Here is a 60948-nt window from a genome sequence, read left to right on the forward strand (position 1 = left end):
TTTAGGAAGTTGACATAATTATATGCTTAATTTACGATTATAATTGTAAATCTTCCTTGTAACTTGAGATATTTCCTATTTTGAATAAACTTAGTTGCTTCTATTTAAAAAAATCATTTATTTTTTTATGTCGGTAATTTATTTATAATTTTTTAAATCATTTATTTTTATATTTAGATGAAGAGAATGAAGATTAGAGAATTCAAAACAAAAATTAGTGGTACTCCGGTAAAATTGGAGCCAGGTAATCTCCGATAAAATTGGCCCAATAGACCAGGTGGGGTGAAAAAATTAGCTCATTATACCATTTAAAAAAATAATTTGGGATTCATGGTAAATATTACAGTGCAAGACAAACTCATCACGTCCACATGATGATCTATCTTATCCCACCAATAGGGGCATTAGCCAGATATGAGAGCCCACTTGTACAAGCCAATCCAAAATGCTGCAGAAAAATACATGACCAATTGACACAGACCGTATATGGGGAAAAAATGGCATGCCCTCAAAGTCTCATTACTGCCAAGGTTAGTCCTACCGTACAAGATTGGGAAACAAAAATCAAGGAAATCATCACTTTTTACATTACATTCCTATGTCTTGACTGAACCTAACTCCGACGAGTCTTCCTCCTCCCTCCGTGATCTCCGACAACTAAATGGCGGTGGAGGAGGATCAACAGGCAGTGAGCCTTCCAACACCTTCACTACCTCCCCCATTGAAGGTTTCAAACGTTCATCCACTTGAAGGCACCAAAACGAAATCCTCAACACACGTTCGAGTTCATCGGGATTGACTTCGTCCTCGAGTCTCTTATCTACTACGTTCCCCGGACGACCCTCGAACCATTCCTTATAAGCCCAATCAAACACATCATTGGCTTCTTTAAGGCCACTAACCAGTGTCAAAACCATCTTACCAAAATCCTCCACATCTTTCTGAGCTGAAGCCATGTTGGAGGCTGCCTCACCATAAAGCATCCCCAATCCAAATTCATTCACTTTCGCCTCCAGGTTTTCATCGAGAACTACGTTTTCGCATTTCAGGTTTCCATGGCATACAAATTCTCGACACCCCGTGTGCAAATAAAATATGGCTCGACCCACGCTTAGGCAAATTTCCTTTCTCTTTCTCCAGTCAGTCTCTCGGCCAGTGTCGAATCTTCTATGTATTTCTCCACAGAGCCATTCTCGCATATTCGTAGACTAAATACCTCCGATCCGACTCACAGCAATAGCCTTCCAGCTTGACAAGTCCTTTGTGATAAATGCTTCCAACCTTTGACAATGCAACTCGAAATTTTCTAGCTTCAATGGTTGCTTCGAGCTCTTTGATTGCAACTGGCTGGTTGTCGGGTAAGGCACCTTTGAACATCTTTGGCCCTATTCGGTGGTTGAAATTCTCCGTAAGGTCCTTGATCTCGGTGAAGGATACATGATCAACATTTGAACCAGGCTGGAATAAGCTAAAGAAGCAAGCCTCTTATAAGTTTTCTTCTTTTGTAAAGGTAAAATCCTAATGCCAACTGAATCACAACAACACAAAAATTGTGCCCGAGGCTGCTCCACTAGACAAGGAATGCAAATATTAAACTCATTACGTGCTCGTGGCGGAGACTTCAAGGGGAAGACGGGTCAGCAGCCATGGGGTCCGAACACGTCTTGACAAAAGAGGTCGAACTAAGAGATGGATCTAAATAACCGCTAATGTACTGAGTTTTCATCATCCTGCATTTTGCACTGCCATCATTTGTGAAGGTTTACAGCAGTACAACTCGAGTCACTGAGGCACATCCTTTTGCATTTGTCTAAACTAGTTACGGAGATGGAATCATTGACGGGTAAATTCCGTAAAGAAACATATCGGCATGTTCAACCAGAATCGACCCTGATTTGCAGCCATGCTGAGATGAAACAGCATTTTGTATTCGAGTGGACCATATGGGAAAACAGGCATGTGCAAACAGGGGAACCGGATTCATTAAATGCGCAGATGCCTCCCTGGTCACAAGTTGCAAAGACATTACACTGATTCTCAACAGCTTGCCAAACCGACCTCCTGTTTGTGAAACGTCCATCCATGAATATAACCGCAAATTACCATCCACATCCAGCCGGAGAAACCTAAATTTCACGGTGTCATTATGATCTTCTCCATACACAGACCATAGAGGTCCAGAGGTTGGAGCCACAAGTTGCAGGCTCCCATAAGAAGTCAGAATAGCATTGACATTCGATTGAGAAGGCCTTCCAATGCTCCAATAGATGATGCTGCTTTCCCACCTTAACTGTAGCTGACCAGAAACATTCATGTAGAGGCTATATAAACTCGAAACACCGTTTTGGCTCGCAGCTCTCAACGTTCTAAAGGGAGAAAGTCTCTGACCAGGAAGAAGAGTATTGGTTGGATAATCGAAGCTTTGCCAAATCACAACTTTCTTCTCATTCAGTAAGATAAGATTCCCATCGTCACGAAGGAAAGCTACCACAACGGAAAACTGGCTTGTTTTGGCGGACCACACTTCTTGACCCTGCAAGGCGTCGAAAAGAACCAATTCTCCATTCATCTGAAGCTCCAAATAGGAGCTGTTACTAACAGCAACATCACCCCCGGCAACCCATACCATTGAGTGTTCATCAACAGGGATCGACTTCGAATCGAAACGAATGCCAACACTAAACCGGTTCGGCATATCAGGGCGGCTAAAGAATCCGATTGCAAAATCACCATTAGAAGAAACCCATGAATCATTTCCCCCCACAGAAAGTTTGGATCCCAATGGTATTTCTGAAATTACAACCCCAAACAGAAAAGATCCAAGAGAGATGCACAGCAGGAGACTAGAACCATAGAGAAATCTCTGCTGCTCAAGCATATTTACATATGCCTTAGAACTTCAAAATTAGATGGGGGAAAATCAGTACAGCAGTCACTGCAAAATAAACCAACAAAAACAAGGCAGTAATTAACTGATTGAGCCTCATATGACATATTTAACCTAAATGTGCAGCTCACAGAAACACTATAACCACAAGCTTCAAAAATTATGAACTCATCACAGTTATGGAACCGGATTTCAACGTTTATTTTGGTAAAAAAAAAGTCTATTTCAAAGGATTGACAACAAAAAAAACAAAGACCAAAAGCTCAAGATGAACAAAAGAACAGAAATGGCAATCATTCAAGAAAGGAAATACCTCAAAAGACAAATGAGGAGCCACAAAATCAAGCAGCCGGCACAGAATACCGTCTTGGGCGTGAACCAGAAAAGAATCCGAGGCTATCCTTTAGGGCATTATAAACAACTGAGCACAACATATGGACCAAAGCAATAAGATTTGAGAAAGTGGCTGAATGTTTTTAGAAAAATAGATAAAAAAAGAAATTTATTTGAAAAAGGGAAAGTGTTCCTTTATTTATCTTTTATGCATGAATAACAAAAACTACAAAAAAAATCTTCTTTTTTAAGTGGTTTTGGTGAGCATGTGGAGTTCAGAAAAAAATGAAGCTTTTAGGGGGGGGGGAATGGGACCCAAATTTAGGAGAGCAAAAACAACTATGGGGAGCATGCAACCATTTTCAAAGCTGGAAAAGATGGATTCTCGAGATTTTAAAGGGAAAAAACAAAAGAAAAAGTTACAACTACTAGAATATCTTATTAAAACAAGAATCTGAGCCACTTAAGTCAAACTCGATCTGGGTTGGTTGTGATTTGATTTTTTTTTCTGAGAAAGACAAGCCAGAAAAAAGTAACATTTTTTTTCTTTGGAAAGTAAAAGATACCTGCTTACTAAAACAAAAAGAACCGAGAAAAAAAAATCAAGGGAAGCTTATCAAAGGAAGCTATGAAAAGGGTGAGAACATTAAAGGGTTATATAAAAATTGAAACGTGAAATGGAGAGGAGAATGTAGGCAGGAAGAAGGCCGCAAAAAATTAATGAAGGGGAAATGAAAAGATAATAATGTGAGCGTATGACTGGTGTTGGAAGATCTGGGTTTTGCCTTTTTATTTTTTATTCATTTCATTTGAATTCTCCTCTTTTTTTAATTTTTTTTAATTTAGATCAAATTTTGCAGATGTTTATTATAGGAACAATTATTTTAATCTAGTTTATTTCATACGTAAAAATCAAGGTTTGAACCATTGATTTTACTTAAAGGAATCTAATATCTTATTACACTAGATCAATTGATTATTAGTTTATTTTTAAATTTATTTATTCATTTTTTATAATGAGAGGATTGTTTTAGAGAATATTCGGAGTTCATTTATTACGACGACGACAACCACAACAACAACAAAACCCTGATTCCCATATGTAATGGGGTAAGGGGGAGGTAGGGTAGTAGGTTGACCCCAACGCCAGATTGAGAGCAGCTTCCGTGGAAGACCTCCGGCAGTCAGAAAATTAAAAATAAAGATAAGATGCAAATGCGTGTATAAATAAATAAATAAATAAATACATAGATGAACAGTCTTGATATGTGCGTCTGTAATGGGGAGTAATCCCTGTAAATAATTCCCTGCAAATAATTCCCTACATAGAAATCTCTGCATATAGACTGAAAATGTAAGACCCCGCTAAAATTAAAAAGAGGAAACATGAATAGAAATGATACACAGAAGTTAATAATAGCAAGCTACGAGAAAGAATAATTCAATGATTAATTCTTAAACTAAGGCAACACTACTCCGATACCTTAGTTCTAAGCCTTCATACATTTCAATGACAGAAACATGTATAAAGTAGAAGTCATGGAAAGTACTACAAAGACATTAAAAAGAAGACAGAGATGTTACACCCTATGGCTGTGAACCGCACTACTCAACTACCCTGGTCTTAAGTCTCCATACTTTCCTATCGGAGGTCATGTCCTCGGTAAGGGCTAATTCCTTCAAATCAGATCTCAAGCAGTTTTCCCCTTCCGTCTTGGTCGTCCTCTCCTTCTGATACCGTCGACTGTAATCGACTCTACCCTCCTGACCGCATCCGACGGTTGTCGCCTAAGGACATGCCCAAACCACCGTAGTCTTCCCTCCCTCAATTTTTCGGATACAAGCACCACCCCCAAGTACATCCTAATAGCAGAGTTAGGTGTCATGTCCCACAGAGTCCTACCACATGTCCATCGAAGCATTCTCATTTCTGCGACCTCCATCCTTCTTACGTGATCCTTCTTGATTGCCCAACATTCTGATCCATACAGCAGCGTTGGTCTTATTGCCATTCTATAAAATTTTCCCTTTAGTTTTAGAGGCACCTTCTTGTCACACAAAACTCCAGTAGCAGCCCTCCACTTTAGTCATCCCGCCTTTATACGGTGTGTAACGTCTTCATCTACACCCCCATCTTTATGTATCATAAACCCAAGTTCATTTATTACGAGATTTAATATTATTCATTGTGGAAAAAAGTAGAATTGTTATTTAGGGTCAACTATTTCAAATATCATCAATCTTTAAGTGATTACTCCTTTATACCACAAATGTTTTAATTTTACCAATTTTAGTAGTTTAAGTGCAATTATGTCACTCAGCCGTTATTGATTTAGCGGCACGATGACATTGCAATGGAATGACATCGTTGACGTGGATGCCTCATCTAAACGACATCGTTTTGACATTTTTGTTTTAGTGCTCAAAAGATTCAAAATGATGTTGTTTTGCTTAAATCCTAATTTTCTTATAGACTTAAACTCAAATTTTCCCATTATTTTTTCTCTTTCTTCCTCCTCATCTTCATCTACATCTCATTTTCCATGGTTTTCTTGGCAACCAAACATATTTCATAGAGGAAACTGTGAAATTGGTACGATGCCATTCTTCGCCAAACGAAGCTTCCTTCTTATGTCACTCTCCACAAATTTCGAACACGCCCATCTCTTTCAAATAACCAAAAGTGAAAAAAATATACAAACGCCATGCCATTTGATTTGAAGTTGACAAGAGGTGCAAGAACTGTGGCTAAAAGACCAAGGAGAAGCGCTTCATCGGGCTTATGAACCATGAGCTCTGAGAAACAAGTAAGATACATATGCGCCAATGAAAGCTCTCATGGAAGACAATCAGGGAGGTTCCAGTGTGTTGTCTTGTATAAAACCGTGCATGGATTATCCATCCCATTTGCTATAGAACACTCCATGGCGATGTCCAGTGCGGATTTATGGAACCCAACAACGATGACTCATTTGCCTTTGATGAATTCCACTGCTTTTTCATCTTCCATGGCCGTGTAGTGCATGGAGTGTATCACTTTGCCGTGAAATGCTTCGGGACCCTTGTTCAAAGGGAATTTCGGGATATTTGGCACACCGCTAAACCCTTGTTTGAAGTGATTTGCATAAGCCTTGACATAATCGAAGACCTTAAGTTTGTCGGGAAAATCTATTTGGTTGCCAAGAAAACCATGAAAAAAGAGACGCAAACGAAGATGAGGAGGAAGAAGAGAAAAAAGATAATGGGAAAATTTGAGTTTAGTCCTAGGAAAATTAGGGTTCAAGCAAAACGACGTCACTTTGGGTCTTTTGAACACTAAAACAAAAACGTCAAAATGATGTCGTTTGGATGAGGCATTCACGACAATGACGTAACATCATGTCGTTGCTATGCCATCGTGTCATTAAATCATTAACGACGGAGTGATATAATTGCACTTAAAAGTAAACGTTAGTGTTAAAATTGACAAAATTAAAACGTTGGTGGTATAAATGAGTCAACGCTTAAAGGTTAGTGGTATTTGAAGTAGTTAAACCTATTATTTATGGTGTAGAATATTATTAAATTATTTATACTAATGTAAGATATTTTTTTTAAATATTCTATTGAATATGTCGGGAAAAAAAAAGCGATCGCTCAACATTTAGTTTCATAAAATATTTATTTATGTCGGTGTAAGTTAAACGAATTTTTTTTTAATGATTCATGATGTTATCGTTGTTATCATCAAATGAGAGATTTTATCGTCAAAATATTCAATATAAAATATCTATTTACATCGATGTATGTTAAGGTGTTTAGTTATGAAAATATAAAAATATAAAATATCTATTTACATCGATGTATGTTAAGGTTCTTAACCAGGTCGTGGGATTGAGTCTTATGGAGGACATTTTATAATTCGGAGGTCTTCTACGGAAGCTGCTCTCAATCTGATTTTGGGGGTAGCCTACTATTTTACCTCCCCTTACCCCATTACATATGGGAACAAATACATCCACTTTTTACGTTAAAACATTAATATAGCTTTAATGGGGAAAAAGGAGTTCTACAATTTTATCCTTTCGTTAATTTTAGATACTTTAAAGAATTAGGTGTCTAATAATTTTAATGTTATTTTTTAAGTGCATACATAGTAACAATCGTTAAAAAATACTGTTATCTACCACATGTCGCGTTTATATATATTTTTTAAAATTTTTATTTCAACTTTTTGAAAGTATTATTATTTATTTTTAAAAAATATATATTTTTTTAAATCATAATAAAACCCAAAATCTCATATTTTAAATCTCATTTCTAACCGTCGTCGGTTATCTATGGTCACCATTCACCATATTTATTATCGAACCAGCCACTAACTGATCATCATCGTTGTTGTCACCCAAGCTCCTAAATACCTAAATCGCTAACCCTATATTCAATCGCAATATAACAAGATTTAATCCCACGAGGTAGGGGTAATATAGGTGTTTCGGGATTTAATTGGGAGGGAGATCTAATTAGGGTGTAGACGATGTTCTATAGGGAAAATGTATTGTTCTTTCAGCCGACGAGGGTGGGGGGATCTGTTTTAAAAATCGGATCGGATCGGTCGGTTTAACCGGTTTAATCAGAAATTGTTGTTTAGTTCGATTCAATCTAAACCGGTTGAACCGCTATTAGTGAATCGGCCAGAATCGTTGAACCGTTCGAATCGGATCGGCTAAAAATCGGAAAAAACCGGGATTTTTATTTTTATTTTTTAAAAATTAAACCAAACAACGTCGTTTGTTAAACGAGTCAAGTCAAACTCGAGTATTGCTGAGCTCGACTCGAACTTGAAAACTTTAAAAGTAAGCTCAACTCAAACTCACAAGCTAAAAATTATCAAGTTCAACTCAAACTCGAAATATAATATTGAAACTTGAACTCAAAAAGGCTTGAACTCATAAAAAAAATTAGAAGCTCGATTGAATCCTAAAATTCGAGCTTGATTGAAGTGAAAGAATAGTTATATAATTTTGTTATGATTTTTTTAATCCCAAATTTATTTTTTAATTATAGTTATATAATTATATTTATTATTTAATATGTTTTACCTTAAATATTATGTTGTAGTTAATTTGAATCATTTTGTTTCACTTGATTTTATGGTTTTTAACTTATATATGTTATGAGTTGCTTTGAATATGACTTGTGATATAAAAAAAATATTTTTTATTAAAATATTTTTGGTATTTTTATTTAATTTTTTAAATAATTATGACGTCGTCCGATTCTTCCGACCGATTCAACTGGTTGAACCAGTGAACCGATAGCATGACCGATTCGCTAACTGGTCCGGTTCTGAAAACCATGGCGGGGTGAGAGGGGAGGGGCGAGTATTAGGGGAGCTGATAGGTAAACAGGGATTGGAGATTGTTTTTTTTAACAAAAGAAATTGATTTTTAAATATATTTTTTAAAATTTTTTAAAATAAAAATTTTAAAAAAATATAAACAAAACACGTGTCTATGTAGGTCGAATAACCATTTATGTTATAACCATTTATTGTGACCCTATTAGCTTCAAAATAACTTTTATATTTCTAAATCAGAAACTATAAAATCTCTGTGTGATCGACCCTTACTTCTCATTTACTATATATATTTTTATACTTCTTTTGAAAATAAGGAATTTATAACAGTGAAAAAGCATTAAGGAAAGGCAGGTATTTGCAACATGGAAAGGTGAAATCTTCAAAATTCAAATTAATAAGCTAACCACTACACTATAGAGCCGCGAAACAAAAGAAACTCATCATGCATGCACCCTGTCAATATTTGGATTCCCCCACTAAAACTTTGAGAAACATTATGTAATTGCTAACGTGGAAATAAAATAAAGCAAAATAAACTTAATTACCATGAAAATGATGTTGTTTTCATTAATAGCTGCTCAAACAACATGCAACATCTCGAATTCATGTTCTTCATTGCATCCGAGTAGGGGGTATTCAAATTTTTGAACTAATTTAGTTAACCGATCGAACCGAATTAGTTCGGTCGGTTAACGGTTAAGAAACTTTTTAAAATTCGATTAACGATTAATTCGGTTCGAAATCGGTTAATTAATCGAATTAACTCTTAAATATTTATTAATATTTTTTTCATCCTATAATATGTTGTCTCCCACTTCTTTTAATTGCTCCTCGGTTATCAATTTTTTTTACATTGATTTGTGTAAGATATGGGCACATTCCTGATTTGCTTGTTCTGCTAAGGCTATGTCCATTTTCCTATGAGAAAAAGGGTGTGTGGCTGAATGCAACACTCACATGCATACTATGTTTTACAGTAAAAAGCAAAGCTTTGTTAGGAGATAGCGAGAGAGGGTGTGGGATTCAAAGTTTCTGGCTTTCTACCCCAGGTGGAGGCGTGGAGCATGACTCTGCATGAGCAAAAGTGTAGTGTAGTGGAGATCAGTTATAAAAAAAATTCTATATTCCATTGTTTTTAATTAAAAAATATTAAATTCAAAAATTCTAAAAAAAATCAGTTAATTCGAAAATTAACCAAATTAACCGAAATTTATTCGGTTCGGTTAATACTTTCATAAAAAAGTTCGGTTCAGTTAACGGTTAAAAAATTCGTTTAATTCGGTTAAGGGTATTTCTGTTCGGTTCGATTTTAACCGAATGAACACCCCTACATCCGAGGAAGTTTCCTAGCAAACGAAATTGAGCATATTCTAACCGTCAAGAATGACCCAGCGTTCTCGTCATGGCCAATTAAGGGTCATTGACCCTCTTTTAAGTCATCACAACCCATATATAAAGCGCTATCAAATTCCATTTTCCCAAACAATCCTTTTTGGCCATTGCATACACTTGAAACAATTGAAGCATCTAAAGGAGGTAAGAACAAGGTGAACAACAATGGGGATGTTCGATACAAGGGGATTCGTCGGAGGCCATGGGGGAAGTTTGCGGCTGAGATATATGATCCGACGAGGAATTAAGCTCGATTATGGCTTGGAACTTGAAACAAAACACTGAGCTTGGCAAGTGACCCATTAGCTTCAAAATAACTTTTAATTAATTTTACAAATTTTTTTCGACCGCTATAACCTCTGCATTCTCCCCCACGCGTCGCTGCCGTGCGTGGGGTGGTTTATGCTCTGGAAACCTTCTAGAAGAGGGTCAACCGACCTGTTGACCCGCCCGATACATACCCGTGTTTAACCCGTCTGTCTAACCTGATTCCTAAACCGGCCCAAACCCATTTTCTTGAATCAGCTGAAGTCGATCCGAGCTGTGTCGCCACTGTTTGACTCGTAGTCGTTGACCGCTGCCGTTGACTTTTTTCTGAAAACATCCCTCTTAACGTTTTTCGACGTTTTAAGTCCGATTTTATGACCCGTTTCATCAAATTCTGATCGGAAAGCCTTGAATTGAACTGTTAATCCAAAAATACTTAGTATTTTTAGCATTTTGCTATTTACTTAGAATTGGATTATGAGTTTGATATGGAATTATATTTTCGTGATGGTACTTTTGTTTCCCATGACAAAGGGTCGACTAGATCAGGTGCTTCCCATCCGACTGATCAACCCGTCGAGGGCTACCTGTAGGTTTCTGTAAATTACCTATTTAGAGTTTGTTATTTATTTTTAGGATTTTGACTTAATTTTTTGATTCATATGATTTAACATTGTCACCAACCGTGATAGGCAAACCTGAAAGTAAGCTATCATACCAGACTACTCAAACTGGTTCAGGTGTGTTCATATTGGTGCTATAATTTCGTTTTGAACTATCCATCTTATGGGTGTGCAAAACTACCCGACCCGATTGACCCGACCCGCCAAACCGGACCTAAAAAACCGGGTAATTTTCTAAAAAATTTACTCGGCCGGATCAAGTACATGACCTGACATTTTCCGGGTAAGGCCCGGGTCACAAAACTGAAGTTTTTCGGGTACCCAGTTATATAATATATAATATAATATAATATAATAATATAATATAAATATAATATAATATAAACAATACAATACAATACAATACAATACAATATATAATATATATAATATATATAATATATATATATAATATAATATAATATAATATAATATAATATATATAATATAATATAATATAATATAATATAATATAAATAAATATATATAATATAATATAATATATATAATATAATATAATATAATATAATATAATATAATATAAATATAATATAATATATAATATAATAATATAATATAATATAATATAATATAATATAATATAATATAATATAATATAATATATATAATATAATATATATAATATAATATAATATAATATATAATATAATATAATATAATATAATAAATAATATAATATAATATAATATAATATAATATAATATAATATAATATAATGGATTATTAGATTTTGTTTTCCAAACTTTTAAATTTTATGTTCGGATGTTGGAGTATGTAATTCGAAGTTTCGAACATTTAAATTTGTGTATATATTTTTTAAAATTAATAATTTGAAAATAAAAAATGAGGTACCCGGATATGCACACCCCTAATCCATCTGAATTGATTTAAAACTTCTAATGATACTAAATATTCTGGTTACATGACATATGTTTTATCGCATGCTCTGATTTCTAATATTTGATTTATGTATATATTTCTGACATGATAAGTGGTTATCGCATTTCTATATTTAATTATGAAAAATTTAATGATTTATAAATTTATTTTTGTTTTCACTATCATTGTGGGTATGATGGAAGGAAGTATCTCAGGCATAGTTTAGTCTATAATTACTATAACCTTCTGTAGGCACCTCTGTTTTGTGCACAGGCTGACCTTCTGTAAGCCCATACTTTCAGTATGAGGTTCTTCTGAGTGTACAGGTGGGTGTATGGTTCCGGGGAACCTACATATTTCAGTGTTCGGATGAGGGTTATGTCCATACTTTTAAAAGCTTATCTCTTAAATAAAAACTCATTGAAATAATTGTATGAACTTCTTCATTCACCTAAGGAACACACTGAGCTTGTTAGCTCACCCTTTAATTTTCAACTTTACACATACTCTCCGACAATAGACTAGTGGACTTGGCATCAGGAGGATCGATTGTTTTCCATTTTGTTTACATGTACACTTTCGTATGCCACTTTTGATATATAATTTGGTGACACGTGTTTATTTTATTGTATGGATATATTGTATCACCTGTATTTTGGTTTAAAATCTGAACTTTATTTGTTTACTATATAAACTTTCTAATGGTTATTTTGCACCACTCTATTATCTGGATTTTAATTTATGTAATGTATTTTTATATATGTATAAAAAAATACGAAAAGAAATATGTATTTGATATGTGACCGCCTAGATTTGGTCGTGATGCCAAAGCCGGATTTAGGGGGTTATAAGGTATTTGGAGGTTTTCCAACGGATCGTTCTTCATTGGATACATTCCTCGTAAAAATAAATATAATTTGATTTTATTAAAATAGTTCTATTATAAAAAGTTTTTATAAAAAATGAAATGAATATATATATATAGAGAGAGAGTGATTAAGAATAGAATGATGAAAAAGTATAGGGACTAAACGTAAAACACTTCAAACATAGAACTCTAAATTATAACATTAATAGTTTAGGGACTAAAATGAATACACAACAAAACATCAACGCTCAAAGGCATAAATCATGTACATTTTCACATTACATAAATGAAGGACGAACATGTAATAATTTATAAATTAATGGTCACAATTAGTAATTTACCCAAATTAGAACAATTAAACGCCTAATGACTAAATCATAAACATAAAAAGCTTCTATTTAGTATTGAAATGAAAATTTACAAAAACATGATGACCCTTCGCACAATTAACCCATGTACTACACACATAAACCTTAACCTCTTTAAACGACACCATTTTTGGAATCATATAAAGAGAAAATCGCCTCAGTGACCAAAAAAAAGTTATAATATACGATTTTAACCAACTTTTTTTGGATTTGCCAAAATGACCAACAAAATCGCAACGCGAAATAAAAATCGCAACGCGATCCCCAGAATCGCAAATCAGTTTCCAAAATCGCAACGCGATTATTGAAAATCGCAATGCGATAGTACAAATTCGCATTGCGATTTTCCAAAATCGCAACGCGAATATGAAAATCGCAACGCGAACACATAAATCGCAACGCGTATCCGTAAATCGCAACGTGTATCCGTAAATCGCAACGCGTATGGGTAAATCGCAATGCGTATCCGTATATCGCAACGCGTATCCGTAAATCGCAACGAGAATCTGTAAATCGCAACGATAATCCGTAAATCGCAACGCGATATTTAAAGCGCCATTATAATCGCTACGCGTATTTTATTTTCAAATTACAAAAAGAATATTAAGACAAAATCCCGTAATCGCAACTCATAACCTAAAACCTAAAATCACAACTCAGTCCCATCTCCATCTCTCACTCTCTACGGCGAAGAAATCCGTCCCCATCTCCGAAGATTTCCGTCCCCATCTCCGGCGAAATCCCTCACAACCATTCACGGTCAGAAATCCCTCACAATATTCAGAAATGGAAAATCAACCTCCGAGGGTTAGTTTTTTTAATTATTTTATTTTGAAATGTTTGCATTATTGTAGGTTTTTTCATATTGAAACTGATGATAAGTTTACTGGTCATTTCAATAATAGATTAACCATTTCACTTAGATTTCATTTCGCGTTACGATTCTGTCGTTGCGATTTTCATTTCGCGTTGCTATTCTCTCGTTCCGATTTTCAGTTAGTATTTGTCTTTGTCTTGTTCTGTCTTTTGGTTGAAGTAATGCAATCCATTCAAGTTTCAATTTGCAGAAGAGTCGCAACGAGATAAATGAAAATCGCAACGAGAAATGACTGTCGCAACGAGAGAAATGACAATCGCAACGAGAGAATCGCAACGCGAAATGAAAATCGCAACGAGAGAATCGCAACGCGAAACCAAAATCGCATTGCGATTTTCATTTCGCGTTGCGATTCTCTCGTTGCGATTGTCATTTCGCGTTGCGATTCTCTCGTTGCGATTGTCATCTCGCGTTGCGATTCTCTCGTTGCGATTTTCATTTCAACCAAAAGACAAAACAGTGTTGCAAATTTTAGTTTCAAGAATAAACTACTACTTTTTATGTTTATTGTTTTTGGTATATCTTCACAGTGTAGTTTTTGGTATATCTAACTTGGTATGTTTATTGTTTTTGTAGAAATTTTTTTCGGCTCAATTGACCTTGAGAAATAAAGTCAGCCTGGCCACTACAATTGCAAAGAAGCTTTCACCTGCTCAAAGACAATTGTTTGAGGAAACCTGCTTCGGGCCATGGCTGAGAGTACAGCATCCGGGTGGAGATGCTAATTTGACCCATTTGTGGCTTCAGACCATGACATCAAATCTACCCGACAGTATACAACGTGGTGAGGAAGAGATATGGTTTCATTTTCCACCAGCGTATACTTGTTTTGGGCGGAAGGAGTTCTGCTTAATCACTGGTCTACGATTCGGACACGATGATGTAGGCCGGTACACTCGTCATATCGCCCGCCCATCATGGTTATCCCGGGTTTTTCCGGATGAGTCAATGGAGAAGCCGAACCTACATGTCGACGACCTGAAGAAATTGTTTAATAAGAAAGCTGGTTTCACTCGGATGGATGACGTCGATGTTGTCCGAGTATGCCTTCTACTACTTGTGTATGCCGGCTTTTTAGGCAGAGAGGCCAGACAACCTATTCATCGGGAGCTAATAATATTGGTAGAGGACCTGAATGCATGGAATCTGTTTCCGTGGGGTTCGTATATATGGAAAGCTACCTGGACTAAGTTGTCGTCTGCCTTTGATGACCGCAAAAGTTTGCGGGGCGATGGGTCCAAATACACTTTGTCAGGCTTTGTTTGGGCCTTTAAGGTAAGAATTTCTATATAATGTTTATAAAATTATAATTAATTATTTAACAATTACTAATTTTGTTATTATATTATTTGTAGATTTGGATATTCGAGGCTTTCCCCAGCATGCGTACATATGCAATAAAAACGTCAAATGATATTCCCAGGGCTATTTCCTGGAAGAGGAAAACTCTGTTGGATTGGGAAGACTTAATACCATATGCCACAATAAATAATGTAAGTTAACACAAATACTTTCATATAATATATAACAAGTTATTAATAGTAGACGTTTAACTTTGTTTGAGTTTTTATATTTTAGGAGGCTAACATTCCATTACAAAGACTGACACCCACGGAGGAAGAGCTTGCCACTGATTGGTGGCAAGCTAGTCTGAATTTTTTTGATGGCACGGATGATGAGCAGTATCCACTTCCTCCAATTCGAGAGCCATCACCTCACCTAGAGCCATCACCCGATCGACCCGACTATACACCTCTAGAACGAGAGCCATCACCTATCCCGTCACATCATCGAGCCTCTTCTCCACCATCACCTCATGATAGGCGACCGACAAAGATGCCACGACTCCTATCTCCCTGTTCTCCACCTCCACCTCAACGGGATGAGTCAAGGGAGTTACGTGATGAGGTCAATGCCTTGCGTGAGGAGATCGGTACTCTACGCGATAACGATGGTGCATGGCGTGTGGAGGTGTCAACTTTACGTGGTGAGGTTGCCGCTCTACGTGAGATGATAGTATCGTTGCAGAATGAGGTTCATACTCTACGCAACGAGGTAAGTTTAAGATTTTCCATATTTAACTTAATGATAAATTTACTCGTAATTTCACTTAGATTAGCCATTTCACTTAGATTGCTTAGTAAATTTATTCGGTTGCTGCCAATTCTGCTAAACTGTGTATTCTTTAACACTGTGAAATAGTATTTGTCTTTGTTTTGTCTTTTGGTTGAAAGTAAATTTGTTCGGTTGCTGCCAATTCTGCTAAACTGTGTATTCTTTAACACTGTGAAATAGTATTTGTCTTTGTTTTGTCTTTTGGTTGAAAGTAAATTTGTTCGGTTGCTGCCAATTCTGCTAAACTGTGTGTTCTTTAACACTGTGAAATAGTATTTGTCTTTGTTTTGTCTTTTGGTTGAAAGTAAATTTGTTCGGTTGCTGCCAATTCTGCTAAACTGTGTATTCTATAACACTGTGAAATAGTATTTGTCTTTGTTTTGTCTTTTGGTTGAAAGTAAATTTGTTCGGTTGCTGCCAATTCTGCTAAACTGTGTATTCTTTAACACTGTGAATGGATAAATTTACTTTCAACCAAAAGACAAAACAAAGACAAATACTAACTTCAGGGTATTAGTTTGAAACATATTTTTCTTTGTTATCTGATGCATTTTGTGAACTATGATAGAATAATGACTTGGGTGAATACAATGCAAGTTTGAAACATATTTGTCTTTGTTTTCACTGTTTAAATATCATGTCTGTTTATTTACTGATTTTTGTATTTAATTATTTAGCGGCCCGATAGAGTGGATGCTTTACGTCGGGTTATGCTTGCACGACGGAGTTCACGCATCAGACAGCGTGCACGTGCTATTAAGTCTCCGTACACCCCAATAGTGCGAAGACACTGCAAGAAGAAGCCCGACTCGCCTGTCATCCCTCAAGAGTCCACTCCTATCGTTGAAGAGGCCCCCCCTATCATTCCTTGAGAGTCCCCTCCCACCGTTCAAGAGGCCACTGTCATCATTGAAGAGGTCCCTCCCACCATTCAAGAGCCGATTCACATGGCGTCATATGTAGGCTTCTTGAGAAACCCTCTGACGTGCCGGACATGATGGATTCAAGTTGGCTCTTGTATGAGTTACCGGCCAGTACCATACTGGTATCTGAAGAGGAGGGAACACTACCGGACACAATTCTGGATAACACCCTTTGGGCTAAGACCGCTGTTGATTTTTATCTACATGAGCGGAGCCAGGGGTGTTTCACTGACATATGCAAGCTCACCGATGATATCTATTTGTTGCTTGATCGGTCTTGGTGGGGCGTATTATTAGGGGTCGAAGACAATGGCTATTTCGATGGGGGGTAAGTCTTATATTTTTCTTATATTTCAATTTGATTAATTTTTTTTTAAATTTATGTAAGTCACTAATATATGTCTTTTTTTGTAAAACAGCATATCGATGCGTGGGTGACACGTCTTCTAATAATAAGAAAACTTAAGAAAAATAAAAATATACGATATACAATTATGCCGACGTCTTTTCACGCCGTTCACTTGAAGAATGCACGAAATGAATCATTTGATTTGGGCAATGGACAAGCTAAACTTTATCCTGCATGGTGGGAGGTCGATAAGGTTAGTATTTATTTTAGATTGAGTTTAAAGGTTTTATGAAATAAGTGCGCAAATGAATGAATTATTACTTATGATTGCAGGTGTTTATCCCTGTTTTGGAACGTAAACATTGGATTCTCGTCGAGCTTCAGCTCCCATCCCTTAAGACAATAGTGTATGACAGCATGATAAATTACATATCATTGGCTGATTTAAGAGATGTTATTAAGGGATGGAGCTCTCATTTGGCTAAATTCTTGGATGCGATCAATTATTGGACTCGTTCTGGAAACAAGAAGCCAAAGAAGCTCAATATTACAGTTATTAGAGACGAGACCGCGCCACAACAAACGAGCGGAGCCAGAGGAGATTGTGGTCCTCTCGTATGCTTGGCGTTGGAGCGTTTGACGACGGGAAGCATCAAGTATCTACCTCCCACCGATAGAGATAAGCTGCAGTAGGCTTGTGGTTTCGGCATTATATGGCTAAATCGATATATACGAGACGCTGCCTACCTGCATCCGCGTTATAAAAATGTCCATAAACAATTGGTAAGTTTATATACTTTTGGTTTGAAAATGTTTGGTTAAGTACCTAGAATTCAATAATTTGCTGTTTGTAGGTTTTAGATGTGTAGAAAGTGTTGTTTGAACAAATGTTTGGTTTCTGCAGGTTAATCTCAGAAGTGAACTGCGTGAAAATGATGTCGAGCTGCAAAAGTTGATTCAATAGTTTAATTGATTGTTTTTTGATTGTTTAATTGATTTGTAAAAGTTGATTCAATAGTAGATGATCGGAAATAAGAATTATTGCTTATTTTTTGATTGTTTAATTGATTTGTAAGATGATTTGTAAAAGTTGATTTGTGTAATTGATGCGAATATAATTCTTATTTGTGCTTGTTTAATTGATTGAAATGTAATGGTTGATTTTGTTGATTTCAATCTGCATTATGTTGAAGGCAAAATTGACTATCGCAATGCGAAATGAAAATCGCAATGCGAAATGAAAATCGCAACGAGAGAATCGCAATGCGAAATGAAAATCGCAATGCGAAATGAAAATCGCAACGAGATAATCGCAATGCGAAATTATTCTCTCGTTGCGATTTTCATTTCCGCATTGCGAAATGTAATGGTTGATTTTGTTGATTTCAATCTGCATTATGTTGAAGGCAAAATTGACTATCGCAATGCGAAATGAAAATCGCAATGCGAAATGAAAATCGCAACGAGAGAATCGCAATGCGAAATGAAAATCGCAATGCGGAAATGAAAATCGCAACGAGAGAATCGCAATGCGATTTTCATTTCGCATTGCGATTCTCTCGTTGCGATTGTAATTTCCGTGTTGCGATAGTCAAATGCATGCCTAATAGTGATAACAACTGAATAACAAGAGTTGGTTAAGTCAAAATGGTTGGCCTGAGTCATTAATTCAACTGAAAATGTTAAAAGTTCACACATAAAATCCACATAATACAACGTTTGCATTTAAAAATCACCTAAGTTAACAGTCCCAAAGGTGAAGCCAATTGTGATTGGGATTTTAAAGATGGTTGCCTTTTGCTTGACACCATATGAGCTTTGGATTTTGATGAGGATCCATATTTTGGTAGAGGAAAAGATGATTTGATGGCACTGGTGATCCACATGTCAACCTTGTATGACCACTTTCCTTGCACCGACTACATGTCGATCTCTTCTTCTCTTCACCCTTAGACGATATACGATCGTGACTTTTTGGTCGGCCAGGTAGCCTTCTGTCCATGGCTGGTGGCAAAACTGTTTGTAAGTCATCTGGTATGTCCCACTCAGAAGGATGTGGAATAGGGTAGACAATCTCGGCATAAGTCTGTCGATAAACTTCTGTAGTGTAGCAATCCATAGCGTATGCGCTTGAATCATCTTGGTTTAAATGAAGAGCAACTTTTATAACATGGCCACACGGATAACCAGATGTTTGCCATTTCATACAACTACACGTCTTTGCATTTAGATCGACTAGCCCATTTAAGTTATTATCCAGTACTTGAAACAAAGTGTTTGAACATGGTTCAACTCTCCATGACGTTGACTTCACAACACGTTTCGTTATCTTTTTTTCAGTCCATGGTGTAACACGATGTTCCAATGTTCCTGTAAATTTAAATAAACAATACTTAGTAAAATATATAAATATGATAAGTTACGAATTCAAAGAAATAATACCTGCATGGTTTCTTTTCTTGTAGTACCACTGTTGAATAGAGGCTCGAAAAAACTCCATTAACATAGTAATGGGTAATTTCCGGAATGACGACTTAGAGCGTTGATTGATTCTGCACTATTAGACGTCATGAAACCATATCTTGCTCCAAGTTGATGTACTCTTGACCATCTTTCAAACCCGACATCTTCTAGTGTTTGAGCACACTGAGGCAAAACACGTCTTAAACAATTTATATGCTTATTGAAATCCACTTCCCGATAAGCTTTTACAGTCTTCCAGTATGTCCATTTGTGCTTTTTTATACCAGCAGACCTTGATTTTAGATTTCTATACAAATGAACACCACAAAGTCCATGAAAAGCATCTGGGAAACACCTTCTAACAGCGTTGTCAATTGAGTTTGCCCTATCGGATATGATTGTCAGATTGCTAATAGGACCTATGCAATCCCTAAGATGCCCCATAAACCATGTCCATGAATCAGAGGTTTCAGATTTGCCAACCCCGTAAGCTATTGGCAATATCCCATTGTTAGCATCCATGGCTACTGCTAATAAGTTTACTCCAAGGTATCGACCTTTCAAATGTGCTCCGTCAACTATAATAACTGGGCGCATGCAAGTAATAAACGAACGAATCTACAAAATAATATACACAAGAAATATAATCATTTAAATGTGAAATGCATGTAACTAACAAAATGAGTCAACAAAATTATATTGATTTACTAACCGTAGCACCAATGGCGATAAACAGCAACTCAAAGCGTCCATCTCTATCTGTTTTGATATGAGTTACCGACCCAGGATTTTTCAGCTTTAAATTGTGACAATAAGCCGGCAGTTGGGCAAACGATGCTTCTGGCGACCCCCTCAACAATTCCAAGGCATAACATTTGGCTCTCCAAGCTTGAGAATATGATATACTAATCTTGAACCGAGCATTCATGTCAGTCATAATTTCATGTCCCCGATATACCCTGCCATTCAAAAACATTAACTCAGCCAGAAAACCACCCAACACCTTTTTGTTTGCCTGTCTATGGTGAGGAAAAACTTGGGTTCTTGAACATGTATGTTTATCAATAAAAGTCCTAACTTGAAACATTTTGCAATCTTTTATTCTCTTTGCAATCATACGCCACGTACAGTTTTTTTCAATCATACACCTTGTTTCGAAACGATCTTTGCTTGATTTGTTAACTTTTAGTTGATAGCCATCTTCCACACATTTCGTATACAAAGCTATCTTCAAGTCTTCCTTTGTATCAAAACAATCATCTTTCTTGACACGAATAACTTTTGTGTAACAATCAACTGCTTTCTTTGCCAACTCTTCTTCCGGTAACTGAAGTAATTCTGGCATATTCCAGTTATACTCCCGTGGCATTTTCTTTTCTTCGGGGACTTTTTCTTCTTCTTTTTCTTCTTCAGGATTATATGAATTACAGAATGGATGTTCAACATGTTCATTCACAGTCGTAACTTCCTCCTCATTATCATCAACAACATCTTCCTCGGCAACGGGTGTTTCATCATCAAAATTCGGGTATTGACCAATATGAAAATCATTACACACATGGTCTGTTTCTTCTTCTGAAACATCATCAAAATCCGTGTATTGACCAATATCAAAGTCCGGATATTGACCAAGACCAAATTTCGAATACTGACTAGTACTCACAATTTTTTCTGTTGGCTCATCATCGTCTAACTGGTCAATACGAAAACCGAAATTTGGTGCTGAAAGTTGATTGGGATTTGGATTAGAGAAAGGTTGTGGGTTTTGAGAAAAACTTAGTTGATTACTACCCGCTACTGACCCAACAATACTACTTCTAGGTTCAACAACATACAATGTAACATTATCTTGTGAAACACTAATGTAAGCAATGAATCGTTCAACATCTTCATTGTCGGTTAACAAATAAACTTTACCATTTCTCTGATAAGATAGCCTAAATCCACTTAGGGGCTCTAAATTCAATTTATTTGAAACACGTAGCATTAGAGTTTCATAAGTTAACTTTTGTAAAGACAATTTTAGTTGAAGATTCATGGGTAAAGGCATATATTGTAAAACACCATGAACATTATCCCATGACCCTCCAAAACACAAATCTATCCAAACATGATCAACATTAGATGATTTCATGGTTGTAAATTAATTTACTAAACAGACGAGCTGCGAAACTAAAACCTGTTGCCGGATTGGGAAGGATGTCGTTGGATATAGGAACGGATGTCGCCGGAGAGAGTGATAGATGGAGATGGAATGAGTTGCGATTTAGGGATTTAGTTTATGATTTCAGTGTTATATACCCAAAATTTCAGTGTTGTGATTTACAGATTCTCGTTGCGATTTACGGATTATCGTTGCGATTTACAGATTCTCGTTGCGATTTACGGATTATCGTTACGATTTACAGATTCTCGTTGCGATTTACGGATACGCGTTGCGATATACGGATACGCATTGCGATTTACCCATATGCGTTGCGATTTACGGATACGCGTTGCGATTTACGGATACGCGTTGCGATTTATGTGTTCGTGTTGCGATTTTCATATTCGCGTTGCGATTTTGGAAAATCGCAATGCGAATTTGTACTATCGCATTGCGATTTTCAAGAATCGCGTTGCGATTTTGGAAACTGATTTGCGATTCTGGGGATCGCGTTGCGATTTTTATTTCGCGTTGCGATTTTGTTGGTCATTTTGGCAAATCCAAAAAAAGTTGGTTAAAATCGTATATTATAACTTTTTTTGGTCACTGAGGCGATTTTCTCTCATATAAATATCTCCTTTATAATTTTAAGCTAACCCTAGCCTCATTTTTCTCTCTTCTTTATATTGTTCCTATTCTTTCCCCGTATATTCTTTTTTTTAACCGAGAGAGGGGAAAAATCTCCTCTGACCACCTCCTAAACGATAACGATGAGGGTTCGATGACCCCTAAACCTTCTCTCTTCCAAACCTTAAACAAATTAACCTAAAACCTCACCTAAACCTTGATACTCTCTTAAAAACAAAACTTAAACCAAAAAAGGGTTACCTTTAATGCCTCACGAAATCTTCTTAGCTTCAGTGACACCAGGATCTTCCGATTTAAAAGGTAAAATCATTATTTTTAGTCTGTTTTTCTCTCATTTTTTCGTTTCTATCTCCGATTCTCTCTTCCTGTTTTTGTCTTGTTTCTGTTTCCCCTCGAATATGCTCCTTTTTTCTATTCTTTTTTTGGGTAAATTACACGGGAGACCACCAAATTATAGTTAATAATCAATTTGACCATTGAACTTTTTTTGTCTCAATCATACCACCAAACTTTTTTTTGTCTCAATCATACCACCAAACTTTTTAATTGATTCAATCAGACCACCGGGCCATTAATTTTTAACAGATGTGATGACGTGTCCATTAATAAATTGGCATAATTATATATTTGGTTCTTAATATTTACATATTCTATCAATTTAGTCACTATTTTAATTCAATTAAATAAATTTAACTATCCAATTAAAACGTGACACATGTCAATATATGATTAGAAGGTTTTATTTATTAATTTTAAATTATTTAATTAAATAATTTTTCTATCCAATGAAATGAAAATAAATGGACAAACTTGTGCCCAAGATGAATCGAACCATGAACGAGGGGATAAAGCTTCCAGGCGGCAAACCATTAGGCTAGAGGTCACCAATGATTCAAAGTTACAACAAGTTTTATTTGACTTGTAAAATTTTGTTAAGTTAAAAAAATTAAGCAAATTATTTGTTTAAACAAATTATTATTTAAATTAATTGTAAATTGTTTATTTGAATTAAAAATATTCAATTTTTATATAAATTAGAAAATTTTTAAAAAATCTTGTTAATTCGAAAGTCGACCGAATTAAACAAAATTTGTTCGGTTCGATTAATAAATTTCAAATAAATTTTGGTTCGATTAACCGAACCGAATTAACTGAATTTTTGCTTCGATTAATTCAATTAATAATTAAAAAAATTGGTTAATTCGGTTCAGTTAATAATTTTCAAATTAATTCGGTTTGGTTAATAATTTTCAAATAAATTTTGGTTCAATTAACCAAGTTGAATTAACCTAATTTTTACTTCGATTAATTTGATTAATAATTTAAAAAAAATTGGTTAATTCGGTTCGGTTAATAATTTTTTAAATTATTTTAGTTTGGTTAATAATTTTCAAATAAATTTTGGTTCGATGAACCGAACTGAATTAACTGAATTTTTGCTTCGATTAATTCGGTTAAAATTTTCAAAAAAAAATCTGTTAATTCGGTTCGGTTAATAATTTTCAAATAAATTTTGGTTCGATTAACCGAACCAAATTTTTTTCTTTAACCGTTAATCGAACCAAAATTTATTTGAAAATTATTAGTCTTGAATAATTTATTTAATTAAATAATAATTTGTTTAAACATATAATATGTTTAATTTTTTATCCTTAACAAACTTTTACAAGTCAAATAAAACTTGTTGTAACCTTGAACCATTGGTGACCTTTGGCCCAATGGTTTGGCGCCTAGAAGCTTTATCCCCTTATCCCTGGTTTGAATCACCTTGGGTACAAGTTTGTCCATTTATTTTCATTTCAATTGGGTGGTGACACGTCTCACCACCTGATTGGATAGAAAAATTATTTAATTAAATAATTTAAAATTCATAAATAAAACCTTCCAATAATATATTGACACGTGTCACATTTTAATTGGATAATTAAATTTATTTAATTGAATTAAAATAGTGATTAAATTGATATAATATGTAAATATTAAGAACCAAATCTATAATTATGCCAATTTATTAACGGACACATCACCACATCTGTTAAAAATTAATGGCTCGGTGGTCTAATTTAATCAATTAAAAAGTTTAGTGGTTTGATTGAGAAAAAAAAAGTCCGATGATCAGATTGATTATTGACCAAGTTTGGTGGTCTCCCGTGTAATTTACCCTTCTTTTTTTTATTGGTTCTCTTAATCATGATTGTTTGTTTGGTGAGGGTTGTTGGTATAAGGTAGACGAGCACGAGGCTGTCAAAATTTTTAGGATTTGATGGTTGGATTCAATGATTTGCTTTTTGATTTGCTTTTTATATTAAAACGATGCTGACTCGAAATTGACTCTTCAGTGATTGCTAGATTCTAGCAATGGCTTCATAGGTGATGGCGTGTGGCTAACCCTAATTTTAGGGTTAGCCAAAGATTGTTAGCATAATGGGCCTTAGGATTTTGATTGTGTTTGGGTTGGATTTTGTAATTGGGCTTCAGTTTGGGCCTACAAAAAATGTAAATATTAATAATATTATAATAAAACAATAACTAATAATAATTAAAACCCGAACAAAAACGGGTGTCTACACTACTACAAAACAAAGATTAACATTAGTTAAAAAATAATTAAAAACAAACTGATATGAAGTTTAATTGTATTGTGGCATAAACCATTGTCTAAGAAGTAAATTTGTTTTAATTAGTGTAATCGTTGAAATGGACATCGCCCTTCATAATCTCATCTTAGAGCCTTGGTTTCAATAAGTCAATGTAAGGGTCGAACGCTTACCGAAGCTTTCATTCACTAGAAACGGTCCCGAACTGCTTACTCTAATACCAATTGTTTCAAACTTTGACGAGTCAAACACACCCACTATAGAAGACCTAGGATATACGAGTCACACCCACTAATTTTCTCTTCTCTACCTCTAAGCCCTCTTTCTCTAGCTCACATTTTTGACACTCTTTTCTCACATTTTTCACTCCAACAACAATGGTAAAACTCACCTTTATTTATAGATTCTAGTAGACATTGGATTGTTGACATATGCCAACATCTTAGCCATTTAACATTACAAATATCTAGATTTTTTTTTCTAATAGATAATTCTAGCTATAATTTTAAATATTACAAATATCTAAATTTTTTATGGATACTTCTACACATTTACAATTTCTATATTATTCAAGAGTTTTTTTAATATATATATATACACACACGAAACTACTCTCAAATTTGCATTATTCTTTAACACTAATGTTTAAGAATTTTTATAAAATTTGAAAAAAAAACCTGAATGAAATTCGGGATAGTCCTCATGAAGGCGATGAGCTTATTTTGGAAATGAAAAGATAATGATTTTCGCTCTCTTTAGTCTCAAAGTAGTCCTCACCAAACAACAAAAAGATTCTCTCCCTGATAAACACCAGCAAACATCAAGTGTCCGATCATCACCATTTTTGCAAAATTGCATGAGTTTTTAAGGTCAGCAGGAACCAATCCTCAATATTCATACAAAGAAATGGTTAAGAAAACTTTAAAAATTGAATTCGACTCCAAATTTAAAGAAAACTATAGTAACGCTTATAAACTAAAACCCAACATTACATGTAAGGCGATGGTTCAATTTTAAGCATAACGTACAGTTGAATTTACGAGGAATTGGACACTAGGCGTCAATTTATTACACGACAACTTTATGTTGTGCCCCAAAAGTAGTCACGGCTAAGCCTAAAACACCAACAACGATCAATCCAAGCCTCGTAAAAATCACAAAATTTGGATTATTTTCGATTTGACGAAGACACGCCTGGCTTTGTATTTTAATCACGGGCCTTGCCTGTAGGGGTGCACAAAAAATTCGAATATCCGATTTTGCGAAAAAAATATCTGAAATCGGATTTGGGAAAAACTGATTTTTTTAACCGGATCAGATTTTTTTAAACCGATTATTTTAACCGGTTTGGAGAAAAAAACCCAGACCGGTTTTTTTACCGGATAAAAAACCGGTTTGAAAAAAACCGGTTAAAAAACCGGTTTTTATCCGAAAAAAAAACCGGTCTGGTTTAAAAAACTAGCCGTTAATATAGCCGTTTGTGACCGTTTTGACCGTTTTTTTCTTTAAAAAAATTACCATTTTACCACCCTAAACATGTATAAATAGGTTGGGGATGTATTTGGTTGATTACAACTTTCCCAAATCTTATTACACAACATTTAAACATCTCTCAAATCTTAGTTTTGTAATTTTTTGTTCATCATGAGTAACACTGCTGAATCTTCCGTCGGGGGAAACCTTGAAGTCGTGAGAGTGATCGAACACACTCGAAACAAAGATATTTGGGATCACTACGATTTATGTGAGATGTCAAATGGCTCGAGGAGGGCGCGTTGTAAACTTTGTCTAAAGTTTCTTGCATCGGAAGGAAACACAACGTTGAAGAACCATTTGACAAAATCATGCAAGGCACTTTGCTCAAGATCGGATCCTAGTCAATCGAATCTTACACCGCAAGGTGGTGTTTTTGTTTACGACAACGAAAAATTACGAGAAGCGTTTACAAAGTTCGTGATTACAAAAGCATTGCCATTCGACCACTTTGATGATGAAGATTTCACGACAACAATTCAACAACTAATGCAACCACGTTATACTCAAGTAAGTCGTACTACCCTTAGAAGAGATGCTATAAAAATGTGGCGTACGGCGAGGGAAAAATGATTTTAGGATTCCAAGAACACCGTTATGGTGTGTCGCTTACATGTGACGTTTGGAGTTCCCCTCATAATACCGGAAATTCTTTTTTAGCCGTTACGTCACATTGGTTAGATCAAGATAATTGGCAAATGATGAAAAGAACAATCGCGTTTGAATTATTCGGTGAGCCGCATACCGGTACTAATTTATTTACACTTTTAAAACGGGTAATTTGTCTTTATAAATTAGAAAATAAAGTTTTTTCTATATCCTTTGATAATGCATCGAATAATACAAACGCGGTTCCAAGATTGAAAATATTACTTTCACCGATTTTAGACGGTGCATTTTTTCATACCCGTTGCGTTGCACACATAATTAATTTATCCGTGCAAGCCGGTTTGGAGGTTATTGAGCCAATTAGATTAGAATTTAAAACAATGATAAAATCGATTCTTTGTAACAACAATAAAAGACTAAATGATTATAAACGATTTTGTAAGTCTGTTAATAAAAAAGCTTTGGGTCCTAATTTGGATTGTCCAACTCGTTGGAACTCAACTTGGATGATGATGCATACTGCCTTAAGGCAAAGGGAAACATTGCAAACATTTCACGGTCGGCTTTTCGAGAGGGGTCATGTCCCAAACATTTATCCGGATTCGAGTTGGGAAACTATAGCCAAAATAACCGATTTGCTTGAGGTTTTTAAAAATGCAACAACTTTTTTATCCGGTGTTTATTACCCTACTAGCCCGTTGGTTCTTAATCAAATATTTTGTTGGATACCCGACTAAATGACTTTGAATTTAAAACCGAAGTTTTTCAAGAAATGGCTTTGCAATGAAGGAAAAACTTTTAAAATATTTTAAGGAGATTCCCCCATTTTTACTTGTGCCGCCGTTTTAAACCCAACGTTAAATGTTGGTGGGGTTGAAACACTAATTGAACAAATTGCGTTTGCTTTTAATCTAACCGATGATGAACCCAACTTTGTCCAAAACCAAATAAATTATTTTAACAAATGTTTTCGAGACATGTTTGCAATTTATTTAACTAAATACGGATCAAGTAGTGTAATACACGATCAAATGAGAATGAATGCGGAATCATCTAGTAGACGTCCAAGTAACATAAATTTGAATCTTTTTAACACTCTTGTAAATTCCCAATCCAAACGATCACGTACTACCACCCCAAGTAGCGAGTTGGGAAATTACATGTCATGCGATTTTCTATCAAAAATGACATTTGAAGAGTTTGAAAGTTTAGATATTTTGGCTTGGTGGAAAGAAAAGGAAGCACAATTTCCAATTCTAGCCGCCATGGCCCGTGATTTACTAACCGTCCAAGCTTCTACGGTAGCTTCGGAATCCGCTTTTTCTGTTAGTGGCAGGGTTATATCACAACGGAGATCAAGACTAAGTCCCGAGTCGGTGGAAGTATGCATTTGTTTAAAGGATTATTTGGATGGAGCGGCTCGTAAGCAACATATCACCACCCTAGAAGATGCAATTGATGCCGATTTGGAAGCAAACTTACACATTGAAGAAGTCGAACTTGGAATATCCCCTCCAAACGAAGAAGGCGAAGATGATGAATAAGAGATGGCAATGTAGTTTATTTTATAACTTTATTTCAATTATCGTAAACTTTGTTTCAATTATCGAACTTGAAGTTTTTAAGTATTTGAATTTATCGAACTTGGAAGTTTTTAAGTATTTGAATTTATCAAACTTGGAAGTATTTAAGTATTTCAATTATGTTGAGTTAATTAAGTATTTCAATTAAGTATTTGAATTTATCGAACTTGAGGTTTGATGCTTTCTCTTTGATTCTCTCTTGATTCTAGTTGTTTGATGTTTCTTGTCTTTGATCAATGGCTTCTAAGCTTGCTTAAATACACCTTGAATCACTTCTGAACGTTAGTGATAATTAATGAAGATAATATAGCCGTTTAAGTGTGAAAACATTTAATAAAAATGCTTGGAGCATGGGGGAATCGGTACCCTCTCATAGGGAATCGGTTCCCTAAGTGTAAAATTCAAATATTTCGACCGTTGAATAGGGGGAATCGGTACCCCTATGGGGGAATCGGTTCCCTCCGAGCATTCTGGAAATCTCGGAGCCAAACCATTCAGTGAGGAATCGGTACCCCCTTGGGGGGGAATCGGTTCCCTATGAGCAATCTGGAATATTAAAATCGGTTTTTTTATAACTGGTTTTTTAAAAAAACCGGTTTTTTTAAAACCGAAACCGGTTACACCGGTTAGGATATCCGGCCCTCCAAACCGGTTAGAAACCGAACCGGTTATTTTATAAACCGGTTTTTTTTCTATGGGAAAAAACCGGATCGGATAAAAACCGATCCGGATCGGATTGAAATCCGAATTATGTGCAACCCTACTTGCCTGCTGAGGCGTTACTATTTGATGTAAGGGGTCTACAAAACTCGATTTTACTCGAAAACTCGATTTTTTCGACTCGATTCGACTCGAAAAAATTTCAAATTTCAAATTCAAATAGAGTTGTAAAATGTAACTCGAATAATTCGAAATTTTTATTGATTACTGAATTTATTTTTAAGTTTGAGTCGAGTCTTTAGACTTTGCATGATATACATATATATATATATATATATATATATATGTATATCCCATATGAAAAAAATATGATGAAACATATTTGTATTGTATATATTAATTATAAAAAGTCACTTAAATTAGAATAGAAAAATATTAGAATATTATAAATATTCACAATTAAATTTAAACAAAAATTCGACAAAGTGACTAGATTCAAATTTTATAAATTCAAATGAAATCAAAAAATTTCAAATCAACTCCGAATGGTAAAATATGACTCGTACCTATAATAACTTATAATTTTTTCACTCCACGCGACTGGATTGAACCCTCGTACCTAATTTCATAGATATTCAACGCTACACTCATTAACGTCATCTCACACTGAATTCACCTTTTTTCCTCGTTTTTATCTAAAATATAAATTATTTTGTTTGTTTATTTATTTATTTATTATTAATGAAAGAAAGTGCTTGAGAAAAAGGAGGAGGAGGAGGAGGAGGAGGAGGAGGACTTTTACCTTCCCCAATCAACTACTCATATTCGTGCTTGAGAAATATAGAGGAAGAGGAGGAGGAGGAGGAGGAGTCCTTTTACCTTCCCCAATCAGCTACTCATATTCATCGGTTTCGCCTTATAAATTTAAATATCTAAATGTATAATGTTAAAACATACATATTTTTTTGAATTTTTATTTTAAGTTTTTAAAGTATTATTATTTATTTTAAAATTATTAAAAACCCAAAAATTTCATATTTTAAATCTTATTTCTAACCGTCATCGGTTATCTCCGACTACAACCTTTATCATCGAACGACTCACTAACCGATCATCATCTTTGCCGTCAATCAAACTCTTAAATACCTAAATCTCCAACCCTATTTCTAATCACAATATAACAGGATTGAATCCCAAAGCGGTAGGAGCGATAGAGGTGTTCGGAATTTAACTGGGGTGTAGACGGCGTTCTACAGGGAAAAGTTATTGTTCTCCCAACCGACGAGGTTGAGGATGGGGGGACGAGGATTAGGGGTGCTGATAGGTAAATAGGGATGGGAGGTTAGTTATTTTAACAAAAGAAATTGATTTTTTAAAATAATATTTTTAATTTTTAAAATAAAAAATATATATAAACGAGACACGTGTCAAATAACAATTTTTAACGGGTACTATACCGTAGGCACTTAAAATAATAATTGAAAAATGTTAAGAACATTCTTTCAGTGAATAATTATTTAAACGCTTAAAATCAACAAAGAGTATAGTTTTAGTACAATGCTTATTTTTATTTAAAGTAAAACATATAACACGAACTAAGTGATCTTGATGATAACTTTGAGGTCTTTTATTCGAGTACTAAGAATATCAGGAGTGCGAATGTTCAATATCAAATGATGGAGAGTTATCTGTGAATAGATACAACCTTGTATTTACCCTAATTTAATGAGAAAAAAAAACTAAAACATACAATATAAGAATTTATTACTCCATCGGTCCCATGAAATATGTCTATTATTAACTTTTTTGATCAATTTTTAAAACTTTAACTAATTATTATTTAAAATTTATTATTGATAAAAATATATATTTTTTATAAAACTTTTAATTAAATAGTTCTTATATATATATATAATAAGTTTTCATTATTTAAAATATTTGAAATAATCATTTTTAAAATTTAAAAAAAATGATCTTTAAAAGGTAAATAAAGAATATTTTTATGAGACGAAAAAATATATTATTTTGGTGTTAATTGAAATACGATCTATATGATATTTTAATTTTTTTTTTTGAAAAATAACAATAACATTGGTTGTCAATGTTAGTAAGATTATGAAACTGTTGTTTTGTAGCGCCTTATCGATTTGATTGGAAATCAATGGAACAAAGGATACAAATCTTCTTACAATATATACTATTTTATAATCATTTTAATTTAATAAAAAAATACGAATCTTACAACGGAGAATAATAATATATTATATCAATATTTTAACTTTTAGTTAACGAATTTACTATAGAAGTATAATATTAAGGTAAATTATGTATTTAATATTTAAACTATTAGTTTTGATATATTTTAATACTTAAACTTTTAATTTATTTTAAAATCATACCTAATATTTAATTTTTATTTCATTTTAATATCTCATCGTTAAAAACTTAATGCTTTTAATACCTAAACTATCATTTTTGGTATGTTTTAGAGCCTAAACTTTCAGTCTTTTAAAAATTTAATGTTAAATTTTGAACGATTGTACTAAAATGAAACAAAAACTAAAGTTTTTAACGATTAGTATTAAAATGAAATAAAAACTAAACTTTAGATATGATTTTGAAAAAAATAAAAATTTAGTATTAACACGGATTAAAACTGATAATTTAATTACTAAACACGTAATTTACCCTAATATTAATGATCATTCTATTAATTTTGAAATTTCAATTGTTTTAACAATGAGAATACTTCTCTTTTGCTTGAAAGAATTTCGAGCATCTCTTAAAGGTTCTTAACCTGATTTTTCAATGCATGTAAAGAATGAAGAAATCTCTAATTTGATATAAGTTTTTCGTATTCCCCCCTTTTTTCCGATTATTCATCATGTAATTTCATTTTTTTGGACCCTCCACTTTCTGGGTTTTTTTTGTTCTTAACATGCTTAGTTCAAGGGACTAGGGTTTTTAAGAACAAAAAAAAAATTGTGGGTTTGGGGAAGTTTTTTTCAGGATTTTCAGTTAATATACTTATTCTTGTTTAAGTTTTCATCTAGTTTTTGAATGCTCTATTTTTAGGGTTCCCCTTTTTTCTTTTAAAGTTTCTTAACGACTAGGGTTTTTTTTCAAATGGGTTTAACTTCGATATTTCGGTCTTTTTAGTTCATTAAAGTAGTATTCATACCTGAGATTAATTTCCCCCTGTAATTAGTTTTAGATTTGTTTCATTGGTTACTAAATTTATGTTAAGTTTGTGTTTCAATGCTCGTTTCTGCTTATGAGATTGCAAGATTAGCCTAATGTTAGCTAAAAACAACGATTTTCTTGCGCTTGAATGATGTTATATTTAAGTTCTTATTTTTTTATTGTTTGTTATATATAGATTTTTAATTCTTGAAAGGCTTCAAACTTATGAAACTCCTGTGTTGGTAACATGTAGATCAAGTGATTACTCTTAAACTAGATCATTCTCATGGACCGACTAGGTCCGATCTTTGGCCGTAATTCTTCTGGTCCTCCGGTTTTATGGCAGTGCATCATTGAGTATTTATCAAGCTTCCCCGAGATAGATATTTCCATTATAACCGGTATGGAAAAATGTGTATCACTTGGTGTTTGTTATCATTACTATTTTGGGTGTTTTAACTTTTCTCTGTTCTCTCAGGTCTGATTGAAACATCTCCGGCAGCACCGGAGGATTTCGATGAAAATACGAAAGAGAGGGTTGCTTTAAAATGTTTGGAGAAGTTATTTAGTCCTGAAAACAGTCTTGGAAACGTCGTTCCTCCTGTTTCAAGAGCCACTTTTACTCCTTCGCTGAGCTGTGATGCTGTTCTCAACCAAATAATGCAAGTGGTAAAATATAAACATACATTCTAGTTTCGGCATTGCTCTATAAACTTGTTTAGATAGACAAACCTTTTTTTTGACTCTCTCATAAAACCTTGCTAGCTGAAGTGCCTGCATTGTCAATTATAAGCATATCTTTCTTTGTCAGGTTCCATTTCAAAATCTAAAAAGACCTGCACCCAAGCTTTCGAAATGGGATGGCCAGTCCTTTATTAAGCATAAGAGAGACACCCTACCACAATGTTCATTAGAAAAGGTAAATTTGGATTTTACTCCTGCTGCAAAATGTGATAATGGGCATAGCTTCACTCCTTTTTCATTTTTTGCAAACACGTGCTTATTTGTTTATTGTTTCTTATTGGTCCTTTTTTGAACAGTTGAAAGATTATATTTTCTGGGACGATCCTGTTTCTCGTTTTGATGAAAATGGCCCTCCATCACTGTCTGATGGCGATGATAAAAAGGGTAACCAAGAGGGTAACTTGACTCCTCGAATTAATGAAAATTATAATGAATTGTTGCTTGGAAAAGATTTATTGCCCTCTAAGAGGTGTAGAGATGACTTGGTTGCTGAAAATCCAATGGGAGTAGTCGGTTATCCTCAATTGAATGCTAAAAGGTCCAAGCAGGATGCTACTCCCTCTTGTACTATTCAGTCGGTTGAGGAGCTTCCGATTCACTTGTGTGCTGGTTCTGAACGGTTGGAAGATGAATCTCAAAGGATTATGAAAGTTACTGAAATAGAAGGTAATAACTTGAGGAAAGATTCTCAGATAGGTGAGGGTGATAAAGATTTATGTGTTGCCTCAAGGACCCATGGGTCAGTTGATGCTGTTGGTCGTGTAGAACTGCTGGACAATCAGATGGAAAACGTTCAAAATGACGATGCTGATGTGATGGTCGAGCACAAGCATGAAGATATAACTTGCCAAAATGCTCCGACTGATGAATCCAATCTCGTTGAAAATGTTTCACTGCAAAAGGGTCCTAGTGGTGATGTGGTTGTAGATATTGATCAAGATTTTACATTAAGTTCCCCAAATTCCATCTCTGCTGATGGATTGCAACAAAATATTGATCATAATGTGGAAAAAGCTGACATTGTTCATCCTTCTATGGAAGAAATATTTGAATTTGAAGATGAGATCCTTAATAATGCCTTGAAGAAGAACCTTTTCTTGAGTTCACATCGCATACCAAGTCAAGATTCGAATCAAAAAGCTGGCTGGACAGAAACGAGGTCTTGTGTCAAGTGTAACCAAAATGGTCAGGTTTTGGTGTGCAGTGCTAGTGGTTGTCCACTTGTGGTCCATGAGAGTTGCTTGAATTGTGCTGCAAGATTTGATGATAAGGGCAACTTTCTTTGCCCTTTTTGTGCATATTCTGTTTCCATCTCTGAGTACATAAAAGCTAAGGACAAGATCATCTTGGCAAGGAAGAAACTAGTTGCATTTATGAGGCTTATAGGAAAATTTGCTCAGGAACGGAGGAGGTTTCCGAGTCATTCAACATTAAATGGCAATGAAGGCCTTGTCGGAAATCAGGAGAGTGAACATCTAGGGAGAGAGCGTGAACACCAACAGCAGTCCAAGCTTAACTCCTGTGATGATCATCCAACCGCTGAAAACACTGAAACTGACCCTGTAAATCAGGTAGAAGTTGAAAGAGATGACATTTTAAAGGAAGCTGTAAAGCCTCAGACAACAGACGCCTGTCAGGAGCTTGTCAATAGTGATGAAGAGGCGTCATGTATCGGTGCAAATGACAAGTTAATAATATCTAACGATACTAAAGAACATCAGACAAAGTTGTAAGTTTGCTTTGCAGAAATTGATATTCTTGTTTCCTGTACATCGTTTTTAAAATTTTAACATGCTCTTGTCGTTGCTTTATTATATCGTGTGAGAGAGGAAATGAGTTAGCCTTTGATTTTATTGAGAATCAAATATTAACAAGATTCTTATTTGTAGCTCATTCACTCCATCTCGACGATCGAAGAGAAAGATAATTCCATGGACAGATGCTGAAGAAGGGATGCTCAGGGTAATTACTTCCTATCGTAGATTGCTTATAGTAGGTATAAAGAGTTGATAGCTTTGAAAAGTCCACAACCTTGCCTACCTGTGTTAAGAAATTCTGGTATGGGGGTGAACTTCCTGAAATGTTAATTGAGCAAGCATGTGGCATATAATACACGACTTAAGACTTATTGTAAGATTTGAATTTGACTATATATACTTGCAGAAGGGAGTAGAGGAGTTTACACAGGGTGATGGAACAATTCCATGGAAGAGAATTTTGGAGTTTGGTTCCAAAGTCTTTCCCAAGAATAAAACTGCAAGAGACCTGAAGAACAAGTGGAACAGAATGCGCCAGGATAGTATGAAACTGCAACAGAAGGATGATGTCACAGCCCTGTGATCTTGCATGCAAGATGATGTCATTTTGATTTCTCAGTTTAGTCAAGGGAATTAGGTACCTAGTTGTTATCAGATAGTGTATTAAGGGTAATTAGGAAGTTGGGAGTGGCAGTTTTGATGACCCCCCCGGTTTTTGTGTCCCTGAAATGAAATGTTTTGTTTGTTTGGGGCTTTGATGGCATTGGGAAGCGAATGATGTTCTTTATAGACCCATCTATATTAAATCTGGGGTATCTCAAACAGTAATCTACTTTACCTTTTATGGTTTCATCCTTTCTATTCCTTTTCTTTTTATAGATTAAAATGTTTGATACTACTATTCCCTTGCATTTGGTTATCTGAAAATGTTCAGAATGGGATTTGGAGGCTGCATGCTTTAATTCCAATTACATGTTTTTCCCTTGTGTTTAATCAATTTTGTATACAAATTCAATTTCGGTCATTCTAAACTTGTTTCTAGTAAGAACTTAAATATATATTTCTTGTACTCTTTTAGTCTGTTGGTGGTTTAGGTTTAAGATTTGATTGTCTGGGTTTAGGTTTAAAATATATTGTGCAAACCGAGCAAACTCATTGATAAATAAATTGTTATTCTTTGAGGTTTCGAGTTTGAGCACCAGGAATATCAGGGGCGTGAGCGTTCAATGTCAAATGATTAAGAGTTATCTTTGAATAGATAGTCTTGTACTTACATCAGATTAATTAAGAAAAACATAGCATTCCACGCATATTGAACATGTTCACTCGACACAAATCAAGTATCATTTGTGTTCAACAAGAACATGCACAAATGACATTTCAAACACAACATGTTGGGCCTTCTCAGCATCAAACTGTTACGTAAGTAGCAGACATGAGCACATACTACTAATTGCTAATGCATCAAACACTCACTTTTGGGCCTTCTCAGCATCGTGCAATATTTTATCATGTTCATTCATAGGGCAACCTCTTTCACATGCAAAACTATTAAAATTGCATGCATTAACGGAAAGCTCAAAGCAGAAAGAGTAATTGACACATGTTTTCTTTGCAGCTGTAGTGCATATCATGTGATTCTTTGATTGTTACGTTTTCTAATTCACAATGTCAGTTTCAGATCATTCCCCCCCCCCCAACAAAAAAATCCAACCTTTGGGGTTGAAATGACAGAACAATTTAGTTATAGTTGAACATCATTTTATTCGAAATCGAATATGAGATGATGGTAATTTTCAGAATTTTATTCGAAATCGAGTTTATTATTATTAATTACAATACTAATTTGTGTTTGAAATTTGGTATGTCGGAATAATTGACATTCGTGTAGATCGTGATCGTTTACAAGTTCAAAACGAGATAAAAAGGAAAGGATAAAGTTCGAGAGTAAATCGATAGTATCAAGTAAGCTAGTGAGGCCACAGGTGAGTTCGACTAAACTTTTTTATATTAGATAATACTAGGAAGACTTGCGCTAAGTCAACCTTGATTGTTTTTATAGATAATGTTTTAAAGTAGTGTTTGACGTAGATTTTCTTAAGTTGTTTTATTTTACAGTGTATGGTTGTTTTGGGTATGATCTGCCCAAAGTTTGGACTTTTATGAAAATGATTTTATAATCAATTATCTGAATTGTTTTTATATGCAAATTAGTAATTTATTTATAACCATTCCTATTGTATGAAAATGAGGATTAGTGGTACAATGACATGTTATGAGGTGGAGTGAATCGAAATATGTTTCTGAAATAGCATCAGTGTGGATCACTCGTGGTCTGACTCGGCTAATCTTAATGGTGCATGAGGTGGACTGATTTGGTGCATTTGATTAGCTTTATATGTATTATATGACACCAAGATGGGTCACTCGTGGACTGACTTGGATGCCTTAGTTATACACGAGGTGGAGTGACTCGGTGCAATTTTTTCTGATAATAAATTTGTATACAACGCGCTCACTCGTTATCTGACTCAAGTATCACGTATTTTCATGATAATATAGTGGACAAAGTAATGGTCTGATCTTAATAAAATATGGAAATTATCTGCTTTGAAATGGAAAAGTATAAGTCCAAAAATAAATTTAGTATGAATAATTCGTGAAAATTCTTACAAAGTGGTTTTAAATCAAATATATTCTTGATGTAAATTGTATATATTTTATTTTAGTAAAATTTTATTGATATGGTTAATTATACTCGTTAAACATTTTCTTTACTTTTTATGTCGCTTCACTAAGTGGAATACTTAGTGTGTGATTGGTTCACACGTAGGGAAAGTGAAGTCAGTATCAGCAGAGTAGGGAGCCAGACAGAAAATCTAATATTTTGGGAGACCATTTCAGACATCTAGAATCAATATGATATCTTTTCGATGTTTTTGATATTCATAGTTGGCATGTATATTTTTATTTTGATGCTCTAATTCGAATATGTCTGAACTCTTTTTGATAATATGATAAATGAGAAGTATTTTAATTATTCTATATTATGGTTTTTTAAATGCAATTATTTATTTTATTGTCGATTTTAAATAAAACAAAAATTTACTGATTTTTGAACATTATATGTTTTATACGTTTGATGTGACACTTCTATCTCGTATATGGGATCGTATACGGGATAAGTGTGTTACATTAGGACCGTTGGATGAGTGAAAATAGATGATACAAATTAACAGTAGGATATGTGAAGATATTCATTTTGAAAAAAAAACAAGAAGTCAATATGGGCCATCTATTTTCACTCATTTAATGATCCTAAATCTGTATAAAATTAAAATGTTTCTCTTATACTTTTTATCAAATGAGTTAAAGATCGGCCAAGTTTTATCTTACGTGATTAAATAGTACCAAATAAGTTCATCTAATGTGTCACATCAACCTTCTATACTTACCGCGATCAACGTTTGAGTAGGGTTGTAAATGAGACGAGATAGATCGTTAACTATTCGAGATTGACTCGGTCAACGCTCGATAAATACTCGACTTGAGTTCTTAATGAGCCGAAACGAGCTACTTAATACTTGACTCAAAAAACCCGTGAACAGTTCGAAAATATAATACATTAAGATTTTTTTTAAAAAAATAAATTATTAATAATATTAAGTTATTAACATTTATGTGTTGATTTAAAAAAATGCAATATAAAGTTTTTTATGTATTTAAGGTTCAGGTTCGAGTTCGAGGCTTCAATCGAGTTAATTTTAAGATTTTTTTTTCATTTCGAGCCTTTTCGAGCTTTAATTCATGATTTCGAGTTTGAGTCGAGCTTAAAAATTTTAGGCTCACAAATTTTCGATTCAATCCAAGCGTCATTTCATATTTTTTTGACTAGAGACAAGCTCAGCAATAGTCGAGTTCGACTCGGCTCGTTTACAACCCTACTCCAGAGCGACCAATTTGTTATAAAATGATAATGTGAGAGTCTGTTTCGTTATTTTTGAAACTTTAGTACTGAAAAGAAGAAATGTACTCATACTTTAGTGACCATTTTGTAGTTTATCCTATTTTTATATTTTAGTACGTCATTTTCTATATTCATCTCTTCACGCACTTTCACAAAACATTATTAATTAATCCATTTTCTGATGCACTATTTGTAAGTAAGTGTTGGTGGACTCAATTCTCACAAATATAGAAAGGGAAATATTTTTTCTTTAAATTATAATCTAAAATCTCACTTGAAAACCTCCCTTTTTTGAGAATCTCGGGTGCTCCGCTGCTTGTGGTGTCCATGGCGGTTGCAGCGGCAGCTGTTATAGTCCCATTGGGCCTTCTTTTCTTCATCTCCGGCCTCGCTGTCAATCTCATCCAGGTTCTTTTTGGGGTTTTTTTTATATATAGATTGGCTTCTGTTCTAACTTCTCAGGTGATCTGCTTCATGTTTTGGTTCGATTAACTGGATCGATTTTTTCTCTCTTTGGTAATTTTGCGTTCTGGGTTTCTATGTTTTCTTTTCGAATCTGATGTGGTTGCAGTGAATGAAATTGCCGGCGAATGGCTTTATCTGTTGTCTTTTTTATTTGATTCTTCAGCTGGGATTATTAATAAGCTTGCATGTAATCCGGGTTTTGAATCTACTAACTTTATTCTTAGCTAATAAAATTTAGTAAAAATAAAATTAAATCCGAATCTTTAGGTTTCAGCTTTTGTGACCGCGCTTGTCGCCATATCTCATGATACCATTCGATCTATAAATGAGACTGAGAGTCTAAGAGTCCATTTTTGCTTCTTTTTTTCCTGTAGAAATTAGAATCTACTTTGTTAGTTGAAGTTTCAACTGGATTAGTTGGCTGATGTGTAAATGTTGTCCTTTTGTTTTTCCCTTTTTATCTTGCTATTGGTCACCATGTTTTTTTTCTCGTCATGCAATGCGATTCTTTTCCAGGCAGTATGCTTTGTTCTCATTCGACCACTGTCCAAGAACACTTATAGAAAGATCAATAGGGTGTTGGCAGAGTTGTTGTGGCTGCAACTAGTTTGGATTGTTGATTGGTGGGCAGGACTTAAGGTGTTACTGAGCTCCTTTATTTCGTTGTTTGAAATCATTTGTTTTTCAGTCACTCAATATATTATTTTTTTGGGCATTTTTGAAAATGTATGGTCTAATGCTGAAATCCCTTATGAGATAATTGTAGATACAGAAACCATTTATGATATGTAAGTTTATGCTGGTAAAATGCTTTCCTTCCTTTTCCTACTTTACTTGCAAACAGTTAGTCTCAAAAGTAATCTCATTTCTAAACAATAAGATATAGAACCCATGCCAAGAATTTCACAGCTTTATTTGAGACTCTGATGGATGTTACTTAGATAAAGGGGTTAGACAATGAGATTTTTGTGCAGCGTTGGAATTTTTGTGCCTCCAGTGACTGGTAATTCCACTTTCTAGTCATATTTAGTTGGTTGAAAGCCTGTTGTCCAACTAGTATATTTGATGTCCATAGGCTTAAAGATTCAGCAGTTTTTAGCTTGTCTCAATAATTATGCACATATGACTTGAACTATTGTTATGAAGTTTTGTGTTCTCCAAGAGCTGATAGATGTTCCTAGAAATTGATTGAGCTATTGAGGTGTTATTTATTGGCTGTTAGTGAGCCAAATTCTATTAATGCTGGAAAAAATTCGTATTTTTGTGCACCTTAAGTAGTCTTGTAAAAATCAGTTTTTGACCTTTGAGACGTCTTTTCTGCAGATTAAAGTGTTTTCGGATAGTGAAAGCTTCAATTTAATGGGTAACGTCGATCTCTTTTTTCTAGGAAACTTATTCTCAGTATTCAAGCTACATGGATAATTGGTATTGTTCCATCCTAAAACTTTTTTTCTTCTTCAAAGGTGCCCTTATCATATTATTTTTTTAATTTCTAGGTAAGGAACATGCCCTTGTCATATGCAATCACAGAAGTGATATAGATTGGCTAGTTGGATGGATTTTATCACAGGTCTGTAATTAATTTATTCCAGTTCCAATTGTTTTGCAGACTGTTTGGTTGAGATGTGCATTAACTTTTTTTTACATTGCACTGTTTGGGATTTTAACTTGATGCTCTTTTGTCCCTTGTCCTGTCTGGTTAAGAAACAATTGAATTTGCTTTTTGGCAGCGATCAGGTTGTCTTGGCAGTACAGTAGCTGTAATGAAGAAATCATCAAAATTCCTGCCCGTATGTATTGGTATCATAAGTTTGAAGTTTCAAATTTGAACAGTGAGATTGTTTTCTTGATGAAATCTCTATTTTTAGCTGATATTTACACATTTTCCTCAATTTTTATTTTTAATTGTTGATGGCCATGCTATGTACATGTTTTTCCTTACACCTGTGCATACAGACCTTCACTGCACATGTTCATGAATGTAAATGTTTGAGATGTGATAAGCTGAGTCGGTAATTATGCTAATATGCAGTAATTAAACATTCTATTTTTTAATATATATAAAAAGGAAAAAAATTAAGATGACTTGTGAGGCACTCTGATCCAGATTCCTCAGTTTTTTTTTAACTTGTCACATGAGCTTCTGCCATCAAACTGCAGTTGGGTTGATCTTTTGAAAATCTTTCATTCTTAGTCAGAGTTCAAAGTTTTTATTGTATATTGTCTATGAAGTGTGTGTGTCTAAGTAAGGGTTGATGGTTTTAATATTTTTCATGAAGTTAATCTGCATGATTCATAAGCAGTTCTCCTGTTGAAGTAGTAGTCTTTCTTTTATCTGAACTACTGGCAACTGCATCATGAAACAAATGCTATTTTGTGCCTGGTAAAGTTAATTTTGCATTCCATAGTGAAAGTCAAGTGTCAGTCTTTATCATGGTAGGTGGTGTGGTAATTTTTTAAGTTTTTGAATTTGTTTACTAGAGAGGCAAACAAGGTTATATTTTTGTGTACTCGTGAAGAATGATAATAAGTTCATGTCTGATATGTTCAGGTCATAGGTTGGTCAATGTGGTTTTCTGAGTATCTGTTTTTGGAACGAAACTGGGCTAAGGATGAGAATACGTTAAAGGTAAAAGTTCAAATTTGAATGCTCAAGTGTCAAAACTACATGTTTTAATATTGCTTTATTTACTAGTGTGTTTGTTCATACTCGTTTTTAAACTACCCTTATTGATCTCATTCGAATCTTGTGGAAATTATATTTGCAGGCAGGTCTTCAACGTTTAAAGGACTTCCCACGGCCGTTTTGGCTGGCACTTTTTGTAGAAGGAACACGCTTTACACAAGCAAAGCTTCTGGCAGCTCAAGAATATGCAACCTCACAAGGATTGCCTGTACCTAGAAATGTTTTAATTCCTCGTACAAAGGTCAGATTCTTTCTGTTCTTGTTTTCTTGAATTCCTTGTTACCTTTTATCTAGGTGCTTTTTTATTTTAAATTTTTATGGATATGTAGCTTTAGGTTCCTAAATTTAGATTTTGGTATTCAAGTTGATAACTTTCTTCTGTAAAATTACCATATCATATTCTTGTTTAATCTAGGTAGATTTTTTTGCAACCTCCTGCTGACACTTTTTTCTGGACAATGCTAGTTTCTTGCTAATTTGGTGCACTTATTTAATTCTTAGCCAGCCTCAAACCACTATATATGTGCACCCTCAGACATGTACCCCAATCCTATAATTGAGAGTCAATCATGTAGGACTAAGTGTTGATTTTCTCATTTGTAATGCTGGAGTTTGTTATTTTGCTCACGACCAATTATCTCTCTGGCCTTACTGATTGTAATTCTATATGAAAATGTATGCCTGATAACATTATATCTGTTGCTCCAGGGTTTTGTTTCAGCTGTAAGTCATATGCGTTCATTTGTTCCAGCTGTTTATGATATGACGGTGGCAATTCCTAAAAGCTCACCCTCACCTACAATGCTTAGACTTTTCAAGGGGCAATCTTCAGTGGTAATTTTAATTTCAAGCTGTGTAAAGCAAGTTTAACATCTTTGCATAATTATGTATGTTAACACTGCCCCTCATTTTGTTTCATATTGATATGTCCTTGGAGGGTTTGCTACGCATCTTGAGGCTAGAACATTTTTCTTCTAAATTCAACTTGATGGTGAAATTTGTTTTCAGTTTAAATGCATAGGTACATAGCATGCTGTCAAATGTTTCTAATGAATCAAAGACAACATGAAGTAAATGAGCAGACTTCAGAACTTGTTGATCTTTTCTTCACTCTTTAGAACTTCGTGGAGTGAAAACCAAAAGTTTATTGGTCATTGGCACAATAAGAATCATTAACTACTTGTGCATACTTTGTGGCTACTTTAATTTGATTGCGTTGCTAGGTTTATCATTTATGTGAAGCAACTGAGTCGGGAATTTTCTGTGTTTCCCTTCTTTCTTTTTCACATGGTTGAAACATGTTAATCCGAAGTGGTGATGAAAATATACCTTGTTGATAATTGAATGTCTCACTTTTCTATTGGTTCATTCAGTTGATGAAAATATACTGTTTCTTGCAGGTGCATGTACATGTCAAGCGGCATCTTATGAAGGAACTGCCTGAAACAGACGAGGCAGTTGCACAGTGGTGTAAAGATCTGTTCGTAGAAAAAGTGAGTACTATTCATCTAGTGTTATATCATGGTGCTATTCTAGGATTACGTCACTTTGAAAAAGCTGTATGCCTTGGTCCTTTTGCACAACGTTTCTTGTGTATGCAGTAGTTCATGCATTAGTTTCAGACTTGATGGTTTTTTCTGTTTGATTTCTCATATAGGACAAGCTGTTGGACAGACATGTAGCTGAGGACACTTTCAGTGACCAACCGGTACAGGATATTGGTCGGCCGATCAAACCTCTTCTGGTGAGATTTCTTTATGTAGAATTAACCAATCTTCGTTTTGATTTCATTTGAATATTGTTATCTCTCTTGTTTTTCAGTGTTCTTAGTAATTGCTACTGAAACTAAATATGATAATCATATTCTTGTTCTCGGATCAGGTTGTTTCTTCTTGGGCGTGTCTCCTGGCTTACGGAGCCCTCAAATTTCTGCAATGGTCTTCACTTTTATCCTCGTGGAAAGGGATTGCGGTCTCAGCAGTTGGCTTAGCCATCATTACCGTTCTCATGCAAATCATGATTCTCTTCTCTCAGTCTGAGCGTTCAACTCCCGCCAAGGTTTCACCCGGGAAGCCCAAGAACAACGGCGAGAGTTCAGAGGCAAGACTGGACAATCAGCAACAGTAGGCTGAACTGGGAAGTACATTTGCTGCCATATTTTCATAAACCTAAAATGTGTACTCTTTCTTTTCAGTTAACAATCGATATGCTTTCGTTTTAGATGGACTTTCAAGCATGTCTTTTAGTCATAGCACGGATTCAAGTGAGACAAGCTTGTATGCGTATCATCAGTTCTTTGTTTTTCAAGCATGTCTTTTAGTCATAGCAAGGATTCAAAGAAAGACGACCTACAACTTCAACAAAAGTAAAAAAGACAACACCTTGACAAACACGACACCCCCAAAAAAAATTTATTGTTTACTATATATTGATGGTTTTTGGAACTGTTAGCATTGTTACCTCATTTGATACTAAAGATATGACAGAAATTGTAGATTGGGGCAGAGCTGAAGAAACTCAAAGAGCCCCATCCATTCCATCCATGCATCATAGCTAGGTTGATACTTGAAATCACAATCAAAGTTTCAAAATCACTTGCGAAAAGTGATCAAATAAGAAATGTTAAAAAGCTATAACCTGACATTTGTTTGAACACCTGGGCAAACTCATCAGTTGTTCAGTGATCCTAAGTTTCGCTTCAATCCTCATGATTCTAAAGGTTGATACAATGAGCTTTTCAAGAACTGTTTTTTCGAAAATTTGCAAGGGCAAAACTGGAAAGTGAATTTTTATTTGTACATATTTGACTTTGAAGATGATATAGATAAGATGGTGTCATGGATGATGTTATAGTAATGGCAAAGTGGAATTTTTCATATTTTAGTAAGGTTAAAATGGTAATTTCCAATTAAATGAATTTTAAATTCAATTTCATTAGATTAAGACAAGTGTATATGTTAATTATGAAGAGAAATCAAGAATTTTCAGCCCTTCTTGCCCAAGTCTGTCACTCCCATAGCTAGGTAAGGAGATTTTTTTTAAGACTATTCAATTGATTTTTGGGTTTAGCTATTAGAGAGAGAACTAATCTTCTTGAAATTATCTATCATTTGGTATAAAAGTTACATGGAAATCACACTTACATGATGATATTGAAGATTAGGGTGTGAAGGACATGTTTGATTTTGAAGAATTGATGAAAGACTATTATGTTATTGATGTTGTAAATTAATTCTAAAACATGTGTGATGATTAAAATTATGTGTAGACGTTTATATGATGTTCGGCCATGACCTAGGGTTTTGGGAAGTTTGTGATTTGGTTAAATTATGTTAGGGGTTAAATTGTAAAAGCCTTGAAATATTGATTATATATGAAATTCATGACTGAATCAAGTGAAAATAAAAAACCCTAAACCCTAGAATATTCAACCTCAAGGAAATAATTGGGGGAAAATTATGAAAAATTTCCCTAGGCTTGGAAATGATGTTTCAAAGGATCTACAATCTTTAGAAAGTTATTTGGGCCAATTTGTAATTTTATGAAAGTTGGGGGGACCTATTTGGAAATTTTAAAAGTTATGGGAATAATGTGTAATTGTTCACTAGATTCTGTGATAAGCTGGGAATTAATGTTAGAGTGTTGAATTGATGTTAGAATGTGAAATTGAACAATTTTGGAAAGTTGGCAAAGTTTGAGTACTAAATAGAAAAGATTGAGAAAGTTAGTGACTTAAGTGGTAATAGTGAAATTTTTTAGGTATTGGGATGGAAATTAGATGCTTGAAATTTAATTAAATTGTTTGGGACTTGAATTGAAGTTAAAGGGAAAAGGACTATTTAGAATAAAATGAAAAAGTTGAGATGAATTCTAAAAGAATTCATAAATGGTAGTTAATATGTAAAATTGAAAATGTTATATGAAGTTTGGGTGAATTTGGATAAAAAAGGAATTGAATGATCAACTTGAAGTGTTAAGGTCAATATTTATGTTGCGACATGGATTAGTATCGAATGAGCATCGAAAGAATTTTATGAATTTATTTTTTAATTTGCGCCTATGTTAGTGAGATTCTAACATGTGGTTTGAAATGTATATGTCTTATAATGATGTTCATTTAGATTATGATTGAAATCAAAATCAAGCAATATTAAAGCTAAGGAGAAGCTTAAGGATGAATGTGAATTTCTAAGGAATGTTTGCAAGCTAAGGACATCAGGTGAGTGCATGTTTAATTTGTATTTATGTCATCGTGCAAACATTGACTTGCGATGAGTCAGTGACAGAATTACTATGGTAAGAAGTGACTCTTAATATTGTGTGACTTATTGATTCATGTATATATGTTCATCTGACAAGTTAATAGAATTAGTAAATAAGTTAATGATGCAAACTAGTGAAATATGCCTATACTTTTGACTTGAATAGTAAGTTTAGAAAATCACAATAAATTATATATAAATTATTAGAAAATGATTCTTATACCATTGGTTCGTATATCAGTATAATTTTATTTAAAATAAACGACTACTGATTCCAACAAGTATACAAAAATATATGAACTTTTAATCGATGATAGGTCATATAACACGGCAGCAAATTCTGCTCAAAATAAATTGTACAAGTTGAATTAGAAAAATCTGACTTACAGAAGTTGTTTTGAGCAGAATTTGAGTAATATGGTTAGATTTGTATTTGAGTCTAGTTTATATTGGTACAAATGGAATAATTTTTAATTGTTTATATTAATACAAAATAATATTTCTTTGAAGGTAGTGCAAACTGCCAACATATGAAATTTTGTCATAAATTGTGTTTTCCTGTTACTCTTATGTTATATGCTATTATAAATGTTCGAAACGAGTCAACTTTATTACAATTGAAATGATAATTATGATATTTATTACATGATGAATATGATGTGTACATGTTAAAGAAATGTATTTGACGACGATCATGATATATAAATGTTATGTGAAAATGAAATATTTAGGGTATGAACTGCTCATTATGTTATGATATGAAAAGTTGGATATGTTTGTATATTGATATCTTTGATAATTCAATAACATATAATAATTAATAGAAATACTCATTGTATACTACATTGAGAGTCTTGGTATGCCAGGAAGTTGAATAAAGTTTAAGCTGAATAAGTTATGGTACGTTCTTGTACATTACGAATGGCACCTTTAGTGCATATGATATAATTTGCACTTGGAGCACGTCCTATAATGATGATTGACATCGTGTAGTGTCTAATGTGCACATTATGTTTGACTTAATAGTACTAGGAAGAACAAACTTAAATGACTACATGTTTGAGGAAACAAATAATCAAGAGTATGGGATGCAGGGGATCCAAGACAGATGATGCTGAGATGTCAGATTGCACCTTGATGGCGCTGAGATACCATGAGTTGGCAGATCAGCGTAAAGGCGGGAATTGACTGTGATATGTTCCTCATTGGGGCCGTTTTGAGTGTGCTTCAGTCTTTTGGTCATAATTTTGGCTACGGGTGTCAGAATCGCGCATAAGACCCCAATCCGGAAAACTCTTTTCGACGCGCACGCTGTCCACATAAACTATGCTCCATGTGACCTTTTTTCGACCTCAAATTCTGCTGTTTTCCCTTCTGAATCACTAGATTTAAATATTTCTTACTATTTATGGTAATATTTCGATTGTCAATTAGGAAGTCATTTTAAATCCGATTTCGGCCGGATTTTTTGCAGATTGCTTATTTTATTTTGAGTTTCAATTTCGAGTGATTTTCGAGATTTTGCTATTTTTGGTAAAATTCCGATAAACAAGATTTTTTGCTATAACAGTCCGGCTTGTGGACTGATTTTGGATAGTTTTGATTTTATAATATTTTATTAAACCCTAGAGACTTTTTTCTCTGATTTTTTAGACGAATTTTCTCTTGTGAATCATCTGTTGAAACTAGGCTACAAGATAATCGTTATTCTGTCTGGCGTCAGTATGCTAAGAAAAAACCCCGAACACAGACCGACTGTGAGTGCAAGTCACCCTGTATTTAGGCTTTCTAGTTTTGAACATGAATATCGATACTGATCCGAGGGCGTTCTGATATTTTAGGCCGCTGAACTATTAAGGCACCCCCATTTGCAGCCGCATCTCCTTCGCTGCAGAATCCCATCTCCTGTTTACCTTCCCGTAAAGCCCTCAAACAGCCCAGAGGAGAAGATGCCTAAGAAATCGTTCTCCAGCAGAAATGGTGTCAGAAAAGATAGGGTTGTTAAAGGCGTTGGGGTATCGAAAGGACAAGAAAATATGCATGCATTTTAGAGAATGGCTGGTGAATTCCTGACATGTAGGTTCTTGGTAGATCAGAGGATTCGAGTAAACTAACAGTTTCCGGTATAAGCTGTGATGATAAAAACGGGTTCCCTGATAATGGAAGTTCATCTACTGTTTATGAAACTGATGTAGAACGAAGATGCTTTTCAAATAAAACCAGTAGTCCGGAAGCCGAAACACAAGGTGCCAACATGAGTAACTTGTCATCCGAAAGTAAGGCTGTACTTCCACATAAAGATGTAGTAGGAGCGACATCGGAGACTAGTACTCGCTCCTTTCCGGCAGAGAAAGACGGTGGCCGACCGGTTCAATTGACTCCGAGTGACGTGTCATTATTGAGTAGATTTACAGTCTTGAGTAGTGATGAAATTAAGACCGCATGGGACAATCCAAGCCAGGAAAGAGCCGAAGCATTGGAATCTCTGCTTGAGCTATGCGCTAGGCTTCTTAAGCAAGACAAAATTCACTATACATGCACAAAGTCGGATAAAAAAAATGATCCGGATCGGATAAAAATCGATTTGATTTTTTCACCTAACTAAAAAATCGGTTCGGATCCTAATCGGTTTGGAGGGCCGGATGGTGTAACTGGTTTCGATTTAAAAAAACTGATTTTTTAAAAAAACCGAATATAAAAAAATTGGTTTGTAGTCATGATGAACAAAAAATTACAAAAATAAGATTTGAGAGATGTTTAAGTGTTGTGTAATAAGATTTGAGAAAGTTGTAATCAACCAAATACATCACAACTTATTTATACATGTTTAGGGTGATAAAAGGGTGATTTTTTTTTATAGAAAAAACGGTCACAAAACCTCCCAACAGCTAGTTTTTAAAACCCTAGACCGAATTTTCCCTCGATAAAAACTGATTTTTTATCTATTTTTTTCAAATCGGTTTTTAATCCGGTAAAAAAATCGATCGTCCATTTTTTTCCAAACCGATTATACTATCTGGTTTTTAAATATCCGATCCGGTTTTAAAAAATCGGTTTTTCCCAATTCAAGTTTCGGATTTTTATTTGCATAAAATCGAATATTCGAATTTTTTATGCACCTCTACTCACTGGCGTGCTTCGACCGTGCGGGGATGAAGTCGCCTCGTCTAGAGAAACGGCGATTTGGTTAAGGAGGAGCCTAATGTCTGCCCAGAAAATCAATGAAGGATCCTAATTCAGATGATGCAGTTGCCATTAATTTATTCATTATCGTGAGAAAATGTGTGTTTTCTTTTTCCTTTCATTTTTCTTTACAAAATGTGTTGATATGAAGTGTTTTTGAGTGGTTTGCTTGCTTCAACAGAAAAAAACTCGGGAATCGAACATGTGTTGCGTTTGCAAGATGTGCACGTATCGTTAATAGATTAAGAAAAATTTTATACAAAAATATTATCTTATAATAATTTTGTACTATTAAAAAATACTAAATATACATTAGAGACTTTTTTTATAGAAAGTCGTTAGTTTTATTAAAAATAAAAAATATTCAGAATTACAATGAAGATTTACGAGCATAACCGTAAACGTAAACAAAATTATAATTAGGACATTTTCCTAACCATTAACACAAAAACTAGTCACATAGATCACACAAGGAACATAAAAGGAAAAAGTTTAAAAACCTAACTAATGCTCGAATAAAATAAAGATACAAACAAATTTGACTGTATCGGCAAACGAATCACAAAAGGGGATGAAGACTAAAAGACCACCGAAAAATCACAAATCAGAGTCAAGCGACGTGAGAAAACTATCCACGAGCGGAAAACGCGTATCCAATCAATTCGTGTCATCTTGATCAATCGTGGCGATGTCAAATCCAACTTTGTGAAAAAAGATAAACGAAAAAAATGGTAAAAAATGATAAGCTACCAAAAGGCAGAGAAAAACGTGCCACAAAGACAGAGATAAACGTGTCATAAGGACAGAGAACATGTCACAAAGACATAATTATTTTTATTAAAAAACTAAAAAAAATAAAGAAAAAAAAATAACCAGAGGACGACCAACATCAAAATCGATGCCGTCGTCAGTTAAATAAAATTAAAGAAGAAGAAGTTGGATTAATCAATAAAATTGACACAAGTTATAAAGAATGAAAAAGAGAGAGAGAAATATGTTAAATTAGAGACTTAAAATGACATTGTAGTGTCAAGAAATATGTTAGATTATAATATTTAAATTATTTTAACTTATTTTTTAAAATTTGAGGATGTAATGTTAGAGTATGAGTGAACTTATTAGATATTATAATAATAATTATATCTCATTATAGTAAACTATTTTTGTTATTTATATTAAAATGTACATAGATACTACTTAAATAAGTCATTTTTATAAACCAAGAAACAAACCTTGAATATTTTATTTTATAAAATTAAAATTATATTTTAACTAAGACTTTATTATGATAACTTTTAAATTTTAAATTGTAAATAATGTATTCAATTATTAAAACTATTATAGTTTATTGCTTGGAGTAGGGATGAACAAAGAATATTTTAAAAAATTATTTAGGGTTTAGAATTAAAAAGTTAATTTTTTAGATTTTAATTTTTGTATTTATTTTAATAATAATAACTCAAAATTTATTTTTGAGTTATTTTAAGTTTTTAATAAAAAATTAAGAAAAGAATATAAACACTACATGTGTCATATAACTATTTTTTAATGGTCGTGATGGACCAGTCACTTAAAATAGTAACGCTGAAAATGTTAGACACCCATTTTAAGCGAAAAAATACTTTAATCACTTGAATTTAGAAAATGATACAGTTTGAATACCTTTTTTTTCATTAAGTCAAAAATTAACGATGATGCTAATGTGCGACCATAATGTAATACCATGTCAGCACTGAAAAATAATTAAAAAAATATCACATCAACATCATTGTTAGTTTTTTAACAGAAGATAATCGAAGCATAACTAAAATATAACATCATGTGTAATTTTGAAAAAAAAAATAATTAGATGACTAAAACAAAAATTAAGTAATAGGTGGGTGACCAAATAGATAATTTACTCATTATTACATAGGAGTATTTACTTTAAAGTATTTAATTTTTCTTTTGCATAAAGCCGCACGTGGTCTCACTAATTTACTCATTATTACATGTGTAATTTACTCAATTTTTATTACTGTGTAATTTGAATTTGATTTAATTAAAATTAATAAAGATATTAAATTAAAATAAAAATAGTAAAATAAGAAATATATTTACTTTCATATTGATTAAATGCATAATATATAGTTTGAATATATTTTTATTAAGTTTTATTTATAATCTAAGTAATTACCTTATAAATAGATAGTAGGGATTATGATTAAAGACCAACAACTAGTTGATTTAGTGGGATGAGGTATTAAGTCTCTTAAGCAAGGTCAGGGGTTCGAATCATGACGTTTGTGAAAATAGCAAACTGGTTGGGAGGGTCACCCTCACCTTTGTAGTACCTGATATGGATTAGTCAGTAAATAGATCAGATAACAGTGATTAATTCAAATAAAAAAATCAAGTCAGTTACGTAAATTCTCGTGTATTCTTCTATTCTCGATATTAATAAAAAAAATTCATCTTTAACGTGTGGATTTTTTGAAAGGGTTTTTCATGTAAGATTTTGATGTCTATTTTATTATACGATCGCTATCTTTATTGTTATATTTTAAGAAAATGACATCAAAACATCTGGGTTATTTTATTTCGATCACAATGATGACATTAACAATTAAGTATGACATTCTGCTACAAAATCAAAGCAAGTTCTTCCCACCATACATTCAAGCCATTAAACCATGTTTGAAAATTCCTAAAACTTTGAACCATCTAAAAATGTTCACCTTATATTTCCTCACCTTTACATTCACTTTTCCATGGCTACAAAACTTGAGAGATGTACAAACACGAACGAACGTAAACGCTCAACCGGACTATATCACACGAAGGAGTTCGTATCTTGCATTTGCACAGCCATGGCTTGCATGCTCATCGTTTCCATTCATTACCCGTATCATTATTAATAGGCTTAAAGGTTTTCTTCCTCAGGTTATCTCTAGGAGCCAAAGTGCTTTCATCCCGGGGAGGTCGATTATTAACAACACTCTCATGGCTTAAGAGTTGGTTCACAGCTATAGTAGATGTTCTCTTTCTCCCCGTTGTGCTCTTAAGCTTGATTTACAGAAGGCATTTGACTCTGTGAATTGGCAATTTTTGTTGACCATCTTGGAAGCCTTGGAGATGCCTAGGATGATGATTGGTTGGATTAAGGAGTGTGTTACCACTCCCAAGTTCTCCATTTCTCTTAATGGGAGTATGGTGGGGGGTTTTTAATGGGGCTAAAGGGGTTCGTCAGGGACACCCCTTATCCCCTTATCTGTTTGTTATCGTCATGAATTTTCTCTCTCGGCTTCTGGACAAGGTTGCGGGGTAAGGGGTGTTTCGTTTCCATCCTAAGTGTCATAGGACTGGTCTCACTAATCTTTGTTTTGCTAACGATCTCTTGGTTTTTTCCAAGGGAACTGTGGATTCGGTTGTGGGAGTTTGGGAAGTTTTGAAACTATTTTATGGCTTCTCAGGCCTGCAAATTAACTTCTGGAGTCAGTGAGGCGGTGTTGTTTGAGATCACTGTCGTTATTGGCATTGGTCGCGGGAAGCTACCTGTGAGGTACCTCGGGGTCCCTTTGATCGCTAAGAGGTTATCAGTAAAAGATTGTGCTCCCCTTATTGATTCTGTTGCAGCTAGGTTGCAGGGGTGGAAGACAAGGACCCTTTCTTATGCGGGCAGACTACAGCTTATTCAGTCTGTGGTGTATGGGATCCAGAATTTTTGGACTTGCCAATTAGCTCTCCCAAGCACTGTTATTGATCGGATCAATCAGCTTTGTTTTCTGGAAGGGGGAGGACAAGCCTGTGAAAGGGGCTAGAGTGAAATGGAATACTATCTGTTCTCTTAAGTCTAAGGGTGGACTTAGGCTCAAGGATATCAAGGGGTGGAACCAGGCCTATTTTCTGCTCCTAATTAGGAAGATTTTGTTAAAGGATGACTCTCTCTGGGTTACTTGGTTGCATTCCTATATTATCAAAGATAACTCCTTTTGGGATATTGTTTGTACTCATAACAGCAGTTGGACTTGGAGGGTTGTTTTGCAATTTCGGGGTAAAGCTGCTTTGATCCAGGGGTTTTTGTCTTTAGGGTCAGTGGCATTGTTATGGCAAGAGGTTCGGTGTAAGAGAGCGAAGGTTCATTGGGAGAGGTTAGTTTGGCATCCGGGGCTCATCCCCAAGAATGCTCTTATCTCGTGGATGGCTATTTTAGACAGGTTACCTACTAGGAGTAGGTTTATTTCTTTTGGTTTGACCATTGAGGGTGAGTGTGGTTTTTGTTCGAGGGAGAGTGAGACCAGGGATCATTTGCTAAAAAAAAAAATTAGCAACATATTGTAGATAAACGTGTTAACTATAAATACCTGATCTTAACATCTGTACAAAAAGATCCAACGCTTGAGAGGCAAACCCTCTTTGAGAATAAGCACAAATCATGGCAGTCCAAAAAACCACATTCCTCTCAGGCATTTCATCGAGCACATTCCTTGCCTCCCTCAAACGATCACATTTACTATAAAAAAAAAGAAGCGATCAGCCGGGTTCTGAAGTAAACAGGCGGTAAATATCGTGTTTTGATCATATGGGCATGGACCCTTTGGCCCTCTCTAAATGCCTTTCTCTTTATACAAGCGTTTAATACCATATCGTAGCCTTCAAACTTCATTTCAAGGCCTTGAACCGCCATTTCCATCAAAGCTTCTTTCAGCTGACCATTGGAGCATAAGGTAGTCAAAAGAATCTGTGGGTCTAGAGGGAAGGTAGTGAGAGGTAGCTGGTGAGTGGTAAAAGAGTTGAAGAAAGATGAAAATGATGCCTTTTTGGGGTAATAATGGAAAAGGCACTTCATTTTCTCAAGCAACTTCATTTTTATTTCAGGTTAAAATTTCTCATCTTCAATATATATTAAAACTTCATAGAATACTTTTTAAATGAATTTTGAGATTCCCCTTCTGAACGGTGGAATAAATTTAGGGAGGTAAATGAATGAAGTACGAACGAATGAAGTTTGTTCGCGTCCCTTTGTTTATTTTTGAAGATATATTTATTCGGTTTATGTTCGTTTAAATTTTCAGTGTTGAGTTAGTATTTGCTTATTTTTTTAAAAAAATGTTTATGTTCGTTCGTCAGCGTTCGTAAACATATTCGTTTAACACTCGTGAATATGTTAATTTAACATTCAATAACAAATTTGTTTAACGTTTATTTAACGTTCGTTTAATCACTACTCCTTAAGTTTCATAGGATTCATAATTTAAACACTAAAGTTCACTCTATGTTCAATTTAGTTTTTATCTCCACCAATATTTAAAATATAAAAAAATTAAAGTAAAAAAGAACCAAGTAAAAAAGCTTATAAACAAGTCGAAGAATGAACTTGTTCGTGAACAAAAACGAACTGAACATATCATCATTCATGATCATTCGCTTGTTAAATGAAGATGAAAAATTTGCACATACTCATTTGTTAAGTTTAATAAACCAATGTATATGTAATAAAGGTTCACAAACAACTCGTCAAACACTCTGTTGCATCATATCCCTATGAATAATAGTGATAATTTCTTTCAAATTGCTTATAGCTGATAAAAGGTAGTGTCTACGCATTCATTTCGTGTAAAAAAATGATGAATTCAACATCTTATTTTGAGTCGAAATATCCCTTCTCTGGATAAAAACCAGATCGAAAGTTGAGCAACGAAATGTTATTCACGGTTGAGGGCCTGAACTCCAAAGGATTATCCCATTCCTCGGTTCGTCCATCGATCCATCTCATGTTTACATTCTCAACATCCAGACCATCAATATGTTCCATGATGATTCCGGCTATGTTGTGGTTCACAAGTCCCTGACAACCTGGCCTGTAGTCAATCGATCCTCCTTCGTAACGTGTCCATCGTCTGTAAGTCAGGTTCATGTTTATGAATCTCAAATTCCTTAGCAATCCACCTTTGGAACCTGATAAGAAGATACCGTTTTCGGAATTTACTGTGATGTTCACGAAGTTCAAGTTCGAGATTGAACCCTCTTTTGAATTCAAGTGTCGTGGACAGGTGGTGACATAGATAGGCTCGGCCCTTCCCCACCATGACGGATCGTAATATCTTGTGCTGATGTTTATGTTTGAGAAAGTAACATCGCTTACATTTCCTGCACGAGATAACCAAAAACCAGATAACATCATCGACCAAAGAAGAACAAAAAAGAGCACAAGGAAAACAGGATAACGCTACCTCCATCGCGTATCTGAAACCCGAGCCCTCTATGAGAATCTACGATCGTTATGTTGTCAAAGACCAAGTTCTTGAAGTCAAACCAGCTAGCGCTTCCGAGTTTAATCGCGGAAGATTTTGTTCGAATCCAGGAGTCCGTTGCAGTCAAGTTATACATAGGGGAACTGTATGTCTTGGGGCATATAGCATCATCTCCTGTATCAATGTGGCATCTGGTAATCACAGTATCATTTGAATCCTCAATGTCAATCCCATCATTGTTAGGTGTATTGAAATCTCCATAGATCGAAACATCATGAATCGATGTGTTTCGACATCGAAAAATGTTCAAGCTGCATTTATCCAAAGTGTTCATCAGAATACACGGAACAACGCTTTCGGGTTTCGATGATTGTTTTTTCTTTTGGAATGGAAGATCATTCTAAACATGAAAACAGCATCATTAGCTGTTCTTCTTCCCTGATTGGGGTCTGTTTTCTAGATTTGGCAATGTGTGCGTTTAGAAGATACAATAAAAAATCAGATACTCAAATTAAATATTATACGAATTATCAATATTTTCAAGAAAAAACAATTCAAGGGTGCAGATTATAACAGAAAATTAAAGAGTCATCCGACAAACTTGAAACTTCGAGCGTTTGGAGAGTCCAAAGTGAAGTTTATTATTATTGTTGTAGGTAAGTAACTATAGATGATAATGACAAGTAATCAAATTGCAAATAAAAAAAGATTGAAACAAACTAATACATAAATTCACATGGTACAAACGGGTTGGTTCAAGTAGTAAGCAATTTGATATTGTTTAAGTAGGTTTCGAGTTTTAAACCTTGTGCATGCAGAAAATTCCCGGTGAGAGACTCACCTGTCAAAACTAAGTGTGTGATATGGATTAGCCAAGGCGAAGCCTTGAAAACGAGGAGGGCAACAAAAAAAAATTCACATGGAAAATCTTTGTGAGAAAAGAACATGGACAAAGAAGTGATTCATTATGACCAGCCACAATATTACAAAGGAGAAAAGGACATGGAAAATCTTTGGCAGAAAATAACTCTCACATCTCAAACATTTCTTATGCTTAAACTCGGAACCTCAATGAATAACAACAAATCTTATACCATCCAGATTGTTTGGTGGGTACAAACTTATCTGCATTTATTAAAGGGATACTCTTTGCCTTTGTTCTTAATATATATAATATGACAGATCTAAATCTTAATTGTAAGGGAATGATTGAGTTATTATAATATTTAAAAGATGTAAATTTAAATTTGTTTAATTGTCTATTATCCATCAAGTTAGGAGTAGATTAATTTGGATAAATAATATAGATATAATGCAAAATATACTACTATTAGAAAAACAGAAAGTTCAGTAAAAGGAAAGCAAATCCAGAAAGAGGCAGAAACTGACCACCAATAAGCAGGTTGCGTGAAGGTAACATTCCAAACTCTGACATTGGTAGAGTCGAGAAAACCCACCAGCCTCGGCCGACACTCGTCGCCGGAGCAAGCTCCGGTGTGATTCCAGCTCACCATCACGTTTTTCCTTTCATCGAACTTCACCACGAACTCCGACCCCTGCCCATCCACGACCCCTCCCCCCGTTATCCCCACATCGCTTGCCTTCTCAGCTAAAATCACAAACCATCTGCGGGATTCCTTGGGGTAGTCCTCCAATTTAGTTCCGCCCAAGATGGTGGAGCCTTTGGGGATGTCTAGTATCACGTTGGACTTGAGGTGGATGGTGGCTGTTAGATAGGTGCCGTTTGGGAAGGTTACGTAGCATTGTTTAGTGTGGCAGCTGTCGATGGCGGACTGGATGGCGGATGTGTCGTAGTGTTTGCCGTCTCCGGTGGCTCCGAAGTCTCTGACGGAGACGGTGGGAGTATGAGATCGGATGATGTCGGGGAGGAGGAGTAGGAAAGGGATCAGTGTTAGGAGGGGTAATGGAGAAGCATCCATTTCTTTTGGGATTGGATCTACTGAGTACTGACTAGGCAGTGGTGGCCAAGATATTTAATGAACAAATCTAAAAAAAAAAATTAAAATTTCAATTTTGAGTTATTTAACTTTTTTTAATCCGAGTAAATGCAATAAAATATATATTAAGATACAACTCACAATTATTTAATATTTAACGCTTAAATTCCTAATAATTTCGATGCTCAAATCTAATACCTTAAGGAATAATAGTATTTTTTATCACCGAAGTCACTTGATTCGTGCGAATTATTTAAATTAATTAGACACTTTTTCAATTAAAAAACTAATGAATATTTTTTAAGTTAACTCGAATTAACACTTTAAAATTTTGAATCAATTAAAAATAAAAAATAACTAAATATTTTTGACAATTTTATTATTTGATATCTAGTTTTTGTATTCATTCAATTCATTTTTCAGTTTAAATTTATTTTCTATAAATTTTAAGTCACATATTCTAAAATCATTATAAAATAATGGAATGCATTGAAGTCAGTTATAGGTAGGGATACCTCTTCTCTTGTTCTCATACCCATTTAATATTTTCGTATCACCTACCCACCTCCTCGACGGGTAAAATTTTTAAATCTACATATGTCCATGCAAATATGTTCTTAAATTCATCTCCACATCCACTACCTAATTGGATATCTATCATTCATCATGTATTCGTCTGTACTCACCTATACTCACTAATTTGAGATAGGAGAAACGATGATCTTCAATTCTAAAATGTCATACTCCTATCATTTGGTTAAATCACAAGTCATGTCCTCTAAAATCTTAAGATTTATATAATAATATTTGAAAGTATACTTAAATTCATAATGGTCCAAAAATTACGTTGTGAGTAGTTAGTGGGCAGACAGAAGTAAGGCGAGTAAGGTCTTAAACCTATCATCTACCCACAGTCCACGATGAGCATGAATTTTTACATCCACGCTCGCTCACCACCCACTAGACTTATATCCATCTCTGCTCCAATTAGAACAAATATGGTGCGAAATCCACGACATTGTACATGTTTACCTTTCCTACTTACAGAGGAGGGCAATATTGTTATTAGAGTTTAAACATGATTTCTATATAGATTTTTATTTTATTTGGTATAAAATAGTCAATAACCATAATGGAATAAATAAAATAACTATTTTTTGTCAAGTCATATTTTTGAGATGGTTCATTGATAATACATCAAATATTAACCCTAATCTCAAACGGGCCTCCTCTTGCGGGCTTTGGGTTTTAATTTGGGTCCAATGGAAATGGGTTTGTATTTGGCCAGGGATAGTTGACTGTTGGGCCCTTTGTAATCTTTGGGTTATGTAGAATGGACTGTTGTTTCAAAAAGAATGTTTTGGGGCAATCTCCCTCACTTATGAATTACAAAAATGGAACCTAAACTAACATGTCAAAATGTTCGGCCGAAAAACAGATGGGGCTGCTGGGCTCATGCGCAGCAGCCACTTTTACTAGGTGTTTGCATCTCCTGATTGGGGACAATAATCCTAGTTCCCTTAAGGAGAGCAGCATTGCCATTGGGATCTAGCTCATCATTAGCGGTGAGTGTTTTCTTGCTGATTATTCGATATATCTGTATTAGAGCCGTGAAAAATGCGGTCTCGACGTTGGTTGATTCCAGTGCCGATGTCTCCATGAAGAACAGGCTCTCCCTTTGAGCAAACTCTTGTGCATCTTCCGTGGGTACCGCTCTCAGGTTCGCCAAGTCACACTTGTTCCCGATAAGCATGATCACGATGTTCGTATCAGCATGTCCCCTCAATTCCTCCAGCCACCTCTCCATGTTGTCGAACGATTGCCGCTTCGTCATGTCGTAAACTAACATTGCTCCTACTGCTCCTCGATAGTACGCACTCGTCACGGCCCTGTACCTGATTCGTCATCGGAACAGTGAGCTACAAAATCTGTACCATGCACTCATGGCAGTGATTTCCCAGCCAAAGTGAGTAATATATCGATCAAGAGATGCACACAGCCGGATTAAGATCAAATTCAAGCATGCATGCATGCAAACATGTAATGGTATACACATCCATGTAAGGAAAAATGTGCCTACTAATCCATGATACATTCATCCATGTGCTTGTGCCAAAACACACACAAAAAAAGGACCCAGAAAAGGAAAATCTTGTCTTCAGCTATGCTTATATTTAAGGATAGACCACGGGGGCTTGCGGCGGCTGTCACCGCCCTAAAATTTTCAGATTATCGTATATTTTAAAATATTTTTTGTCGATAATTTGTTTTCGTTCCCCTGTAATTTTATAAATTTGTCTCTCTTTAAATTTTAAAAGTTGGTCCATGACATATTCCAAGGATAGAAAGAAGGATATATAACATAACATGCATGGTTCTGTTCTTCAGATTTTCGACTCTAATTCTCTGTTTCCATCAAATCTAAGAACTATGCAAGCTCGCTCAGGAAAAGAAATGAAAATTTGAAAGAGAAGGGGGAGGGGGAAGACTCGTACCTTTCTTGGCCAGCAGTATCCCAAATTTGGGATTTAACCGTCTTGTTATCAATGACGAGGGTTTTCGTCTGGAATTCAACACCGATTGTGGCTTTCGAATCCACATTGAATTCGTTCCTGGCGAAACGAGCAAGCAGCTGAGATTTCCCCACCGCTGAATCCCCAATCAATACCACTTTGAACACGTAATCGATCTTTTGATTGTAATCTCCATATAAGTTCGACATCGTGAGACGAGTCCGCCGCTCAGAACCCACAAATTCCACCCGATCATAAAAACACAAAGATAAAACCTTCGATTCACCGTGTGGATCCGGCGTGATACACTAGAAAATTAAGCCTCACACGGCATAATTATTGATCAAACCAAGAACGTCGAAAAGGTACGACGGGGGAACGAGGGATGCGAATCGACGATTAGGATTAGGGTTAGGGTTAGAGGTAGCCGGAATACTAACAAATTTTATTTAACGTAACAAATTTTGTGCTGCCGC

At 34.7% G+C, this 60948-nt stretch overlaps 4 protein-coding genes and 2 pseudogenes across 4 annotated transcripts; 2 read left to right on the plus strand and 4 right to left on the minus strand.

The window, feature by feature from the left end:
* Window positions 1–596: 596 nt before the first annotated feature.
* On the minus strand, window positions 597–12942 carry LOC120159808 (annotated as a pseudogene).
* On the minus strand, window positions 5748–12168 carry LOC120159809 (annotated as a pseudogene).
* A 19942-nt stretch (window positions 12943–32884) lies between the features above and the next one.
* LOC120159806 lies at window positions 32885–36032 on the plus strand. Its single transcript, XM_039170349.1, has 7 exons — window positions 32885–33105; window positions 33183–33373; window positions 33516–33623; window positions 33745–34887; window positions 34972–35177; window positions 35338–35410; window positions 35612–36032. The coding sequence occupies exons 1-7, from the start codon at window positions 32991–32993 to the stop codon at window positions 35786–35788; spliced, it is 2013 nt and encodes a 670-aa protein (XP_039026280.1). The 5' UTR covers window positions 32885–32990; the 3' UTR covers window positions 35789–36032.
* Window positions 36033–39385: 3353 nt separating this feature from the next.
* On the plus strand, window positions 39386–44646 carry LOC120159827 (1-acyl-sn-glycerol-3-phosphate acyltransferase 2-like). Its single transcript, XM_039170362.1, has 11 exons — window positions 39386–39580; window positions 40154–40276; window positions 40961–41000; window positions 41134–41207; window positions 41368–41427; window positions 42189–42266; window positions 42406–42564; window positions 43032–43157; window positions 43724–43816; window positions 43981–44067; window positions 44205–44646. Exons 1-11 carry the CDS (start codon window positions 39500–39502, stop codon window positions 44448–44450), a joined length of 1167 nt encoding a protein of 388 aa, XP_039026293.1. The 5' UTR covers window positions 39386–39499; the 3' UTR covers window positions 44451–44646.
* A 10650-nt stretch (window positions 44647–55296) lies between these two features.
* LOC120159847 (exopolygalacturonase) lies at window positions 55297–57950 on the minus strand. Its single transcript, XM_039170379.1, has 3 exons — window positions 57391–57950; window positions 55981–56312; window positions 55297–55897 (listed from the first exon to the last, which is right to left on the minus strand). Exons 1-3 carry the CDS (start codon window positions 57939–57941, stop codon window positions 55389–55391), a joined length of 1392 nt encoding a protein of 463 aa, XP_039026310.1. The 5' UTR covers window positions 57942–57950; the 3' UTR covers window positions 55297–55388.
* Window positions 57951–59412: 1462 nt separating this feature from the next.
* LOC120159829 (ras-related protein RABA4d-like) lies at window positions 59413–60681 on the minus strand. Its single transcript, XM_039170364.1, has 2 exons — window positions 60455–60681; window positions 59413–59854 (listed from the first exon to the last, which is right to left on the minus strand). The coding sequence occupies exons 1-2, from the start codon at window positions 60679–60681 to the stop codon at window positions 59413–59415; spliced, it is 669 nt and encodes a 222-aa protein (XP_039026295.1).
* Window positions 60682–60948: the final 267 nt, after the last annotated feature.

The sequence above is a fragment of the Hibiscus syriacus genome, unplaced genomic scaffold (genome assembly GCF_006381635.1).
Source record: "Hibiscus syriacus cultivar Baekdansim isolate YM2019G1 unplaced genomic scaffold, ASM638163v2 tig00111377_pilon, whole genome shotgun sequence".
NCBI lineage: Eukaryota > Viridiplantae > Streptophyta > Magnoliopsida > Malvales > Malvaceae > Hibiscus > Hibiscus syriacus.

What these genes read in the sequence shown, in the direction of transcription:
- LOC120159829 (XM_039170364.1), bottom strand. Translation starts at nt 60,681, where the DNA reads ATGTCGAACTTATATGGAGATTACAATCAAAAGATCGATTACGTGTTC. An exon ending in GATACTGCTGGCCAAGAAAG is followed by an intron (nt 59,855 to 60,454) that starts GTACGAGTCTTC and finishes ATGACGAATCAG; the next exon opens with GTACAGGGCCGTGACGAGTG.
- LOC120159827 (XM_039170362.1), top strand. Translation starts at nt 39,500, where the DNA reads ATGGCGGTTGCAGCGGCAGCTGTTATAGTCCCATTGGGCCTTCTTTTC. An exon ending in ATTGGTGGGCAGGACTTAAG is followed by an intron (nt 40,277 to 40,960) that starts GTGTTACTGAGC and finishes TCTTTTCTGCAG; the next exon opens with ATTAAAGTGTTTTCGGATAG. An exon ending in TTGGATGGATTTTATCACAG is followed by an intron (nt 41,208 to 41,367) that starts GTCTGTAATTAA and finishes GCTTTTTGGCAG; the next exon opens with CGATCAGGTTGTCTTGGCAG.
- LOC120159847 (XM_039170379.1), bottom strand. Translation starts at nt 57,941, where the DNA reads ATGGATGCTTCTCCATTACCCCTCCTAACACTGATCCCTTTCCTACTC. An exon ending in ACGCAACCTGCTTATTGGTG is followed by an intron (nt 56,313 to 57,390) that starts GTCAGTTTCTGC and finishes GGATAAATGCAG; the next exon opens with CTTGAACATTTTTCGATGTC. An exon ending in GTTTCAGATACGCGATGGAG is followed by an intron (nt 55,898 to 55,980) that starts GTAGCGTTATCC and finishes TATCTCGTGCAG; the next exon opens with GAAATGTAAGCGATGTTACT.
- LOC120159806 (XM_039170349.1), top strand. Translation starts at nt 32,991, where the DNA reads ATGGACCGACTAGGTCCGATCTTTGGCCGTAATTCTTCTGGTCCTCCG. An exon ending in AGATATTTCCATTATAACCG is followed by an intron (nt 33,106 to 33,182) that starts GTATGGAAAAAT and finishes CTGTTCTCTCAG; the next exon opens with GTCTGATTGAAACATCTCCG. An exon ending in GTCATTCAACATTAAATGGC is followed by an intron (nt 34,888 to 34,971) that starts AATGAAGGCCTT and finishes CTTAACTCCTGT; the next exon opens with GATGATCATCCAACCGCTGA.